Source organism: Rhinatrema bivittatum, chromosome 6 (assembly GCF_901001135.1).
Source record: "Rhinatrema bivittatum chromosome 6, aRhiBiv1.1, whole genome shotgun sequence".
NCBI classification, from domain to species: domain Eukaryota; kingdom Metazoa; phylum Chordata; class Amphibia; order Gymnophiona; family Rhinatrematidae; genus Rhinatrema; species Rhinatrema bivittatum.
The window spans coordinates 217,015,614-217,087,702 of record NC_042620.1 but is presented as its reverse complement, the minus strand read 5'-3'; positions in this window follow the sequence as shown (position 1 = coordinate 217,087,702).

The window sequence follows — 72,089 nt, the reverse complement described above, 5'->3', positions numbered from 1 at the left end:
TGCCAGCTGTGCTGGGTTTGGATATCATGGAGGTCTCCATTATATGTGAACGAGTCCATCGGGTGTATTTAAAGAGAATTTTACCAAGCCATGCCCGATAATAGCCAGAACACTAAACTAGGCTTCTAAGACCAAAGTACTATGAACCTATCAGGCCAAAGGAGGACTTGAACATGAGGGATCTAAGCTCTTATTGTTTAATAACTATTCAGCCAAGGTTGCGGCCCTAAGGAGAGAACTCTCCCTGACCTGTGCCGAACTTCAGTGCCGGGGGATTCGATTTGCAGTCTTGTATCCCGCTAAACTGAGGATTGTTCATGGGGGGAAATCCTTTTCCTAACTACAAAGGAACAGATTCTCAATTTCATTCCACACTGTGACTGCAAGAAAATAGTTTTACTTTTATTCTGAGCAGTTACGTATGCAGCATAGAGAGGCTGTGTATAAGCGTGAAAGCGCCATATTGGATTTTCTTTTTCTCCTACACAATGTCTCAGTTCAAGGGCCTGGAATGACTTGGATTGGCTATTATTCCCTTCTGAGGTGTTGGTTAATGCATTTAATATCATCATGTTCAACGATGATGTACCCAGAGGGAGGCTTTAACAGATGGCATTTTGTTTTTATGACTATATCGGAGAAGAGGCGCAATGAGCTTGGGTGCTACCAAGCTGAAAACACTGAGGCTTTGATATTGCCATGCAGTAAATTGTGCATCAGATAGCTTCCAGATTGATGCCAGGTTCCTCAGACAAGGATGAGCAAGAGTGTCTTTTGGAACAATGCTTGTTTCAGTGGACATACAGATGAAAGTGTGCGCTGATGATTTTTGAGGGGGGTCCACAATGGGCACCTTTTCCCAGAGCATTACAAGGTGGATGTCTCAGGGAGAGTGGCTGTCCCTTAGAGCTAGAAGGGGGGGGGTTCAACAACGGTGTGTGTGGAGATGGATGACTGTGTATGGATGGTTGTGTCTATGTGGATGCACTGTAATTGTAATGGGGAAATATGGGGTGGGGAGAGGGGAGGGAGACTGATTGTGGGCTATGGTCAACGGAGATATAGCTGGATATGAGGAATGTAGGGCACATGGGCTTGAAAGAGGATATTGGAAGGATGTTGCTTTGGAGCAGATTACAAGTTTGTATTCCACGCCCAGGCTGGGGGGCGTGGGGAAGTGAAATGTGTGAAACTACTATGTATCGTATGATGGTTAGATTTATGTGGGTGTACTATGAACCAGGGTGAAATAACATTTGCCACTCTTAATGTGGATGGTGTACACTCCCCAGTGAAATGCACAAGATTATTGTCCATGTTAAAAAGGGAGAAGGTACACATAGCTTGCCTGCAGGAAACTCACCTATCCGATACTGAACACTTGAAGCTGAGAAGAGACTGGGTGGGGAGCTGCTTTTTCGCTTCATATTCCATGCAGCAACAAGGTGTAGCAATTCTCCTTCACAAAGATCTACCCTTCCAAATGGAGAAAATGGTGAAAGACCTAGAAGGCCATTATCTTTCTATAGCGGGTTCACTCTATGGTAAACAATATCTGTTGGGATCCATTTATGCCCCCAATGTCTATTCAGTGGCATTTTTCACCTCATTAATAAAGGTGGTCCTTGCCTTTCCTGAGCATTCTCTGATAATGGGAGGTGATTTCAATATGGTGTCAGATAGCACATTGGATTGTAAACCACCTAAGCCTTGTAAGAATTCAGACTCTGGAAAGGGAGTAAATTACTTGATTAATACCTTGGGAATATTAGACATTTGGAGACTGTAACATCCGGGAGAGAAGGATTATACCTTTTACTTTCATCCTCATGGTAGCTACTAGAGATGTGAATCGTGTCCTCGATCGTCTTAACGATCGATTTCGGCTGGGAGGGGGAGGGAATCATATTGTTGCCGTTTGGGGGGGTAAAATATCCTGCCGGCGCCATTTTCCGTACGGAAAACGATTCGCGGCGGGAAATCGCTCCCTGACCCCCGCTGGACCTCCAGGAACTTTTGGCCAGCTTGGGGGGGTCCTCCTGACCCCCACAAGACTTGCCAAAAGTCCAGCGGGGGTCCGGAAGGACCTCCTGCCGTCCAATCGTGTTCGTCTATGGCCGCCGCCATTTTTCGGCGCCATTTTGGAAAATGGCGCCGGCTGAAGACAACAAGATTCAGTAGCAGGAGCCCGTTCCGGACCGCTGCCGTTCCGGACCGCCGCTGGACCCCCAGGTTATTTAAGTCATTTGGGGGGGGTTCGGGAGGGTGGGGGATTTAATTTAAAGGGTCGGGTGTGGGTTTTAGGGGGGTTTTAGTGTGCCGGCTCACGATTCTAACGATTTATAATGATAAATCGTTAGAATCTCTATTGTATTGTGTTCCATAACGGTTTAAGACGATATTAAAATTATCGGACGATAATTTTAATCGTCCTAAAACGATTCACATCCCTAGTAGCTACTCCAGACTGGATTATATCTTAATAGATGAAAAACTGTTCTCAAAAGTATGTGGTTCCAAATTGATACAATCACTCTATCTGATCATGCGCCGGTATTTTTGAGGCTGAGCTTGGGTGGCCTTCCAAGGGGTCCTTTAATTGGAGAATGCTTGGGCGATTACTTAAAGATGAAGAATTTGGACAATATCTGAGAACTCGAAGGGATGTATATTACACATTTATCTCTGCAGGGGATTCTTCTCCCACACTGATATGGGAGGCAGGCAGAGCTGTAATGAGGGGGAAATCATAGTATATTTGGTGAAGTAGCAGAAAAAGAGGGATGCTGAAATATTGCGTCTCACTAATTTACTGAAGGAGAGGAAAAGAGAGCACATTCGTACCATGTCAGCAGAGTCTAGGATTTCTCTTATGGAAATTAAAACTAACCTGAATCATTTACTCCATTTGAAAGCACTTCAATCAATACAGTTTCTTAAGTTTCATATACATAAATTTGGAAATAGGGCATGCAAGTTGCTGGTGAACCTTACGAGAGGCCCACGTCAAAAAGCATATATTACAGGGCTGAAATCCAAAGATGGGAGTCTGGCGGTAGAAACCTCCAAGGTTCTGGATATTTTTAGATCTTTTTACCAGAATCATTATGAAGCACGACCATGTGATGCAGTACAGCGTGATCTCTTTTTTGAAGGGCTTTCTCTTCCTACGGTTAGCTTAGAGATTCTGGAAAAGTTAAATCAGCCTATCAGTGATGAGGAGGACTTCAGGGTCATCTCAAAGTTGAAACGGGCAAAGCCACTGGAAATGATGGCATAGGGCCAGAGTTTTATAAGATTCTAAAATTTCAAATATTGACCCCTATGACAAAGATGCTAAATCATGCTATGCTGCTGCTACATGGTTTTTACTCAAGTGCTATGAGTCAGGCTATAGTGGTGGTACTACCTAAGAAGGGGAGAGACTTAAGCTCGCCATCCTCCTATCGCCCTATCTCTCTGCTGAATGCAGACGCTAAAATACTTCCTGCTATTCTGACCACCAGGTTAGCTAAGGTGAGAATAGTGAGAATAGACCAAACAGAATTTGTTATGGGACGCCATGGAGTAAACAATGTAAGGAAGTTGTTAGCCCTGTTGTAGAGTTTTTCTGACAAATCTACGGAAGGAGTAATTTTGAGCCTAGAATCAGAAAAGGCCTTCGACAATGTTAATTGGGAATTTATGTTTTGGGTGTTAGAGAAATATGGGATTAAGGGACCTGTTTTAGAATGGGTTATAATGTTATTTTCAGATCCCTCTGCCTGTATTTTAGTTAATGGGGCATTATCAGAACCTTTCCTCTCAAAGGAGGAACAAGAAAGGGATGCCCCTTATCTCCCTTATTATTTATTTAAACTCTAGAACCATTAGCTTTATGACTACAGCATGCTATGGAGATAAAAGGATTAACAATTGGTGCCCAAGAAATTAAGATATGTCTATTTGCAGATGATATCCTACTGTTTTTAGTGGATGCCCGTAATGCTAAACCACCGATCATGCACTGTTTTTCTGTGTATCAAACCTTTGCGGGGTTAGGAATCAACTTTGAAAAATCTGAAGCTCTCCTTCTTAACCTACCTTTATAACATAATTGGCAAGGGAGTTTCCCCTTTCACTGGGCTCCCTCCCAGCTTAAGTACCTATGGGTATGGATTCCCAGGGACCTCTCCCAGCTATTTGTGGCCAACTTCAAAAACTTACTTGATGGGCTAGAAATGCAACTTCAAGGGTGGAAAGGCCACCCATTATCATTACCGGGCAGGAATGCTTTGATTAAGATGGTCATTTTACTCAAGTTGCTATATAGGCTACAGATGTTGCCATGTGTATTAACGCCTCAGGATACTAAGCGTCTTAGGTCCATGACATCCAACTTCTTGTGGAGGGGATGCCGGCCCAGAATAGGCTATAATCAATTAATGAGAAGTAAGGTAAAGGGAGGGATAGAAGCTCTGGATTTTCAGACATATGCCATTGCATGCCAATCACGTTTCCTGGGGGAGTTTTGGGGAGATAAATTTGCTTACGATGCTGTTCACTTGTTAGAAGAGATGTGCAGCCCATGCTCTCCTATGGGGTTAATTCATATGCCTAAGGCAACTTGGCCAAAAGGGGTCAAGATAATATTTTTTTAAGATCAATTGCAGAGGCATGAAAACTCCTGCACTGTTGTATGGAAGGGCCATGGAAAGTTTCTTAATTTCTTCTCTTATCACAAAATCCCTCCTTTCCACCAGGTTTAGAACCATCGCTGTTTGCCGATATGAGGAAAAGGGGTATAGTTTATCTGTGACAGTTGGTGGATGCAGACTCTGGCCTTTTTGTCAGATTTGCCCAGTTACAAGAAACTTACTGCATCCTGACCACACATTTTTATGGTTACCTTCAGGTTAGGCATTATTTCCAGTCCTTAGGGATGACATGAGAACAAGTCAGTGCAGAGCTTAAATGGATGGCTGAAGTAGACCAGATAGTCAGGGGAAAAATTCTATATCAGGATGGTGTAAGATTTGTAAAAAGCATTTACAAGGGGTGGGACTTTGCAAATTAACAGAATATTGGAAGAAGGAACTAGAAAATAAAGTAACTGTTGAAGTCCTGGGAACAGTTTTTGAAGAGTTGAATAGCCTTCCTGTTGAAGTCACTTTGAAAGAAATGCAATTTAAAATTGTACAACATTCACACATAGATAGAATACATTTGTGCAAAATGGGGATAGTGGATTCAGAGGAGTGTCATAGATGTTATGTAGAAACAGGGTCGTATACTTACCTGTTTGTAACTTGCTGTCAACTTGATGACTTTTGGAGGGAGGTCATCTTGACTGTCCAGAAGTGCTCTAATATCATTTTTTCCCTTTAGGGGTGACATACTATTGTTGGGAGGTTTGAGCTTATTCTGCTCAGCCATACTCTCTATTACAAAGAGCCAATATCTCTTTGTGTCAGTTGCTTTATTACTGGCTCGTAAATGTATTTTGGTGGTCTGGGTCTCTGAGAGTCCCCTTTCCTTGGACTGCTGGACGGAAAACATGATCTCTTTCATGCAGATGCAGCATTATGATGTCTTTATACTATATCGGAGGGTCCCATATGATTACATCAATACCTGGCATAAATTTGATGACACTTTGCCTACTCAGACCCAAATCAGACTGAAAGAATTAGGATATTCAACAAATTGGTGGGAGGCAAGTCCAAAGAATGCTTTAAAGGGAACTATACCTCAATGTTGAGCTTTTAGCTCCAGCAAAGCATTTCCTGGCTCTCTCTTCTTCTTTGATGTAGGGACATTGGTTTCTGCTCACTTGGCAGAGCCCTGTGCCACAGCAGCTCTTTGCCGTGGCTACTTCTTCACTGGCCCATATACTGCCAAGTTCTTTGGCCTGGTAGGCAGCAGTAGCAGTGATGGTCCTCTGCTCCTGGCCAGCTGTGCCGCAGTGAAATCATAAAATGGCACTCCGGCCCCAGGTGCTGCACCGGTCCTTTTCTGCATCTGGCCTCCTGACTGCCATGCTCAATAGGGTCCACTGCTTCTTCCAAGCACTGCTCCTCTTTAGCCATGTCAGTGGCATAGCCAGAACTGATTTTTTGGGTAGGCACAAGGTTAACATGGGTTGGCTGTAAGCATGTTGGTCTGAGACCTACTAGTTGTATTCTTATTGATAAATAATGCCATATACTGCACCCTACAGTGGCTTTCTACATAGTTTGCAACAGCCATTATGCATCATGTGTGAAACTCGAAAACATTTTACCTCATTTTTTTCAAGCACTTACCAGAATTAAAAATTCCTTATTAATCTATATTAATTTCTTTTATATTTATTGCAGTTTATAAATGTACAAGTATATCATGTAAAAAGCAAAGAAAACAAACAGATCCAATCAATCATGTAATAAAACCAAAATTAAGGTATTCTTTCATGAATTCTCTTTGCAGAAAGCTAGAAATCATCATAACTATAATAAAATAGCATTAATTATCAGAACAGGTGCAGAGCAGAGCTAGGACAATTCACATTACAACCAACATGAAAAAAAAATATTCAAAATCTGGTGTCATCTCAGCAAAAATTATCCATCCATAAATACTTTGTGAAGTAACACAAACTCCTGCAAAGAAACCCTTGGTCTGACCCAGCATGGCAATTTCTTAATTTCTTAGACATCTAGAAGAGCCAAGATGGTGTCTTGAGGGAAGGACGTGGTGTTTGAAGCTCCATTCTCTGCTTACAATTTACCTTCTGAATTGTTTCATATGTTGCATACTAAAAGGAAAGGATGGATAAGGGAGGCTTCCTTGGCTCCCCCCTTATCTGGTTCCATTCAGAAGCATATAGAGGTCTTTTTCACCCCAACGGATCGAATATCTCTGGGTGAGTCCTTTGCAGTTGTTGAATTTTCCTCATATCAATTTAATATCACCATGTGATCAGTTTTAAAAAATATCTTCAAGAAGTTTTGAAAATCTCAGCTGATATATTTTCACCTATCTCTAGGATTTATTCTACTTCTTTTGAGAGGAAAGAAAATATTACTATGGGAAATTCAATGCCGGCCAATGCTACTGCTGATCTCTCTGCTTTCTTGGAAACATCTGGAGATGACCATGTTGAATATTGTGGGACTTAACTTCTTAGTTTCATTTTTCCATCTGATCATGTTTTAATTTTAAGGCTTTTTATACATAGTAGAGATAAGCAATATTATGGCCAAAAGATATGGATTTACCCTGATATCACTAGGTCTACCCAACAGGGTAGGAAGAAGTTTTTGGTAATGTGTTAAGAGGCTTGTCAGTTGGGAGCCCAGATAATAATTCGTTAACCTTGTAAATGTGTTGTGAAATTTAACAATGCCAGATATGTCTTCTTTGAACCTTCTCAATGGAGGCTTTTCCTTGATTCACATACTTCATCTGATAACACTTAATAACTTGGTTACGGTATAAATAGGAAATCCTATTGTTCCTTCTCTAGATATTGTTTTTTCCTTTATTGCCTGAATCAGAATGCTCTAAATGACCCTTGGTTCTCCCATATTTCCTTGTACTTCGGTCTATCAGGTTTTTTTTATTTGATGATTTCACTGTAAAATATCCTCTTTTCTTTGTAATGTAATTTCTTTATTCCATATAACTCTGATTTCAGTGACAAGTTTGTTTGCTGTCTAATATTTTTAAAATTCAATAAAAAAGAAAATAAAAAAGAAAGAGACGTCTAAAACTTGCCGTACCATACAGTCACAGAACTGACTCTCAGGACTCAAATAACAGCAACCTTATGAAAAAGCAGCAATGCAAAAAATACTCCAGGCCCTAGAACATTAATACATCACCCACTAGAGTAAAAGAAAAAGTTGTATTGCTACAGAGAAACTACACAATAGCAGTAATACTGCACTTCAGTCACACACAGGCAAAACAGAGACCGACTACAAATTAGAAATAGAAATACGTAGATAAAATTGAACCTGAATAACTATACTCTGCACAGTGGAATACTGAAGAAAGAGCAAAATACAAAAATATAAGCTATGCACATTCCCAAAGATGGCATACTCAAATTGCTAAAATCTCAAAATATTTTTTTTCTTTTACCTTTGTTGTCTGATCTTTGTATTTTTCTAATTGATTGGGCTCAATTCAAGAACAATCATGAGCCAACACATACACACAATTTTACATGCTTACAAAGTCTGATGAGAATTTTGGTTCAATAAATTGAATTTAATAGAATTCCACCTGCATATGTGAGCACATGACTTCGACATGTGGGGCGTGGAAGGGGAGGGGGGTTATAGGAAGGGGGTACCCATGTACCTATTTGTTTATAAGCATATGTTCGTATGGGTATTATTGTACTATTTCAGTTGCATATGTTATAACTGTTTCTGATTATCTTTATGATGCTGAAAAACTGAATAAAAACTTTAAATTCAAAAAAAAAAAGAACTTTGGGTGTAGAGAGAAAACAGGAAATCCTGGGGTTCATTACCAATAGTGCCCTTAGTTTAACTCCTTCAGCTGGGGACAGAGAAGTGTAGATTGTGGGAAGCACCATTTGGACATTCACAACCATAACTGAATCAAATATACATAGTAGCATTACAAGATTCTTTCTTCTCTGCTGGACAGTCCTATGTTGTTTTGTCTTCAGATCCCTAAGAATAGAGGGATTGTGTTTTCATTTCAAATTTTAGATCTAGATGAGCAATGGTGATCATCTATCTCCTAGTATCCTGCATCACACACATCTGAAAGAATTTCCTCTGGACTTATGCTCTGCTCCATTTACTTTCTATTTATAGCTTTTTCTACTATTCTCTGGTCCCATTATTCAGTTTTACATTCTGAATTTCATTTACAGAAGACCCCCCCCCCCCCCCCCCCAGAGTTCATCCTTCTCATCCAGAATACCGTCCTCTCTTTTTCATTGTGAACAGGGCAATTTAATTACACCTACCATTTTAGGGTAACCAAATATGAGGTATGAGGGAATATGCATTCCCCACAAGGTAATCCAAGATAATCTAAAAGAGAAGAACAACAAACCAGAATAGGGGGAAAGTGTGGCAGGGGGAGGCAACATCTAAGCTGTAAAAGTCCCAGGGTGGAGCTGGATCCCCCTCCTTGAATTTCCTAGAGATCAGAAAGGATACAGACCCTGGTCAGCATTTACCCCTAGACAACTTAGACCACTGCCGATGGCACCAAATTGTGATGGTGTCATTAATTACCTTGACAGAAGGAAGGAAGCTTACTGCCCTTCTGTCCCAAACAGCTATTAATGAAATGGGAGCGTCAATCAGAATGAGGCCTGTGATCCGGCATGGAACTGGAGACCCTGCTGTAGCCCTTCCCTGTCTTCCCACACAGATTTTCTTTTAACAAAAAAACCTGTGCAAGGGGGCAGGGCTGCCACCAGGTCTGTGAGTGGGTGCTGGCTCACAGACCCCATTTTTGCTACTGCTGCTGGGAGCAGACCTGCCAAAAAAGGTAAGGGGAGGGGATGACCCAGGAAGGGGAATGGTGGAGGAGATCATGAGAGGAGAAAATGATCATGAGAGGAGAAGGCAGGAAGGGGCCATGGGGAGAGATCGGAGGGCTAGGAAGGGGTTGTGAGGGGGGGGGGGGGCTAGGAGGGTGAGCGCTAGGAAGGGGTCACAAGAGGGATTAGAGGGGGAGAGTGATCATCATTCTTGCCCCTTTCTTGCTCCAAGGGGTGATTGGGGGGCTAAGGAGGTACCCAGCCCTGGCAGATTTCTCAGGGTTAGGAGGAGATTGAGGAGCCTGGGAAGACTCTGGTTGGGTTTAGCTCAACTCAACTAGGTAGGCTTGGGCCCCACAGGTTTCTTAGAGGTTGGGAATGGTATTAGAGGGGTCAAGGGAGGCACTGACTAGGCTTGCTTAGCCCAGCCAGGCCTGGCCCTTCTCCACAGGTATCTTGGCGAGAGGGGAGTCAGAGGTCCTGGTAAAAGCCCCATTAGATGGGGCAGGGGGAGGTTTGGGCAGATTGGTTTCATTGTTCATTTTGGTTTGGCAAAAGATCTGAACCAAAATAAACATTAAACAAACTGAAAAATAAAAAGAAACATCCTGAAATGAAAAAAAAAACAACCAAATTATTTTTTTTTTTGTTTGTGCATCCCTATTTAGTTCTTTTTTTAATATCTGTCTGTGGCTGGAAGCTGGACCTTAGTAAGAGAGAGGCTGTATGAGAATTGGAGCTGGTGACCAGGAAAATAAAAACTATCACCGTGCCTGAGCCTCTGTGCCCATATCAGGAATGTGCGATGATGGTGGAGCCTTCACAGACATACAATTAAAAAAATAATTGGTAAACTATTTCCATTCTAAACTGGTTGAAACAAATACCCAGTCTTAGCAATATCAGCTTTGAGAAGACACAAATAGTAGTATAATTTTCAATTGGTGAGTTACACATATAAAAGCACAGAATCTGATTTATGTAGTTTGTTTTGTAGTTTTCATGCAAAATTCTTTGTTTTGTGGACAATAACAGTTAATGAAAATCCTTATGCAAATGTTTCTCAACACTCTATGTGACACATTACATGTTAATGGGACCATGAAATGTTTTTGTTGGAAACTATTACAGTTTTTACTTCTGACATTGTAAAAATTATTGCCTCCAAGCCAAGCTATAAAGTTTTGTCAGATCTGGTTAATGTGAAATCGATTTATCCAGTTGTCTTGATATGTGTAACATATTAATAAAAAATGGGACTGGTGCATCAACATGTATTAAGGATGGGTTATTTAAAAGGAATAATTGTTCTAGAGATGTAACATGCCAGTGATCCTGGGCTGCTACATCCCGGTCGACGTCTGGGCCAGGCATGGTGCCATGTTCTCTGTGGCGAAGTCCCACCTCTGAGGCGGTTCCTGGCGTCCTGCTTCAGGGCTACATCTGGGGACCTAGACTAAAGGCATGCAGCACTCATCGGTTTTATAGGCCCACCTTCCAGCACTTCCTGTGGCACAGACTGATGACTCATGACTGTCTACTGGTCTCTTAAATTCTAATTATTCCCCCATTTTTTAACTCATTCAGTCGAAGGCAAATTTAAATCATACCGTTATTATAGGGGATTTTAATATGTATGTTGATTCAATTCCCTAAACTGCATCCTGTTCACAATTCTTAGATACAATGTCTCACTTGGGATGGAGTCAATTGATATGTATGTCAATGCATACATTAGGCCATACATTGGGTTTGATATTTTTAAATACTACTGTTTGTTTAGAAGAAAACATGGATGTTCAATCTAGATTCGTGCCCTGGTCTGACCATGCTTTGTTATCATGCTACTATGTTTTCAATATTAGTATTATTTCAATACAGAAACCAAAAGATCCCATTGAAAGAGAGGATATATAGATTAAGAGTAGTTTAAGAATATGATTTGCCAGGCTTTAGAGATGATTAAGCCCTCCAGTTATGAAGAAGCATTAACCACTTTCAAATGACTATTTTAAATGTATTAGATTCAATTGCACCACTTAAGCTAGTGAACTCATGTCCTCCTAGATCAAATTTAAAAGTTACTAAAGAGATATGTGAAGTCAGGTGTCAGTTGAGCAAAGTGGAAAGGCATTGGCATCGCTCAGTGTCCCAATTAGCTTGTTAATCCAGATTAGGTTTGAAGACTGTAAAAGAGAAACAATTTCTCAAAAACTACAGGCTGTTTTTCACAATCCTAGTATACTATTTCAAACTGCTAAAGTTGACTAAATCTTCAAATGATCCTTCTCAAGAGAATGTCTCTCTTCCAGAGACTCTTCTAAGTTATAACTTTTCAGAACATTTTCATCGTAAGACTGAAAAGATATTGGCAACATTTTCTTCCATTATCCCATGGACTAATTTCTTGCCTGAGGATAAACCAATAACATGGACTAGTTTTGAAAAGGTGGGTGTCACTGAGGTTATTAAAGTAATATCCACTCTCAATCCATCTTTTTGTCACCTTAACGTGTATAAGTACTTCTGAAATCTATATGTGACACCCTTGCACCTTTTATTGCTTCCCTAGTAAATCTTTCCCTGGAAGAAAGGCATATGTCTGTTGCCCTTTGGTACAATCATTACTGAAAATGCCTGACTTAGATACTTTAGATTTAATGAATTATCACCCCATCTTCTCTCTTCCATTTTTGGCTAAAATTGACAAATCACTGGTTCTCAAGCAATTGAATGATTTTGCTGAAGAGTATCAATTCTTAGAACAGTTTCAATTTGGTTTTCAGAAATCACTTAAGACAGAGATTCTTTTACTTTCCACTATTGACATGATCAGAAGGGGCCTTGATAGTGGAAATGAATATCTTCTTATTCTCCTCAAAATTACTGCGTTATTTGATATACTCGATCATGAGGTCCTTATCTTTAGACTTAGAGAATGTGCAATTTCTGGACCCATTCTAGACTGGTTCATATCTCATCTATTTGAGAGAAGTCAGCAATCAAGATCTATAATGATTGTTCATGGTGGCATAGTATTTCCACCAAGAATACTGTGCTTTCTGCACTTCTATTCAACATCTACATGACTCGTGTTTGCAAATTATTTCTGACCTGTGTGATAAATTTCAACTGAATGCAAACACTATTCAAATTTTTTTTTTTATCAATCTATCATCCACATGGGCCAATTTGATGGAATCTGCCTCAGAATAAGCTAGCCTGAATATTTCTGAAATAGTTTTATCCTGGAAAACAGTGATCCCACCCTTGGTACCAGTATCTATAGATAATATTTCCTTCCAAGTTGCAACTTGTGTCAAATCCTTTGGAATCCTCATTGACTCTAATCTTTCATTTCAACCCCAATTTAAAGCTCTGGTTAAGTCTGGCTTTTGCTTCATGCCCTTAAGCTTCTTTTAGAGCCAGGAGATTTTAGTACAGTCATGCAGGCTTTTAATTTACCATTATTAGACTATTGCAACTCTGTTTACATTGGCCTGCCTGACTATTCACTAAAATCTCTGCAGGTTCTTCAGAACACTGATGCGAGACTGATTTCATGAACATATATCCCCAGTTCTGGCAAAGCTCCATTGGCTTCCTGTAGTATTTAGAATTAAATATAAAATAGCATACTTGGTCCATAAATTGGTAACATTGAATTCTTTACCATTGGCTAATGTGATGCTGCATCTATATAATTCCCCTTCAGTATTGTGCCGTCAATATGTATGGCTTGCCTGACTGAAATGCGTGATAGGGTATTCTCAGTCGCTGCATCAGTATACTAGAACTTGCTGCCAGCTGGACTCCGTTTTATGAATTGTTTTAAAACTTTTAAGGTTACACTAAAGACATATCTTTTTCAACAGGCTTTTTATTAAATGTTAAGGTATTGGTGTAACCATGTATTTAGCAGCTCTGTGAGTTCATGTATTGTTTATTGTCTTAATGACCATAGGTTTTATTTTCTATCATAAGTTGTTAGTATATTTATGTTTTATTTAATTCTATGGTTTTTATATCAGTATATTTATATATTTTTATGATTGTTATGTATGTGCATTTCAAAAGTCACCTAGAGCCTGGCACCAGGTGATTAATAAATAAATACATAATTGATTGATTAAATAATAATAATAATAATAAATTGCTGAAGGTAATTCTTACGAACTGGGTAACGGAGCAACTGCCACAAGTAGATCACTGGTTCAAGAAAATGCTAAACCTAAGTTCCCACGAATATTTAATTGGAAAAAACTCAACAATAAAAAGCAGAGATAAAGTACAAAGGATTTGGGGACAGTTTTTCTCTTATTTAAGGCCAACTACCACTACAGTGTAACTTCCATCCATCTGCAAGCCTACCCTACACTCACTTTGAACACTCCTCCAGATCCGAAACCCAAAGATCGTACCACTGAAAAGGGCACCGTATCCGGAACAAACATTTCCCAGCAACAGAATCGTCTTTTTCTTTTCTTCTGCAAGATTCAAGAATCCAGAGCCCAGATCACAGAACATAAACCATAGATTGCAGTTCTCTTTAGTAGCAGCCACTTCCAGTACACTACAGTAAATATTTATTTACTCACTTCGTCACTCACTTATTCACTTACTCATTTACTCACTCATTCCTGCATCCTTCATCGATCGTTTGCTCGTTAGCCCAGAAAGGTAATCTACTCCACAAAGTCCAATAACTGTTTGGGGTGGGGGGAGGGAGGTGAAGAGCGATGAACAGGGGGGAGCTTTAGTTTTAAGGTTGGACAGTTGTCGGAATTCGTTGTTGTTCTAGTTTATGCCTCTATGGGGAGGAACCTCAGGAAAGAAATAAGAAAAGAAAATAGAATTGTGAAGATCCTCTGTGTTTATTACTGCACAACCTACTCATCGCTAACTGTTCCAAGCCATTTACTTTCTAGACTGTTAATACGGTGATGATGATTGTTATTGTATTGTCCTATTGTACTATATTGTTGTGCAGTGTCATTGTTTATGTGCTTTATTACTTCACAATAAAAAATACATGGAAAAAAAATAATAAATTGCTATTCTGAAATAAAAGGAGGCTCAGTTCCCTTGGTGAATGCCTAAGCAATAGATCTTGATCCTTGGTCCTATGTTGTTATGGTTCCTGATTCTGTTCCTCTGTAGTGTTCCAGTCTTGCCTCGGTACTGCCTCAATGTTCCAGCTTCCCTGTGGTGTCCCAGCCTTGTTCCTGACCACTATTTGCCTGCTGTCATCACTGAAGTCTGCCTTCATCGATCCTGCCTGCTGACAATTCTGGACCAACTCTTTCTTAACAATTAGCTGCTGCCTTGGATCCTAATCACTTCTTTGTGCTGGTTAGCTGCATCAATCCAATAGTGGCTCAAAGGGTCCACTCACTCTGAGTCATGACAAAGGATGCGCATTCATTTTAAAAGAATGCGTAAACATAATGAATGTGCCTATACGTGTTTCATTCGTGATCCTATGAAACAAAGGGAAGGGTTCCACAAATAAATACATATTTTCTATCCCATTCATTATGTTTCCCATTCATGTCTATGGCCCATTGAGGTCTGCTTCTATACTCTGGAGAAAAAAAACAACTGGTGACTATAGCAACCAGATCTTGTCTATGAGACTTCATTGCCTTGTCAGAGCCAAGGCAGGTCATGTTGGCAAGGAGATTATCCAGAGGAAATGTCACAAAGTAGTATCTTTTTAACTAGCATATAGCAGCAATCTGGATCAAGTGATGCTGGCTCACTCCCACAATAAAGTCTAAGCATGTCCAAGAAGCTCTATAGTTCCTCTCTAGCTCATGGCAGAGAAAGACATGCTACCAAATGTTCTCACAGAGTTTTAAAAAAAGCTTATAAACCTTGGATTTGGCACCAATAAAGGGCTGCTTCTGCTTTTTTCTGTGCTGTAATGATCTCATACACTTCCTGTACCAGAAAGTGAAGCAGTGCACTGCTGCTGATTTTGATTTTTCTCTTCACTGGGAGAGGGTCAGAATTGGAGACAGTGTTGAGATTGCAATTGCATCAGTGCTAGTGATCTACTTGTCTCTGTCTAGATACCAGTGAGGAGAGCAGTGCACACTCAGAGACTGAAAAAGAGTTTTACCAGACTGCCAGATTTTTTTGTCTGTTTGTGTTTAACAGACTTTTTTGTGTGTGGAGTCAGTCAGCACTAGTGCAAACTGCATAGCACATAGCACTGTATATATGTCTGTATGTGTGAGACACAGTTCTCTAAACACTAAATGGTAATGTGAGTAGGGTTCAGTTATAATATCAATAGATTATTTTCTAATATCCAAATCCTAGTCAGCAGTGCATGTTGACAAATTCTATGATATTAGGAAATAGAGATGAGGAGATATTGGCAAGTTTCACAGTTGCAGCAAAAAAAAAAAAAAAAAAAAGCAGTCCTGCACCTAAATTGAAAAGGGAGTATTTTAGGTTCCGAAAGTAGCTCAACTCAGAATTTTGGAGTATTTGCCACCACCCCATCTCTCTTGTTTTAGAGCAGAAGGAAAAGGTGGAAGAGTAATTTAAGATTGGAATTAGCAGGGCAGGAGCAGCAGAAGTGCAATGCCCCAAACCAGCAGCGAGCTACTCTATATTGGTTCCTGTTTCTGAGGGAGTGAAGTTAGTATTTGCACCAACTGATTCTGAGTAAGAATCTTGTCTGGAATTCTCTGAATCAGAAGATATTGAAGAGTTAGTAGCCAAAGAAAATTTGGGAAGATAAGTCATAGCATCTTAGTCTCCATTGAAGTGATGGAGGTAAAAGTGATCACGTAAAAAATCCCTTATCTGGAGGCACTTTTAAGAAAGGAAATACCCATGATTTGCTAAGTGTATTCACTTCAGGAGGGATATCAGCCAAGGGAAGCAAGTGGGGCATTCCACAAATGCTGGTATGGAGTATCACCTACAGAAGCAGTACCTGCTAGTTTTTTGCATCAGGGGAGGGTGGCAGTAGTATCCTGGAGACCCTCTTCTGCCACTCGAAGTAAAAGCCAGAGGAAAAGGGTTGAAAATGAAAATACTTTTCCCTATATTGATCTAACAGCCTCTACCAGCAGTCAAGTGGCAGGTCAGCAGTCCCTAACTATACATCCAAAGTGGTAACCAACCACAGAGGAAATGGGATGGTGTTCCATAGCACTGTCCCAGGGCAAGAGGTAGGCAGCATCTAAAAGAGTAACAAGGAGCATTGAGGAAATGATTGCCCTTGATGATCAGCCCCTGCAGGTAATAGAGAACATGGATTTTACTAATCTGCTGCATGTGTTATCTTTCAATTACAAAGAATCCTCTAGGACTAGATTGAGTAGGAAGGTCATTCCCATCCTGTACAACCAGTGCTGTAGTCATATTCAAAAGAAGCTGACTAAGGCAGAGGGAAGTAGTGTATATTTCACCAGTAATATCTGGGCCAGCACAAACACTATGCACTCTTACCTCTCTCTACTGGCATACTGTTGGGACCTGGCTCAGGCAGGGGCTGGCAGCACTCTATATGTGATGGAGCATCAAGGTGCTGGTAGGCTTTGCTGCACACCCAGTTGATGTATGGCCCCCATACCTTGCACAATACTCTAAAAGCCATAAGACAGATGTTGAGGGGATGGCAGCTAGACTGGAGCCTTCAAGCAGTCTTTTTCTAGTCAACTTAACAGCCATCTTTGACACAGTGGACCATACCCTCTTGTGCCAGCAATTGAACAACATTGGAATTTAAAGCAGTGTTATGAGAGACTGTGGTGCAAATATGATAAAGGCAATAGAAGATGGGGGATTTCAGGATATCCATTGCTTTGCACACATACTGCACCTGCCAGTGAGGGATGCCCTGATGCTGGAGTCCAAAGATGACAGGAATTCATTCCTGAAGACCCTGATAAAGAGAGGCAGGAAAATAGCAAAGCATTTTGATCATCGTGTGAGGCAGGGCAGCTTTTCCATGAGAAGCAGGAATAATTTGGAATATTCAAGCATCTGATTAAATATTTTTGCACCTGCTGAAATTCCATCTAAATGATGTATCTCTGGAAACATCATTTATTTATTTATTTATTTATTTATTTAGACATTTTATATACTGTCATTCCATGTAAAGATCACAACGGTTTACAATAATGACATTCATAGGTATAAATCAGCAGAGAATGATGGATTACATACAAAGTATTCATACACAGACCTAAACATCTATCAACTGAATTCTCAAATATATATTAATTAAAGATCAGGACATGAGACATAAAATACAAAAATAAAATAAATACATTTCACATATCATTCTGTACGTAGTACAATCTCTCATTAATTTTTTTTATCATGTATCAATTAGTATCTCTTGTCCTTCTTGTTATTTTAGTTCTCTACATTCTGATGTTTAAGTTATGTTGTATGTATTTTTAAATAACCATGTCTTTAGTTCACTTTTAATTCTTTTTCTGTCTGTTATCATATGTAGCATTTCAGGTAAGTAATTCCAAAGTTTTTGGCCCGCTATGGAAAACATACAATCTTACATGTGTCAGGTATATGCTCCGTATTATTGTAAGAGGCAATAGTCTATTATTTTGGGATCATAGTTTTCTCTGTGGTGTGTATGGTTGTAATGTCACACCTATCATACCGGTGTTACTAGTGTGAATGATTTTGAATATTAATATTAATACTTTAAAGTAGATTTGGGATTGTACTGGCAGCCAGTGTAGAGAAATTAGTGAGAGTGTAATGTGATTGAATTTCCTGGATCCTAACAAGAGCCTTGCTGAGGCATTTTGTAGTATTTGTAATGGTTTTAAGAGGCATGCGGGAAGACTGAGAAATAAGGAGTTACAGTAGTCTAGGTTTGAGAAAATGTGTTTGTAATACAGTTCTGAAGTCTTCAAAAGTTAATAAAGGCTTCAACCAATGTAATATTCGCAACTTGGTATAACCTGTGTTAATTAATAGGGATGTGAATCGTGTGCCCGATCGTCTTAACGACCGGGTTCAGCTAGAGGGAGAAAAAAAATCTGATTGGTGGTGATGTGAATCGGAATCGGTTCCGATTCACATCGTAATTTTTTTTTTTAGCGTGGCCCAACCCTTTAAAATTGACCCCTTACCTTCCTCCACCTCCCGAACCCCCCAAAAACTTTTTACGAGTACCTGGTGGCCCAGTGGGGGCGCGGGGACCGATCTCCCGCTCTCGGGCCATCGGCGCCATTTTGGCTGCCACTCAAAAATGGCGCCGATGGCCCAATAAAAAAAAACAACCCACCCAACCCTTTAAAAATGACCCCTTAGCTTCCCCCACCCTCCCGAGCCCCCCAAAACATTTTAAAATTACCTGGTGGTCTAGTGGTGGTCCCGGGAGCGATCTCCCGTTCTTGGGCCGTCGGCTGCCACTCATAAAGATGGCACCAATGGCCCTTTGCCCTTACCATATGACAGGGTATTCATGCCATTGGCCGGCCCCTGTCACATGGTAGGAGCACTGGATGGCCGGCGCCATCTTTACGATGGCGACGGCCATCTTTAAAGATGCGGGCCATCGGCAGCCAAAATGGCGCCAATGGCCTGAGAACAGGAGATCAGTCCCCGTGCCCCCACTGGACCACCAGGTACTCGTAAAAGGTTTTGGGGGGGTTCGGGAGGGTGGGGGAAGGTAAGGGATTAGTTTTATAGGGTCGGGGTGGGTTTAGGGGTTGTTTTGGTGTGCCGGTTTTCCCGCCCTCCACCCTCCCCGATTTACGATTTTTCATGATAAATCGGGGGAATTTCTATTGTATCGCAACTCAACGATTTTTGACGATTTAAAAAATATCTGATGATTTTTTAAATCGTCAAAAAACGATTCACATCCCTATTAATTAATTTGTTGATGTGCTTTTTCATAGTAAGGTTCTCATCTAGCTGGATTCCTAGATCCCGTACTTGTTTTGAGGGAGTAATTTTGAAGTTACCTAGGTCTTGAGCCAGTGGTTTCACTATCAAAGAGTTTCTACTTCATCAGATGATTTCAGTCTTTTTAGGGTTTAATGTAAGTTTAAGTTTAATTAGTTTCTATTGTATTGCTTTCATAAAGGTTGAAAGTGTTGATACTGTATTTTCTATTGATTTGGGAAAAGGCATGTAAAACTGTATGTCGTCAGCAAACAGGAAGAATATAATTCCTAGATGTGCCTATACTTTGTATCAACACTGAAAGTATCAAATATGTTATTTCCTAAGTTCACTTGGAATGTTCTATTAGATAAAAAGGGAGAGAACCATTTCATAACACTGCTTTAAATTCCAATGTTGTTCAATTGCTGGCACAAGAGGGTATGGTCCACTGTGTCAAAGATGGCTGTTAAGTTGACTAGAAAAAGCAGATAGGATTCAACAGCATCAAACCCTTGTAACACAGAATCTGTTAAAGTGAGGAGTAAGGTCTCAGTTGAATGATGTTTCCTAAATCAGAATTGATTTGGAAAGAGAATACCTTGATCATCCAAGTGAATTACATGTTGGGATAATATCAGAGGTGTACTAAGGGGGAAGTGATGGGAGTGGTCTGCCCCAGGTGGCAACAGAGGGAGGGGTGCCATTGCTATTAGCAGGAAAGTCATGTGGCGGCATAGAACAGTGAGCAGACCTGGCGCTATCAGGTGTGTAAACCATGCAATTGCACAGGGTGGCACACCTGGTGGGGCAGCATCGGGAGCAGGGAAAGGCTGGCACACATGGTGGGGCAATGTCGGGAGCAGGGAGAGCCCCCAAGGCCGCCGGTGGACTCTATCTCACCGACAGCCCAGAAGAGGAATTAGTCCCTGAGGCCATCGTACCAGCAGCCGAGAAGAGGAAGAGGTCCATGAGGTCACCGGTGGAACCCATCTCACTGGAAGCCCAGAAGAGGAATCAGTCCGAGAGACTGCCAGTGGATACCATCTCACCAGTGGTCAGGAAGAGGAATCGACCCATGAGGCTGCCGGTGGACTCCATCTGACCGGCAGCTGAAGAAAGAGAAAGGAGCCCGTTCTAGTCCTTCTAGGTGCCATCATTTGCTTTCCATAACACGTGCAGCTAGCACATTTTCTATGCTGATCTCGCGATGCATGAGATCAGCATAGAGGGAGTGCTAGGCTCGAATGGTTTGATTAGTGCATAGGCTGGATCATGAGGAGGAGCAGCAGATGGCTCCCAGTGGTATGTGTGTGTGTGTGTGTGTGTGTGTGTGTGTGTGTGTGTGTGTGTGTGAATGAATGAGGGTTTTATTGGAGTTTGGGGATGTGCTGTGTGTGAATGGGAACCTGACTGGGGTGAAAGAGAGCCTGACTGGAGGGGGGTATGTGAATGGGAGCCTGACTGGAGGGTTATGTATATGTGAATAGGAACTTGTTTTGGGTGTGTGTATGTGTGTGTATTTCAGTTACATGAGAACCTTACTGGGAGGGGTGGGTGTGTGCGCGACTGTGAATGGGAACCTGTCTGGTGTGTGTGTGTGTGTTTTTATGGGAACCTGTCTAGGGGTAAGTGTATGAATGGGAACCCGTCTGGGGGGTGTGTGTATGTGAATGAATGAGAACTTGTCTGGTGTGTATGTTAGTGTGTGTATATGGCAACCTTTCTGGGAGGTGTCTGTGCATGGGAAACTATCTGAGGGGTGTGTGTGTGAATGGGAGCCTGCCTGGGGGTGTGTGTGTGTGTATGTATGTGAAGAAAATTTGTGCTGCCGCACTAATCTATGCCTTACTTAGGATGAATGGAAATAAAACATTTTCAGGTATGGAGAGCAGTGAATTTTCCAGCTTTATTAGTTTAACTTATTGGATGTCTGTATCTGCCATTTTGAAATAATTTATTGTTGTTTGGGAAATGTTTTAAATTTTGTATGAGCTCTTAATTATTGAATGTTATTCTATTTCTTAGGACAAAAATATTCCTCCTACCTTCAAAATTCAAACTACTAATATACTAAATAGATGTTGTAATGATGACCATCATAATAGCATCATTGGTCTATGATCTTTTTTCTACTTTACCTCAGACTTGATATTTACACGGCACAGTGTGTTTTTTTTATATATTCTATTTCTTAGATCCTTATAAAAAGAATATTTCCAAGTATGGTTTTACTAATATGATTGATTTATATTTCTTGATTTTATTGTTTGATGAATGATTTATGGTGACTGGTGATGTTTCTGTTTTTCCATTGCTGCATTGCATACAAAGTCTGACTTGTTGCAGTTTGCGGTTTCTGGTTCAGTTTCTGTTTATAGTGTGAGAGAGACACAGAGGACGCCTGTGTGTCTGTGAGAGAGATAGAGGAAGCATGTCTGTGTGAGGCAAACACAGAGGAAGTGTGTGTGTATGTGTGCGTGTGAGAGAGAGAGAGAGAGAGAGAGAGAGAGAGGAAGCATGTCTGTGTGAGAGAGACACAGAGGAAGTGTGTGTGTGAGAGAGAGAGAGGTACAATCCTAGGATTGTATACTGGGGGCATGCATGCACACACACACACACACACACACACAATATGCTCCCTCTCATACACACACACACATACGTGCTTGATGAGAGACAGAGAGAGCATATGTGTGTGTGAGAAAGACACACACTTTCTCTGTACCTCTCACACACACACTTCCTCTGTGTCTCTCACACACAGACATGCTTCTTCCATCTCTCTCTCTCACATACACACTTGCTTTCTCTGTGTCTCTCTCACACGCTAATACACACTTGCTTCTTCTTTCTCTCTCTCTCTCTCTCTCTCTCTCTCACTCTCACACACACACACACACATGCAGACAAAAACTGAACTGGAAACCACAAGCCAGATTCTGTATGCAGGGCAGCAATGGAAAAGCAGAAAATCACTATTCCTCAAAACAATAGAGTGGGAGATTTTTAAAATCCTTATTAGTTTTAATTATTGGATATTGTTTGATATGTCTGCTGTTTTGAAATATTTTATTGATGTTTAAGAAATTTTAAAATTATATATTAGGGGGTGCCAAAGAAGTATCTTCCCCAGGTGCCAAATACTCTAGGTACACCTCTGGATAATACTGATTTTTCGAGTGTTTTAGATAGAAAAGACAAATTGGATATTGGTCGATAGTTGTCCCAATCATCAATTCTTCCAGTTTTATTTTTAAGAATTGGCTTTATCACAGCTTCTTTTAACCCATTTGGTACAATTCCTTCTGAGTGAGAAATGTTAATTAAGGTTGTGATTGTCGGAGTGATACTTGCTTCAGGGAATTGGCTGGTATTGGAGTGAGTGTGTGTACCAGGTTTAATTTTAGCAATGATTTGACTGATTTCAAGATTAGTTACTCTGTTAAATGTGGACCACTTAACCAGTCTATGTGAGGGCTTTTGTGGAAGAACATATGCGGGTAGATTTTCAAACAGCGCGATTTGGCGTACTTTTGTTGGCACATCAGGCACAAACAAAAGTACGCTGGATTTTAGTAGATACGCGCGTAGCCGCGCGTATCCGCTAAAATCCTGGATCGGCGCGTGCAAGGCTACCGATTCCGTATAGCCGGCGCGTGCCGAGCCGCGCAGCCTACCTCCGTTCCTTCCGAGGCCGCTCCGAAATCGGAGCGGCCTCGGAGGGAACTTTCTTTTGCCCTCCCCTCACCTTCCCCTCCCTTCCCCTACCTAACCCACCCCCCCGGCCCTGTCTAAACCCCCCCTTACCTTTGTCGGGGGATTTACGCCTCCCGGAGGGAGACGTAAATCCCCGCGCGCCGGGACGCAACCTGGGGGCGGGTCCGGAGGGCACGGCCACACCCCCAGACCCGCCCCCGAAACGCTACGTCCCGCCCCGAAAACGCCGCGCGGATCGGGCCCGCCCCCGACACGCCCCCTTCGGAAAACCCCGGGACATACGCGAGTCCCGGGGCTCTGCGTGCGCTGGTAGGCCTATGTAAAATAGGCGCACCGGCTCGCAGGACCCTGCTCGCGTAAATCCGCCCGGATTTACGCGAGCAGGGCTCTTAAAATCCGCCCCATAGGTAATTGATTTTTTAGCCCATTGATTTTATCTAAAAAGGATGTGGCATATTCATTGCAAGCGGCCTTTGTGAAGTTATGGTTTCTTGAGATGGTGGAGGAAGGATCCTTAATTAAATGTTTAACAATATCATAGAGCAGTTTGGAATTAAATATTACCCCATAAATCTGTTTAGCATAGTAATTTTTATTTGCTTTATTGGTCAGAGTGCGGTATTTTGTTAGGAGAGATTTATATTTTCCTAGGGATTCAGACGATGGGCGTTTCTGCCATTGTTTCTCTACTTACCTAAGGTTCTGTTTAGTGCATCTTAATTCATTATTGTACCAGGGCTTCTTATGTTTAGAAGTATTCCTTTCTTCGTTAATAGATTTTGTCTGATTAGGACTAAGGTTTTCAGCTATGTCACTGACAATCTGATCCAGGAATCAAATGTTGAGGGGCATTGGTTTCATGTAGCTCAAGGAGCCACTTTTCTATTGCTTCTGCAAGTACATCCATGTCTATCTTTTTCCTGAAGGTAACAGTATGATTATTATCTGTAATATGAGTAGGGTTGAGGAAAGTTATTTTTGCCTTTATTAGTTAGTGATCAGACCAGGGTAAAATGGTATGAGATGAATTGATTAGATCGTTCCTGGTATTAGGATATTAGGTCTAGAATATGTCCAGCTTTATGGGTAGCTCTAGATACAAATTGGGACCATCTAAAAATTGTCATTGTCTCTTAAAACAATTCTCAGGCTGCTCACTCAGAAGGAATTGGAGCTTTATCAACATGGAGGTTAAAGTCTCCTACAATTAAAGTAGATTCTGGTGAAGGGAACTCCTTAGCGAATCATTGGTGAGCAATCTTTTTGTAGCATATCTGGAGGACAATAAACCAGTTCAATGTTTAGTTGTGCAGATTTTAGAAAAGCCACTTTGTAGGGTGGGTGGATCTCTACTATGTAAGGTACTAGCTTAAGTTCTTTTTTACTAATTATTAATAACCCCCACCTTTTCGTTTGGGTCTAGGGAAATGAAAGACCTCTTAATTAGGGTGGGAGATTTGGTTTAAGAGAACTTTATCTTTGTCATTAAGTCAGGTTTCAGAGATGCAAAAAATTGTGAAGTGTAGATCCTCTATTAGGTAATTGACCAATGGGATTTTTTTTTTTACAGAGATTGAACATGTAATAGAAGTAGAGTAAACATTAAATAGGAGGACATAGCAGAAGTATTGGTAGTTATCCTAGGGAAGAGCAGGTTTGTGATCCTTCTTTGTTTCTTCTTTGGGGCACTCCATATCTCTCCATACAGACCCCATCCTAGCAATGGCTCAATGAAGGACACCTGATCCATGGTTGTCGCAAGTATGTTCTGGATTCAGAGGAGTAAATCACTTCAGGCGTGCACGGAGGGGCACACAAATGGGCAGGTTCCTTTGTTGTGCTCCTTTGTGCGCACACCAAGGGCGCACGCCTGACAGCACACGCGCCTTCAGCATTGCCACTGCAGTCTTCTGGTTGGTGGATGGACTGCCAATGCAGTGCCAGTGACTCCCTCATCAATCGGGGGGAGAGAATCTCCTCACCTCGTTCTCTCCTCGAGGCTGCCTCCAGATCAGGGTGGAGGGGGCCAGCAGCGAAGGCCAGGCAGGCTGTGCAGCCGGTAGGCCCTGGTGTCACCACCACGGTCTTCTGGTTGATGGGTGGGTTGTGGAGTATTGTCTCTTTTTACCTTAAACTCAACTCCAATTTATAAGTGGGGTAGTTTCTCTCAGTTTTACTCAGACTGCGGTATGACTAGGCCACAGGTCTTAGTCCTTCTGGATGTGGCTGATATAAAACTGCCCCTAAGCTCTGCAGGCAAGCATCTATATGGAATTCATAGGGTTTGCCCGTGTCAGCAAAAGCAAGGACAGATGCATTACACAGACATTCTATGGTCCTTCTAATGACAACCTCACATTCTTGAGTCCACCTTATGCCAAAGGACTCTGATACCTTGTACTATTCCCTCTTGTCAGTCACCCTATGTTTCTGCTTCTTGTTCACATGTATATAACCATGCATCAGTCCCAACAATGGCTTCACAATCTTTGAATAATCTTTCACAAACCATCTGTAATAACCACTAAATCCAAGGAAGAAACATAACTATCTGAGGTTGGCTGGATGGGGCCAGGTGGTGTGGGCAGCTATCTTATCAGAGTCTGTGGCTATTCCCTGCTTAGTAAGAATATGCCCAACATACTTGACCCTAGCTTGAAAAATGTGCATTTGTCCAATGATAATTTTAGGCCTCACTCTGCCAACTGATCAAGTACCTTGAGTAGCCTTTCTTCATGCTCCTCTAGAGTTTTCCTGAAGACTATAAGGTCATCAAAGTATACAAGCACTTCTAATAGATTCATGTCCCCTTCAGTCTTCTCCATTAACCTCTGAAATGAGCTGGAGCACCTAAGACCCCTGGGGGAGTCAATTAAATTGATAAAACCCTAATGGACATACAAATGCAGTTTTCTCCTTGTCAACCTCACTCATATGTATTTGGAAATACCCACTGCGTAGGTCCAGGACAGAGAGCCATTGACTTCTAGTCAGAGAGTCAAGGGCATCCTCAACTCTCGGTGTAGTATACTGGTTAGGTGTGGTCCTGGAATTTAGGGTACTGTAATCAACACATGGTCATACTGTCCCATCCTTTTTCCTAACAACTACAATGGAGGAGGCATAAGTACTACATGATTCAGGGATAATCTCTGCCTGCCTGAGTTCCTTCAGATGTCTTCTCACATCAGCTAAGTCACCTGTGGCTATTCTCCTTGATCTTTCCCAGAATGGGGTGTCAAATGTAAGATGCATGTGGTGTTCTACACCCTTTGCACATCTGACTTCTTACTCAGAACACAAGTACACGCTAGCACGTTGTGCTAAATTTTGCTGTAGTCTGGACTTCCAAGATGGGGGAATCAGGGAGTCCCCAATCTGGAAAACATTTGGATCAATAGTCTAGGTATGCCTCCCCTTAAGTTCTACTCTCTGCATAGCCTCTACTTGGCTCGCTGTGGCTACTCTGACCCCTGGTGTTAACTGGATAGGGTGGTTAGACTCACTCTTCAGCCTAACAAACAATTTATGTGCCCGTCCCTCATCTAGAGTCAGTACACCATTCTGCACCAGTAACCCTGCAGGTAATCGGTCCTTTGCTGGGGCCTCAATTATCATTGCACTGTGTGCAATGGTGGCATTGACTGTCAAGCAGTTATTTAACTCCTTCACACCTCCTGGGGGTATTTCAATAGGGGTTTTGCTCCTTTGTCATGTTTCCCCCACTAAGTCCAGCAGCTCATTTCTGTGCTGTCCCCCTACAAAGTACACTTGTAACAGCATTACATTGGGAGAGGGATGCCAGTCTCGGCCGTCCATGGCCTCCTGGCATGCCTGTGCCAATCGGCCAAACTTGTGCAAATTGGTACCTAATAGCACAGGGATATGGGTTCCAAACTGGGAATCTGGACACACCAGCATCAAAGCTTCTAGCTGCTGTGCTCCCCCAGTAAGGTGTTGGGGAAACTCAACTGTCACCACTATACAGCCCTGATAGGGAAAACTATGGTTATTTATGCCCCATAGCTCTAGTCCCTGCAATGGTTGGATTGGAATGTGTGAAAACCTAGCATCATAGAAGCTCCGGTATACAAGAGAGACTTGGGACCCATGGCTACATCTTCAATTCAGATTGGGACAGTTGTTTTGGGCCCCACTAACCCCTCCAACATAGTATCTCCTGCCCAATTGGATGAGTTCTGGGGGTAACTGAGCCCTATCAACATATAGGGTTCCCAGGTGCTCTGGATCCTCCATGGCTCCTCTGATTTTGGGAGGTCCCCACTCCTCCCCGTGTTGCCAGAGGGAACCTACATTCTCTCTTATAGTGTCCTGCCCTCCCACACCCGTGTCACACACACCAGAATGCTTAGTAATTCTTCCTGATGCGAGCACATTATTCCAGTATTGTTTAGAAAGTCCTTCCCCCTTCCCTTTCCTCTGGGGAGAAGCAGCCCTCATTGGAGAGCCAAGTCTGGTCTGAAGAGCCTCCAGCCTTGACTCCAACTCCTGGATTCTAGCTTGGTAGTCCTTCTCTGGGGTTGAGGTGGGTTCATGATGTCCACCCCCACTCCTTTGTTCCCATAGATTCTGAACCTTAGCAGGGGGTTTTGGATATTCCTCAATGGTCTTAGCCTCTGGTACTATTCTCCCTTCCAATTTGAGGTATGGTCCCTCTCTGTTGGGGTGACTTAGAGAGCTCCTCATAGTCTCTCATTTTTCCTCTTTCCTGATCCCCCTCATTACAATAACAAAGGGAGGAGGGTCCCTCCTCTTTTCTGCTAACCCAATTTTCATCACAGTCATATCTGAATACAAGACCCCCCTGACTATCTTTTCAATTCAAGCCCTGTCTATGTCTTATGCCATGACTGTCTCCTTCCTCGCAGCTTTAAGTAGGGCATACTCTAGACGGGATGCATATTGAGAGAGTTTTTCCCCGGGCCTCTGCATGGTAGTTTTGAAGTGGATAAACAATCCTCTTTGACTTCTTTACTACCATACATGCCTTCTAAAATGTCCAAGCAATCCTGTGTAGTAGCCTCAGGCTTGGAAAGGGTCAGAGACACTACTGCATCAAGGGCAGGGGCACGCAAACTCTCTACCACCCTCTTCTTTTTCTCCAACTCAGTGCATTGCCATCTTATAGCATTTGAAGGGCCAAGACCATCCAGTGGTCAAATCCCTCCTCTCCTGGTGGGGTGGGTTCAACTCCTGAGAATACTCTCAACCTCTTGTATGGGCTGGTATCATAATGGGGCTGCAGGCTCTTCTCTAACACCTTTCCCATGGTACCAATCAGTGTACCAGGGGAATAGGCTGGCTATCCCGCCTGGGGTAGAATCGCTGCTACATCCTGCAGAGTTTTACTTTCACTTCTTAGTATGGCCTGTAATTTTTCTTGCCAACTACCAGGAGGCTGGGATAGAATATCCACCCTCCCACTAGGGTCAAGGGGAACAGACACTTTACTCCCCTTAGTGCCTAAGGAAACAGATACCTCTTCTCCCAGCAAAACTGTAAGCGGTGTTTTGTTAGGATCTAAATCCATAGAGCAAGTACTGAAAACTTTCACATTCCCTTGTGCATCATCATGAAATCTCCCCCTAACCTTTATTTTCCCCAATACCTGGAGATCTTCTAGGGAATGCTCAATGGCAGCTGACTCCATATCCTCGGGGACACCATTCACTAATATATCCCATAACAAGTTAACGCCTTTACCTCTACACCAAATTTTAAATACCAATACATCCTTAGCATCCATTTTTCCCCAATCTGCCAGTCCTGTTCATAGTATAAAAAATAAAAATTAATCAAATTGATCCCAGCGGTATGCCTCCAAAAATGTATGTAATGCCCCCTTGACTGCTTACCTCACGGGGTGTTCCTGGGTCCAGGACCAACCTGGCGGGAGCCCCCTAGGCCAGAATCTGGATTTATCAAAATGAGAAAAATATTGCATGTGATAGGAAAAGGGGTGTGTTTTATGGTAATAGGCAGTTTATCGCAAAGTGCACTAATACCTATGCAAAATGTTGACCTTTTTACACTTTGTAATTGTTGTATTTCCTGCATACAACCACTGGGTGGACCATGTTTACTATGAGTGTGAGAGAGAGAGAGAGAGAGAGAGAGAGAGAGAGAGAGAGAGAGAGAGAGAGAGAGAGAGAACCTAGCCATAATGCCTGCACACTGGATAGGTATTTATATCTCTATGGGAAACCCATTTAGTAATTCGATGTGAGATTTAGGTATTAGTGTAGGGGTTAGGGGCCATTTTGACATTCAAAGTGAGGCGTACGAACAGCACAGTGCTCTCTTGTGAAGATTTGAGGACCTTTGGAGTGAGGAAACTCAGCCAAAGATGATATTTGTGCAATGTTCTCTCAACCTAGCTTGATGGACTCTCTACCTGGGTAACATCAAGCTAGGTTAAGAGAACATTGCATAAATCTCACCTTTGGCTGAGTTTCCTCACTCCGAAGGTCATCAAATCTTCACAAGAGAGCACTGTTCTGTTCGTACGTCTCACTTTGAATGTCAAAGTGGCCCCTAACCCCTACACTAATACCTAAACCTCACCTCGAGTTACTAGGTGGGCTTCCCATAGAGATATAAATACCTATCTAGTATGAGTGCATTATGGCTCAGATCTCTCTCTCTCTCTCTCTCTCTCTCTTCCTTCCCCCACCACAGGCTTTGCAAAACTGTAAACCTAACTCCTCCTCTTTTTCAGATTTGCATTGCACCATGCATTATGGTGCTTTCACATGCGTTAAAGGCACTTAACGCACGCAAAAACACCATAACGCAATTTGATAAATGACCCCCTTGGTTAGAAGTTCATTGTGATTTTGGGTCATATAGCACTTTTCACTTCGAACATAAAGATGTTTTTAAAAGCTGTGTCTTGGACCCTGGTGCAGGCTTAATGCTGAAACATGGTCTGCGTCCTTCTTTTGTTTGAGGGCACTTCAGTTTATGACAAGACTGAGACAATATCAAGGGAAGTATATTTTGGTCTTCATTCTTGTTATTTATGTCTGTACAATGGGGTACAAAGAGATTTTAAAGTTATGAATATTTAAAGTTGGGGTTTCTTAAGAATTTTGAAGATTTTAGGGGTAAGAAATTCACCCAAAATGGGATACAGCATATTAAAATGGCAGTATACAATAAGAGATCAGTATTAGCTTAACATTTTTAGTCTTAAGAAGGTGGATAGTAAGGACTCAACTGTATACTATAAATCAACAATAATGACTAAACTTGAAATAAACATCTTAGCAAAACAGTAAGTCATATATATATATATATATATATATATATATATATATATATATATATATATATATATATATATATATGTATAAATAAAGCTGGGTGAGTTGGGGTTGGTGATGTTTGACTATTTGGTGAGCACCTTTGATTTTTATTGATCAATGGTGTTCGTTTTGCTTCAAATCACAGTTTTTTTTCTGTGATTTTAGTGTAACTCTGGTCATGTTATTTCTAGCTTACTGTATTTGTGTGAAAAAAGCATTTTTCAGTGTCAATGCTTGGCTTAAAATAAAACAACTTTAGAAATCTCAAACGATTGGAATCTGAACCAAATAGGAAGAAGCACATTTTTATGTCCATGTATGCATAAAGAAATGCATATTCTGTAAATACTTTATTATATTGTTATGCAGGGCACATATTTAACTGTCTGCACATGTCAGGAAACCATCAAGGATGTCCATGACAGCTATAGGCACTTAAACACTTGGTATGCATAGTATAATTGCATGTTTGTGGGCAGTGTATTCAGAGGCCCTATTTTGATAAGTGCCAGAGGCCAGGATGTCAGAAAGCCCATTGGATCTAGAACCCTCTGAGAATGCAGTGCATGGAATTGAATGCTCTCATATCTAAAACTGTACAGGAAAAGCACACACATATATCCATATTGGTATATAAACATAAACATCCATATCTCTGCATACGCAATAAGGGCCAGATTTATCAAATTCTTCCCTGCACTCTGAGCCTGTCAGAGAGTTTCTGAAAAATCAGGCCCATGAAGGCTTCGTTCTGCCAAATTCAGGGGTGTAGAATAAAAAAATTAAAAAAAAAAAAATCAAATACAGGATTATTTAGGGTGACCTGAAGAAAAACATTTACATTCTGTTTTCACAAATAGGGTCTGAAGAATACAGTGGACTTCGGGAGTATTATGAAACTGAAGTTTATATGACCTTGAAGCACTTGCCCTCACTCTTCTCCACAGAACACATTATCCCCTCTTTTCACTCTTTCCTCCCCTCTATCCCTTTTTGAGGGGTCTCCCATTATGACATCACATACATCTGAACAGAACTAGATGAATGAAGCTGAGCATGCTGCAACTGCTGATGTCACAACAGAGGAGGGGCATGAAGTCAACAACTGCAGCCCATCACATAGGCTTGTATGCAGCCAGCAGGATTTAGTTGTGCGTCGATCAGCAGTAAATGAACTCAGTCTGTGAACATCTGTATGGAATGCAGGGGATAATGTGGAATTTGGCAGCCTAACTCTGGTCATGGGGCAGAGTTGTGAGCATCTGTGGCAGCCAATCCTGTGGCATGCTTATTTTGTATATTGTCTAGTGAAAGTTAGCCTAGATATCTTTTTGGGAGCATGGGGCCAAATGTTTTCTAATATCTACCCACACAGGCATCTTCCAAATGTGTTAGAATCAAGCCCTAATGTAATTTTCATTCATTAAAAAAAAAAAAAAAAAAAGACTAGAACTCATAGCTTACCTTTGCCCTGGCAGCTGTTTAACGCTTCTCTCATAGCTGTGTGCTAATATGCAGGAGATGTAAGTTTGATTTCCTGAGTCTTCCTCTGCAGTCATTAGTCAGAAGTGATACCAGCTAGCTAACTCAAGAGCCCCTACACATCAGATTCCAGAGAGAACTGTGGGCGAAGTTTAGGGATGTGGGAAGTGTGAGGAGTTAGGGAGAGGATCTGAGGGTATGAATGTGTATGAGAGTTAATGAGGGTATCAGAGGGGTTATGGGGGTGTGCGAGGACAAAGAGGCAGGATCTGAGGGTGTATACAGTGTCTGTGTGTGTATGTATGTCTGTGTCTGACTGAGAGGATCAGAGGGAGTGAGAGGATCGGAGGGAGTGGATATGAAGGAGTGTGTGGAGGAGTAAGGGAGAGGGTCTGAGGAAGTTTGTGTGGGATTGAAGGGGGTATGAAGTGTGTGTGTGTGTGTGTGTGTGTGTGTGTGTGTGTGTGTGTGTGTGAGCAAATGAGTGTGGGGTTCAGAGGGATGTGGGGTATGTGTGTGTAAGTGGCAAGTGAATGAGAAATGGGATCATTGGGAGGAAGGGTGTTAAAGTGAATCTCTCCTCCCTCTCTTTCCTGATCCTATATCTCCTCTTTCCTGCTCTAAATTTCTCTCTTTTTTTCTCCCCCTCTTCAAGTCCCCTTTATCTTTCCTCATTCCCCCTTCCCTTTCCTCCCTCTGTTCCTGACTCCCCCCTCTCCTTCTCAAATCCCCTAACTCCCCCTCCATCTCTTCTGAACCCTCTCCTGAGATTCCTTCTCCAACAACTTCTCCCGATTCTCCAGATCCCCTCCCCACCCTTCCTGGCACCAATCACTAAGATCCCTTATTTCCACAAAAATCGCAAAATTTCCAGAGGCACAGTAAATGTCAGAAAACAACATTGTTTTTATAAAGGAAAATACAAAATTATATTATTTAACATGTAAATCTATGCAAAAGTGCCACATAATTGCCACACAATTCCAGAAACTTTGCCGCAGAATTAATCTTGAGCTGGAAAATGGGGACTGAATTTTAGGCTGGCACAGTCAAAAAAATGTCTTTGTTTTATTTTGGTTTGGTTTATTTCCATGTCATTTGTTTGTTTGTATTTTCATTTCTTTTTGCTTAGTACAGTAAATCTTATCTAGGATAACTTTCAACCAAATCCACGCAGCTCCTATGTGCATGTAGATGGCCGTGCCAAGATCTACTACAGAATTTTAGAACCTGTGCATATCAGGTCTGTGCAATATATTCAGGGTTTATTGTTTATTGCCTATTGTTCTACATACACCATGTCCATGGAAGTTTATTGCCTATTGTTCTATGTACACCATGTCCATGGTAGTTCCAATTCGGGTTATCTGTAAACCGAAGCGATATGTACTAGTACATGATCTTCGGTATATAAAAGTCTTTAAATAAATATTGAAGAGCAATTCAATGCACTGAACACATATACTTGTCCTACCTATTTTAGAAATCTATCGGGTAGATTTTCAAATCTATCGGGTAGATTTACTCGCGTACCCCCCGAAAACCTACCCCAAACCCCCCCTGCGCGCACCGAGCCTATTTTGCATAGGCTCGGCGGCGTGCGCAAGGCCGGGACGCGCTTAAGTCCCAGGGCTTGCATGGAGGGGCGTGTCGGGGCGTTCCCGGAGTGACGTGGCGTTTTGGGGGTGGTGCCGCGGGCGTGGTTTCGGCCCGGGGGTGTTCCGGGGGTGTGGCCGTGGCCTCCGGACCAGCCCCTGGGACCGGAACATGGCACGGGGCAGCCGGCCGGCACGCGCAAAGTTACGCCTGCTTCCAGCAGGCGTAACTTTGCCGACAAACGTAGGGGGGAGGGTTTAGATAGGGCCGGGGGGGGTGGGTTAGGTAGGGGAAGGGAAGGTGCGGGGGAGGTGGAAGGAAAGTTCCCTCCGAGGCTGCTCCGATTTCGGAGCGGCAAAAAAATAATATGACTTGCTTGTGTAACACCCTGATTTCTGTGTGTAAATTGGTATATTTTACAACTTGTGTGCATAATTGAAATTACCAGTTTTCTGATTCCTCCACCAGTTAACCCAGTCCTTCTCTAGGTCATTGAGACCCTCCTGGTTTTTCAGTCTCAACTCATCCCAGTTCACACACACCTCACACCCAAACCAATAATTGACATCAGACCTGTCAATTATCGATTGCATGAGATAATTAGCAGGTGTAAAATTGCACGAGAAAGTTTCCACATGTACTCGCATAAGTTCTCTTATAAAATAACAACTTATTTGCATAACTCTTGGCCCCTCCCCAGAAAGCTCCTAGACTGTCCCTTTTTTACACCTGTAGAGGTGCCCATGAAAGAGAAAATACCCACATATGCTTGATTTTTATAAAATAGCGTTCACACAACTACAGGCTATTTACATGCATATATGCTAATTTTTCCGCACATAACTCTTTGAACATTCACCCCTTAGTGCCCACTAATCAAAACAAAAGAAAACAAACGGTGCATACGTGCTGTAGTTATTATTTCCACCTTTTCAAATGATGCCAGTACATTCCATGAAGATGCATGTGCACAAGTTAATCTTTTATCGGCCCCGTTGTTTAACGTAGGTTAAAGCCCAGGAAAATAAATGAGCCTGTTTTGTGTCTGTATATAATAAAGTTATATCATCTCAATTTAATTTAAATGCTATGCTATACTTTACCTTTCCCCAAGGCAAAATTAGCAGAATGTTAAGTACCAAAAAGAAAATTTCAAATTATTAAATAGTTCCTTATTGCCAATTGAAGATGTCTGTTGATTTGTAAGCAAGAACAGGACTTCCAAAGAATCATTCTACATATTGAACTGATTCCATTGTGTAACCTTGCTGCTAGTAAACTATTTATTTCCTGTTCAGGCAAAGGTTAACTGATTTTCTGTGGTTCCCCCCCTCCCACCCCTAAGAATTAATAAATTGTCTGTGATCAAGCGCTATACAAAAGAGCATATCAGAAAGCATTCTGAAAATGAGAACATGAAGTCTGACACAGAGCTAGCTACCTAAAAAAAAAAAAAAAAGAGAAAATATTTAAAGCAAAATACTTGAAGAAAACCCTGTTGTCACTTCCTAAGTGTGCTCCGTGCAGCTGTATAATCTAACAGGTACCTGGAGATATCTGGAATGCTGCCCCCTGCTGGAAATGAAGGGACAATGCTGCTCAGATTGGTATTTATTGCAAGTGAAGGCAGCTTTTCTCCAGTGCCACCTGCCGGTTTTATGATTATTATGACGAAGGTATTTGCCATGCAGAACACATAAGTTAAAACCTACAAACTTATATTTCTGGACAATCTGTAAAGAACTGATGATGGAACCTCCCCTCCCCCACAAATTATATTTTTCAAAAAATGGAAGAGTTTTTTTTCGACAAAGGTGCTTAATTCAGTGATTACTGTTACTCTGCTTTATGACACCTCCTCTAAACTGTTGTGGCCCAACTCAAAGATCATTTAATTGTCTTACTACAAATAAGTAAATATGGCAAATAAAAAGGGGAAAAATTGTGCAATGACTAGTAATAAAGAAAACAGCAGCAAACTATTAATGCTCTTTGAAAAGAGTAGTTTTAACAAAGTAAGCAAGAATCATTTTCTTTGGTTGAGTGTTGATTCCCCAGTGTGCTCTCAGTAAGTAATTAGAATGGCCCAGTGAATGTCAGCATCAGCTTGTTTATTCTCATTATTTTATCATTTTAAAAACCCTCTAGGTGATGAGACATGCAGTATAGAACATAATTACCATTATTAGCATACTAATTGGACACAAAAATAGGCCAACTACAAGGTAGCCAACTGAATAATTTCACATTAATCAAACACCATAGTGAATAGGCCCATTGTTAAATTGACAGTTCCCACAATTGGCAATATTTTGCAATGAAATATCAGAATTTCCTCATAATATCTCCCCAATGCCATATAATTTAGTATTTCCCTCCTGATCCTGTCTTTAAATTTATACACCTAGTTCAAGTTTAACAAAACATAATGATACGAATATGTGTCTGTTAATGACTGGACTAAATACATAAAGACTTCCTTGTTAGCATTCAGCCACAGAGTCTCATGATAGGAAAACAAAACAGCTTGCAATTTATTCACTTGTTGCCTGAGCCTTATCTTTTTTTTTTAATCTACCGTCAACTGGGGATTGTTCAGCGGGGACCAGTCTTACTGGCTCTGGTAACACTATGTCCTCAACACCAGGAACACAATGGGCCTGATTTATCCAAGAGTTTTCCAATAGAAAGAGAATGAGAGAAAACATTTTATATCAGAGCCAGTGCCTCTGCTCAAATTTATGGAAAATAGCAAGGATAACTTGCATTTAATTGGCTATAGAAACAGTCCAGCCAAAGGCACTTGCTTTAACCACAGATAAAGAAGGAAAAGACCTGTCTTCATTGTTTTGTTGGGGGCGAGGTTTGAGTTTTTCATGTCGCCCATTAGCTTTCAGGCACCTGAGACTGGCTCGAAACAATTTCAAGACTCTGCTGGTGGAAGACACAGTGATCTCTGCTCTGCAAAACACAGAACAATGTAAAACAGTCCACACACCATCTTGATGCCCCTAAGATGTTTCTTTATTTCCAAAACTGAAGCAAAGAATCACAAACTTCAAAGAAAACTACAGTCCTTGCACACTCTACCCAAAATAAATAGTCAGGAAATCTTCAATACATGGTTAAGGGTGTTTGGCAGAGTTGTTCCCAGTATTAGTGCTGGAGGACTATATAAACTCAGAGTAAATGTTTAGGAGTCTTCTATTTGCACTGTGCACATACCAGCTTTTTTCAAACCAAGATGTCAGATCATTAGGAGAGTTGCCTGCATATATGCAACACTAATGGATCAAATCTTTGATCCTAAATGACGCTGGGTGCTCAGGATTTTTTTTTTGGACTGAGGAAAAGCGTCCCAAAGATATCTTCATGAGTTTTCACAAATTAGATGGTCTCATCCTGCCAATCTGCAGGTAAGACACTACAGATGGAGCAAGTGAAGCAACAAGAGACGCTGAGTCATATTTATTAAGTTCTTTTATGGGACAAGCTTTTACAGCCCTTTGCTGTCTCAGTCTACAAGCAGATCAGATCCTGCAATTGTATATTCTCAGGAGCCATGTAGATACTCACTACTCCTCCTCTCCAACCTAGAGGCAACTCGGCATTTCTTTAGAGCCTAGATATTCTCATAACAATTGCCTGGCACATACCAAAAAAACACATATAAACAGGAATGCATGCAACTAGGGTTGACAACTGGTTCCAGATTTTCAGGACAGGTTGATCCAGTCTTGGTTTTACTCCCCACATGCAGTTACTTATAGTCTTGCCTATCTTAGGGAATGCACTAGGGAAATCAGAATAAGGCCCAGCATGCAATGGGGTAAAACTAAGACTGGATTAACTGCCCTGAAAATCTGGAGCCAGTTGGCAACCCTACATGCAACTAGACTTGGGTGTAGGGTGACTGCTTATGTTGGTGGTGCATCAGATATTTTGCTACCCACATAGCTAATTAAATATATGTAAATTATTTAAATGGTCATAATGAGCTTCTAAGCTCATATCCTATACACGTATGTGTAATAATATTGTTACAGCCACAAAGTTGAGAAAAAATTAACAACATGAAGGGGAGGTAAGAAGGGATAGTTTAAAAAAGTGTGGATCTTGCATCACAGCCTCATGTGTTATTCAGTTTAGGAATCCCCATTCCATTCCTGCACTATATAACAAGGCTGCCTGGGTGCTGATTTCTCTCTTTCATGACAGATCAGGCCTTTGTTGTCCCTCAACACAGCAACATAGCTGCCAAGAACCCTCTCATGCCCACATGACTCCTTTAACTTCCCAATCACCCATATCCCTTGCAGGCAGAACGAGAGGTACTTAATTCTTGTTGTCATGCCCTATATTATCAAATCCAGCTGGCTCAACACCAGTTCATACATTAGCCATATGTAGCTTAAAGTGCGAAGCACTGTGAGCCCAGTGTGATAAAGGGCACTAATGTAGGTCCTGATACTCCCTGGGCTGTCAGTTAAAGGGCCAGAGTTGTCCAAATGAATCCCTCCAACATTTGGAAACCACTCCAGGAGTCTTCTGAGACTCTTGCCCCACTACCCTGCTGCCCTTAGAGGTGGCCTCAATGCCCAATTAAAAAAAAAAATAGTGCAGCAAAGGACCCTCCCTTTTCTTCCCAACACCATCCCTTTGCAAAAAATGAGCCCTCCCCCTGGCCTCTGAACCCTCCATTGGAATCCAACCCACCCCCCCCCCCCCCAGCCTGACCCTGATCATACTATCTCTAGTGGCTTAGTGGGGCTCGGAGCACCCCTACAAGTTAAAATGGCACTGGCCAATTAGCTGAAGTTCAACTTATGCTCCAATCACATGGGTTATTTATTTAATTGATTTATATTCCACTTTTCAGTTGTATCAAAGCAGATTATATTATGGGCATAAGTTGAAATGTGGCTGTCTGGCATGATTTTAACTCAGGAGGTGCAGGGTCTGGATCCTAGCAGGAGCTCCAGTTCCCAGTAGCCCTCTAGGAATAGTAAGGTATGACCAGGAGGGGGGTGAACTACGGTGGGGGGATCTGGATGCCTATGGTGGAGGTTCAGAGGTCTTTTGGGGCACGGTGTGGATGTTTATAGGAGAGGGGTTCAGAGACTTTGGGGAGATCAATTTTACTAAGTTGTAGGGTTGGGAAGGAAGGGGAAGGGGTCTTTGCTAAGCATATTTATTTTCTATTTTGTAAAATCTGATACTGGGGTCAACTTTAGGGATGGTGGGGGTGGGACAGGGATCTCATAAGATTCATTTGGGGCTTTCTTCATGTTGGGAAGAGGATTTGTTCAGGTCGCTGTGGCCCTTTAACAAGATGGCAGCCCCGGGGAAAGAAGCCGCCGTGTGGCATTTGGGGGCTACAAACCCATGGTATTTTTCCCTACGTAATTTTATGGCAGGGACAAATACCACATGGTTTCCTGTGCTGTGTTACCAAGCATTGCAGCTTAGTAAACACCACAATTTTTTCTCCCCCAGGGGAAAATATCGTGGCGTGATGTTTGTATCTGAAGTAATGGAGGGTGAAATGACTTGCCTAATGCCACAAGGAGCCTCGGTGAGGTAAGTGGGATTTGAACCCTGTCTTCCCTGTTTCTCAGCCTACACTGCTCTAATAACTAGGCTAGACCAAAAGTTACAGTGTATAGAGGAACCTTGCTTTTCAGGTTTTATTTTATCGTCCCAGCTACTTATGAGCATTTATTACAGCAAAGGATAAATGCTATTTATTTATTAAAATTTTTATTATCTGTAATATCAGAGTTCTAAGCAGAGTATAATGAAAACACAATCATAGAAGAAGAAACAAAGACGGTTGTAGCACCTGCTACACGTTTACCTAGTTCCCGAATGTGAGGGCTTTTTAATGTTGGGGGTCCTTCCCTCAGCTTTACCCATCCATCTTTGGGGACGGGCTGGCTCAGGAGCTATGAATTGTCCCTCTGAGAGTGAGCTTGAGGTCTTGCCTGCTCGCCAGTAGACAGACCAGGAGGAGTGGCAGTGTTTTCTGCTTCACCGTGGTTGGCAAGAAGCTTTTGGAGAGATTAGAGGAGTTTTTTAGATCTTTTTGGACCAGTAACCTAGAAGAAGAGTAATAATCTCCCTCGCTGACAGGACTGGATCCAGGTAAGGGTTTGCCCCCACGAACAGTTGAAGTGAGGAGGACTCTGGCCTGTTTTTTGTGGATTTTGTCTGAGGACAAGAAAGAGGAAATTGGGTCTGTTTCCTGAGAACTGGTCCCTGCTAGCAAACGTTGGAGGGAAAAGATAACTTTCAAACCCTCCGAGGAGAGGGGTTTATGGACACTGACCCAGGAGAGCCACATAGGAGGAGAAAGGAGTGTGACATGGACAAGGACCCTGCTGTTTCTCTGGTTTTGATTTTCCTTATTCTTGCTATGATTTCTGCCACATTGGCCTGGATATTATTTTTTAAACTTCAGTAAAATAATTTTTGTTGAACAGTATCCTCTGTGCCCTGTGGCCCTGAGTGTGATCACAGAATGTGAGTACGGGGATCCCTGTATCAAAACGGAGCAGCGAGAGAGAGAGTGAGAGACTGTGAGTATCCCAAAGAGAGTCTCCTTACCCAGGAGCCCAGGAAGTTGTCCTACTGCCTCCTCTGAATGAACCCCAGCACTCCCAGGGGCTGTACCAGTCCGGGAAGTGATGGCACTGGGAGAGGTGTAGCCCCCTTTATTTGAGGGGTGGGGGAGGGGGCGATGTTACACTATCATAAAAGCAGTCATAAAATACCTAGAAAAAATGAGCCATTTCTTTCCACTGATTTTTCCTGTTTTTGTTCTTCTTGTAATAAACGGTAACAAATTGATAGGTAAAATAAAACAAAAACTGGAAACAAAGGTCCTTAAGTGCACACAGTGCCTTCCTTCAGGCCAAATCATTTTTAAAAAGCATTTACTAAATACTTCAGAATATTGTACAAACAGAAGTAAAACACTGTGCTATATCTAGTCTCGGTTCGTGTACCTAAAACATTAAAAATTAATTATGAATTGAAATAAAATAACTTAAATGTTCCAGTCAAAAAAGTATATTTTTACCTTTGTCTTGTACCTAACACTCACAAACTCATAGCCTGCAGCTCAGGGGAAGGCAACCTTTTTGAACTGGTGTGTCAAGATTTAAATCCAGGGATAGGTAACTGGCCCTCGAGTGCCACAAGCCAGTCCACACCTTGATTCACCAGATTTCTTTCACCCAACTCTTGAAATAATTTTAATTGACACACCCTCTCTCACTCTCTCTTCCCTACATGCAATCACACTCATGCTCTCTTACATGCAATTACACACACGTTCTCTATCTCACATGCAATCACATACACGCTCTCTCTCTCTTCCACATGCAATCATCCACACTTACACACCCATCTCTCCCTCCCACATGCAATCACCCACACACACAGAGGCTCTCACCCATCTACCCACACCACTTCGCAACACACACATTGACTCACAAACCCACCAGTTCACACATACTCTCTCACTGCCTGGGCCTCTTCTCAACCATCATGGGGCCTCCTGGTGGCCTCTGGGTCCTCCATCTCTCTTCGGCCACCATGGGATATGCTACATAGTGGCCTGCCAGGCCTCTTAGTCTTCAGCCACCAGCGAAAGGAGGTCTGCTGGTGGCCACTTGCACTCCGTGATCTGGCAGGCTTCAATAGAGCGGGATGTGCTCTATGGAAGCTTGCCATATCATGGAGTGCATGGCAGAAGGAGTTGCATTTAACCAAACATCATCACCTGCTGCCATGGGGCCTATCTCACAATAAGAGATGAGAGACTAGCCCTGCGGCAGCAGAAGATGATGTTTAGTTAAATGCAACTTCTGCTGCTGGTGTACAAGGGGCTGTATTTCCACGCCGTTGTGATGCCTATGCTACTTGGGGCTGCCTACCTTCATCAGCAGTGGCAGCAGCAGCCACTCAGCTACTATTCAGTGTTGTGCTATGCTGCTGATGCCATGTCAGTAAATATGGCCTCATGTGCTTTAGCTGTTTGTCAAGCTCTCCCAGTTCTAGTCTCTAGCTCAGGGCTTGGCAATTCTGAACCTGGAGTGCCACAGATAGGTCTAGTTTTCAGAACATGCACAATAAAAATGCATGATATATATTTACATATGATGGCAGTACATGCAAATATGCTTAATGCATATTCATTGTAGATATTCTGAAAAACAAATCTGTGTTGAGACTCCAGTGAAGGTGAAAACCTGGTGCTGTGGAGTGGTTGCCACAGTCTAGGGGTTGGACCCGCTAGACCCACTCCGCCAGCTGGAGGACATGCCCTGTGGTGGGACTGGCTGGAACTTTGCCTATACCAGCCACCTCCCCTGCAGGTTGAGCCCTTGGGTTCTAATGGCCAGCAGGTCTTAGATGGGTCCTTAGGGCAGCAGAGGAGATGAAAGTCCAAGGCCAGGCAAGGGTCAAGGAGGGCAGCAGATAACGGACAGCAGAAGACAAGCTGGAGCTCTGGGCAGGCAGCAGACAAGGCAATGTCGAATTTAAACAAAGGTTTAGGTCCAGGCAGTGACCAAGGGTGGTCAAAGTCCAAGCAGGGGTCAGAGTCCAGAGAAGCAAGCCAAGGGAAAGACATGACACAGACAAGGACCACGACAAAGATATGGCTGGACATGAAGGCAAGGAAGAATCAAGAGGAGGACAAGACAAGGCATATGGGACCACAGGAGCAAGACACAGAGGCAGGAGCACAGGAACTCAGGATTATGACAGGACCTCGGGACACAGAACAAAGGCAACACATACTCCAGGCACATCAGGACACCTGTTGCTGAGATGTCTTCTGCTCTTCAGGAGGAGGCTAATGCGCAGAGAATGCCGTGATGTCATCAGAGGGCACTTCCCACTGTGGGCCCTTTAAGATACGGCAGATCAGGTTCATGTGCTCCTAGGAATAACTAAGAGCGAAGGTGTATGGCGACGTCTGAGGCCGTGTTCAGCGACATTGTGGCGCAGGTGGTGTTCTAGACACGCAGTCTGGCTGGCAGTATCTGGATGAGTGAGGTGGCTCATGGGATGGCCCCACGAACCACCAGAGTTGCCTAGTCCTGCTTTAGCTTTTGCCCTTTTCCCAGATCTAGTTTCTAGCTATTTCTTACCTTCTCCCAGCCCTAGTCTCTAACTCTGTCTCCCTTATAACCCTAGTCAAAGAGTGGCCAGCTCTTTAATACCATTCACTCAGGCTAGTGCACAGGTTAACCCGTGGTTGAACACACATTTTGGGCACATGTCCATAACCCCTTAAGCAATAAGGGGATTAGCACATCCAAAGTGTGCGTCCAAACCAGCGCGTAGCTAATAGCACTCAACACATGTAAATGCCATGTTGATGAGGCTATTAGCTATTATCCCCTTATGTAAAAAATAAATGTGCTCCCGGCACGCATATTTTTACCCTCAAAAATTAACACCAGCCTTGGAGCTGGCATTAAGTGTTGAGGAGCTCCAAAAGTTAATGAAAAGCAGAAAATACTGCTTTTCTACAGTTCCTCCGACTTAATATTGTGGCGATATTAAGTTGGAAGAAACGAAAACAGGAGTAATGTAAAAAAAAAGAAAATTTTAAAAAGTCTTGCCAGCGGTCAGGTTAGGCAAATAGATGCTCAATTAGGGTCCAATTTCCCTAACCTGCGCAGAGCCACTTTTCCTGTGTTCCCAATGCTATGAATGCTCTAGGGACATACAATTTACCCCTAGCACGTCCTTTTTAGCGTGGCAACTCATTTGTGTATTGCATCGAGCAACCCAGGAGAGGTGATTTTGTGCACGTTAAAAAAAGTGCATCCAGTAGGCACGCATGTTTTTAGCGAGTTGGTATTGCATCGGCCTGATTTAGAATTTTATTTTTTTTTCAGTAAAGGCACTATTTCTGTCTTAATGCCTATTCTGGGACTTCTTTCTCTTGGTTTACTTCAACTTGCCAAATGAACATTTTCTAATAATAGTGATCATAACATTATACTCAGCAAATCAGTAAATCATGTTCTTTTTATTTTTTCTCGAGTTTGATGTGATTTAATACATTGGCTAGCAATTGTTCTGTGTTTTTTAATTCAAAAATACATAGAAAATGTTACAATAAAACAAATCACATGAAAATGGGCACCATTCAACAAATGGAATGAAAAGGCATGACTTCAGAATCTACAGCTAGTGCCAGCAATCGCTAGTAAGTAACATGCATTTTAGAGCTCATTTATGTGGTTTTAAAGGTATCAAACTATACCAACCATTGTACGGACATGACAAGTTCACAGATTTCAGGACAAGCTGCAGGCCCCCAAAGGAAACACCATTGGTCTATGTGGCAGGCCCAACACTCACACCCTCCTCCTCTTCCTACCTTCTACCCACAATGGATTTCTTCGGAAACATGTGACTTTTTAATGGCCTGCCAGGGAAATGTTTGATTGGTCCTGTTTGTCTATTCATCTGTCTCTCTGTCTCTGTTTATTAATCTATTTATGTATGTATGAAGATACAGATACAACTCAAGAAAGAAATCCTTGTATTCCTGAAGCGTGATACACTCAGTGCATATCCATGGATGTCCACCAGCAAACTTATGTTTCACTATAGGCATAGACTGGAAGAAACCTTTTTGGGAAATTAAAGGGACAAGTTGGCTAACTATGTTTTTCTCATAGCAGTGTCCAGTAATCATGGTCCACCCTTAGGCCCTTTAAACTTGTGTCTCCTAGCACTAATCTGTACAACTGCAAATACTCCAGAGTGATTACATTTCTTTCTTAGCCTATCATTCATTTGAATAACTTGCTCATACACCTTCTGCCTTCACATTTAATGAGCCCCAAATCACTGACCTGTCCTTGGATATTCTGATTTGTAATCACTTTATGTTTTGCTCAGAATCTTTTTAAATTCTTTCCATCTCCTTTGTGTGATGTAAATGACCAGAAGTCCTGATTTCTTGAATGATTCATCACTGAGGATGTAGGATTCCTTTCTGACTACTCATTTCTGTGTTAAATGTGTATTAACATAATAGGAATATATAGATATATATAAAATAAACACTAACAAAGCACAAATGGGGGGGGGGGGGGGGGAGAGAGAGCACATGCACATAACAATATGTATCGAAAGCAACTAATCAACCCCTTTCACCTATAACGTTTACATATTTCTTTATTCCACTGTCAAATAACCATTAAACTTCCCATTATGTTAGAACAACATATTCTTACGCACACATTCCATTCATACCTCACACATCCACACTTGTTATAAAAGCACATTTCGATATTCTATATATCAACCGCAGTTACAACACTGAGTAGAATGTTATAGCCTTCACCTTTTAATAAATATGAATATATTCCATTGCACAGGGCAAGGAGCTCCCTTAGTAAACCTATTAACATGCAGAGCCCTCTTATATGCTCTTTTAATTGCTCCATTGGGATATCCTCGTTCCTTAGACCACTGCCTCATATTTACTGCCTGAACCTTAAATTCCCCAACATTCCTTCTCACTCCAAGTTCTATTTTTCCTTGTTACATGTAACTGCTTTTCCGCACTATTGTTCAAGTTTAAGTTTATTTTGCACTCCTGTTTCATGTGAACCAGCATGATGGGACTATTGTCTTGAATGTTGGTATATAAAAAAACTTAAATAAATAAAATAAATAAATAAACATCAGAACAAAGGCACATCACAGCCTCAGAAATTGGCCAATGGGAATATTGTCCTTCGTCCTATGCGGGTGATGACTGTTAAGCTGCAGCAGGGTATTCCCATCAGTCGGTTTATGGTGAATTGTAGTTTGCAAAACAGAACCTTGTTTATAGATGACTGTATCCAAATAAGAAATTCATTGTCTGTCCATTGAAAAGGTGCACTTTAAATGAAGATCTTGTGCATTAAGCCAATCAGAAAATTGCTGTAACACCTCAAGAGAGCCTTTCCATAGTAGAAGGATATCATCTATAAAATGGAGCCATACATGAATATAGGGCCAATATGTTGAAATGTAAATAAACTGTTCCTCGAACTTAGAGACATAGAGACACGCTACCGATGGGGCCGTAGTGGCACCCATGGCTATGTCTTTGATTTGCTGCTAAAAATTGGACTCATATTAGAAACAAAATTGTTAAAGCACTGTGAGCCTCCTTTCACAGAAATAACAGCTTCCAAACATTTCCTGTAGCTAGCCAGCCAAGCGTCCTTCTATTCTTGTTTTTGGAATTTTTCCCACTGTTTCTTGCAGAAATTTTCTAACTCAGACATATTCTTAGGTATCTCTGCAAGCATTCTCTACAGATCTTCAATAATCTTCGACAGATTTTCCCCACAGATTTTCAATATTATTCAAGTATGGGAACTGTGAAGGTCATTCCAAAACCTTCATCTTTGATTATAAGGTATGTTTTGGATCATCTTCTTGCTAAAATATCCAGCCTCTTTTCAACTTCAATTTCTTCACTGATTGTAGGACATTAGCTTCTAGGATATTTTCCAAAAGTTTCAGATTTATCAAGGTTTTGCTTTGCATATGTTAGACAAAAACTTTTGTGATGGGATTGTAGAAAAGGTTTCCTTCTCAAAACTCTCCTTTGGCGATCATTGTTGTGTAAGGAGAAGTCCAGAGCAACAGTCACAATCTAAAAGGCTAGAAAGGTCAGAGTATTTGAAAAATTGTAGAATTGTCTTCACCTGACTAACTGAAGGCCTGATGGGGCAATCAGTTTTTTGGGCCTTATTAACAACATTTTATTTAAGAAAAAAAAAGGTATAATGAATCAACAGGGAGTCCAAACCTTTGCACATGCCAAATTCACTTTGTTTTGTTTGCAAACTATTAAAATCATCAAATAAATAGCCATTTTGCATTAAAACTGCAGAAAGCTATCATGTATAACTTTGCACCTTGTAGAGATTGTGTCAGCTTCTGTTCACTTAGAGATTCATTGAAACACACAATTTGACCAGGGGTGCCAAGATTTTTGTATATAACTATATAGGCCCAAGACCCAGCTTTTGGGCCTGTCTGAGGGGCAAATGATTCACAGATTCAGGTTTCATAAGGAAACCATTTAATACCTCTGCAAGGAGTTGGAAGGGAATCTCTGACCTTTCACTCAGAGAGGTTACACCTTGTCAATTCATCTCAAAGTCACTACAGACCTGGCTTTATTCACTATCAGCACCTTCCAGATCTCTTTCAGGGTTAGAGCAGGAATAAGCTAGTCAGCCATCTCACTCTGGGGCTGAACATACCATGGATTTTTACTTGAGTTTTAGCACAGGGCACAGGTTTTTCAGCGCTAACGTTGTCAAGTATGTATAAAGTGCTTTAGTTCAGATGTAGGAAAAACTTGGTCTCCCACTAGTTGGCCCTAGATCCCTGCCTGCTAGATAATAGCTAGGAGGGACAGACCATTCTTGGCAGCACCTTCCCCTGAGGATGCCTGCAATGGTTGAGTCCTTGTCCAGAAAGAGGGGTCAGAGCCTTAGCGAGTGTGGTCAGTTGAGTTTGGGTATTGATGAGTTAGGAGCTGTTTTACTCCTGTCCTGGTTTTGGATTGGGAGATTGCTCTTTTTCCAGTGCACCCCTTGCTTGATAGGGGCTATGTTTTCCTGAGAATAGAAAGGACTCTAGTAAGAAGACTTTTCAGGATTTTGTTTGTGTTTGGGTGAATCCTGTTCCTACTGGTGAGGCAACTCTCATACCCACAGGGCAGGAAGCAGAACATCTGGTTATTCCTTTCTAGCCAGTGAGAGGACTACAGTAACTCCTCATCCAGTGATGAAGTTTTGGATTTTTGAGGGTTGCATTTTAGTGAGGAGGTTTTTTGTAGAGATGTGTTTAGTTTTTGCATGTCGGCTTGGGCTTCGGCTTGGGCAAACCCCCACCCTCCGGACCCCCCAAAAACTTGCCTAAAATCCGTGGTGGTCCAGCAGGGGGCCTGGGAGTGATCTCCCGCACTCGGGCCATCGGCTGACAGGAAACAAAATGATACCGGTGGCCCTTTGCCCTTACCATGTGACAGGGGCTACCGGTGCCATTGGTCGGCCCCTGTCACATGGAAAGAGCAATGGTCGGCCAGCGCCATCTTGTGCTCCTACCATGTGACAGGGGTCGACCAATGGCACCGGTAGCCCCTGTGACATAGTAAGGGCAAAGGCTATCGGCGCCATTTTGAATACTTGCAGCCGATGGCGCGAGTGAGGGAATGGCTCCAGGACCCCCACTGGACCACCAGGGACTTTTGGCAAGTCCTGCCATTGGTGCCATTGGTCGGCCCCTGTCACATGGTAGGAGCACAAGATGGCTCCTACCCCCGAACCAGGACGAATTAGGCAATTTCGTTGAAATTGCCTAGTTCGTGATAAACAAATGCACATCTCTAGTTTTTTGAATCACCCCTCTTAACTGTGTAGCTGGACTGAAAAGCCTTGCTGGTATCCTGAAAAATACATTTTTCCCTAAGAGGTTAAACTACAGAAGAGAAGAATTTGAAATCAAATTGTAAATTAGGGATGTGAATCGTTTTTTGACGATTTAAAATATCGTCCGATATATTTTAAATCGTCAAAAATCGTTAGGGCCATGATACAATACCAATCCCCCCGATTTATCGTCAAAAAAATCGTAAATCGGGGGAAGGGGGAGGGCAGGAAAACCGGCACACTAAAACCCCCTAAAACCCACCCCCGACCCTTTAAATTAAATCCCCCACCCTCCTGAACCCCCCCCAAATGCCTTAAATTACCCTGGGGTCCAGCGGCGGTCCATAGCTAAATCGGGGGAAGGGGGAGGGCAGGAAAACCGGCACACTAAATCCTCCTAAAACCCACCCCCGACCCTTTAAATTAAATCCCCCCCCCAAATGCCTTAAAGTACCCTGGGGTCCAGTGGCGGTCCGAAACGGGCCGAAACCGGCACACTAAATCCCCCTAAAACCCACCCCCGACCCTTTAAATTAAATCCCCACCCCCCCTCCCGAACCCCCCCAAATGCCTTAAAGTACCCTGGGGTCCAGTGGCGGTCCGGATTCGACCGCAGGAGGTCGCTTCCGGACCCCCACTGGACTTTTGGCAAGTCTTGTGGGGGTCAGGAGGCCCCCCCAAGCTGGCCAAAAGTCTCTGGGGGTCCAGCGGGCGTCCGGGAGTGATCTCCTGCCGCGAATCGTTTTCCGTACGGAAAATGGAGCCGGCCATACGCGTATGGCCGGCGCCATTTTCCGTATGGAAAATGGCGCCGGCAGGAGATCGACTGCAGGAGGTCGTTCAGCGGAGGTCCGGAACCCTCGCTGAACGACCTCCTGCAGTCGATCTCCTGCCGGCGCCATTTTCCGTACGGAAAACGATTCGCGGCAGGAGATCGCTCCCGGACGCCCGCTGGACCCCCAGAGACTTTTGGCCAGCTTGGGGGGGCCTCCTGACCCCCACAAGACTTGCCAAAAGTCCAGCGGGGGTCCGGAAGCGACCTCCTGCGGTTGAATCGTGTTGGTCTATGGCCGCCGCCATTTTGCGGTGGCCATTTTGCAAAATGGCGCCGGCTGAAGACAACACGCTTCAACAGCAGGAGCCCGTTTCAGACCGCCGCTGGACCCCAGGGTACTTTAAGGCATTTGGGGGGGTTCGGGAGGGGGGGGATTTAATTTAAAGGGTCGGGGGTGGGTTTTAGGGGGATTTAGTGTGCCGATTTTCCTGCCCTCCCCCTTCCCCCGATTTAGCTATGGACCGCCGCTGGATCCCAGGGTAATTTAAGGCATTTGGGGGTGGGGGATTTAATTTAAAGGGTCGGGGGTGGGTTTTAGGGGGTTTTAGTGTGCCGGTTCACGATTTTAACGATTTTCACGATATTCTAAACACCCAAACGGCAACGATACGATTCCCTCCCCCTCCCAGCCGAAATCGATCGTTAAGACGATCGAGGACACGATTCACATCTCTATTGTAAATCTCAACCATATCTCCATCCTGAGGAATGCAAGACACAAGCTAGGAACATCTGGGACTCTGTTAGACTGCAGGTACAAGATGTTTTGGGGATTTAGGGGACTTCCCTCAATACATAGAAACATAGAAACATAGAAATGACGGCAGAAGAAGACCAAATGGCCCATCCAGTCTGCCCAGCAAGCTTCACACATTTTTTCTCTCATACTTATCTGTTTCTCTTAGCTCTTGGTTCTATTTCCCTTCCACCCCCACCTTTAATGTAGAGAGCAGTGATGAAGCTGCATCCAAGTGAAATATCTAGCTTGATTCGTTAGGGGTAGTAGCCGCCACAATAAGCAAGCTACACCCATGCTTATTTGTTTTACCCAGACTATGTTATACAGCCCTTATTGGTTGTTTTTCTTCTCCCCTGCCGTTGAAGCAGGGAGCTATGCTGGATATGCGTGAAGTATCAGTCTTTTCCCATGCTGTTGAAGCAGAGAGCCATGCTGGATGTGCATCGAAAGTGAAGTATCAGGCACATTTGGTTTGGGGTAGTAACCGCCGTAACAAGCCAGCTACTCCCCGCTTTGTGAGTGCGAACCCTCTTTTCTTCTCCCCTGCCGTTGAAGCAGAGAGCTCTGCTGGATGTGTGAAGTATCAGTTTTTCTTCTCCCCTGCCGTTGAATCAGAGAACTATGCTGTATATGCATTGAAAGTGAAGTATCAGGCTTTTTTGATTTGGGGTAGTAACCGCCGTAACAAGCCAGCTACTCCCCTCTTTGTGAGTGCAAATCCTTTTTTCCACATTTCCTCTTGTTGTTGAAGCTTAGAGCGATGTTGGAGTCACAGTAAGCATGTGTATGTTTATTTAATAAGGGTATTGACTCCAGGCAGTAGCCATCATTCTGGCGAGTCACCCACTCTTCATTGGCAGCATCTTGACTTTATGGATCCACAGTGTTTATCCCACGCCCCTTTGAAGTCCTTCACAGTTCTGGTCTTCACCACATCCTCCGGAAGGGCATTCCAGGCATCCACCACCCTCTCCGTGAAGAAATACTTCCTGACATTGGTTCTGAATCTTCCTCCCTGGAGCTTCAAATCGTGACCCCTGGTTCTGCTGATTTTTTTCCTATGGAAAAGGTTTGTCGTTGTCTTTTGATCATTAACACCTTTCAAGTATCTGAAAGTCTGTATCATATCACCTCTGCTCCTCCTTTCCTCCAGGGTGTACATATTTAGATTCTTCAATCTCTCCTCGTACGTCATCCGATGAAGATCCTCCACCTTCCTGGTCGCCCTTCTCTGTACCGCCTCCATCTTGTCTTTGTCTTTTTGAAGATACGGTCTCCAGAACTGAACACAGTACTCCAGGTGAGGCCTCACCAAGGACCTGTACAAGGGAATATTCACTTCCCTTTTCTTACTCGATATTCCTCTCTCTATGCAGCCCAACATTCTTCTGGCTTTAGCTATCGCCTTGTTGCATTGTTTCGCCGACTTCAGATCATTAGACACCATCACCCCAAGGTCCCTCTCCAGCTCTGTGCACATCAGCCTTCCCCCCCCCATCGAATACAGTTCCTTTGGATTTCCACTCCCCATATGCATGACTTTGCACTTCCTGGCATTGAATCTCAGCTGCCATATCTTAGACCACTCTTCCAGTTTCCCTTCCCATCTGGGACCCTTGCTCCACAGACAAGGAAAGGGAGTGAGCTATGCCCAGAGAGTAGCACTGAGGACACCTGCACAGAGTGAAGAAGAGAGAGTTCCCTATGTATGATCCAAATTGAAAACAGATGTGAAATAAAACAAGTAATACATCAACATTTATTTAATTTCTGCAAATCAGAATAACATTTCTTTTGAATCCCCTCATTGTGTTCTGCCTGTTTCTATAGTTCTAACATTTCCAAAGGAGACAGTAACACACCTCAGGGAGGATTCCCGTTCACTGCCTGGGTTTAAAAGGTTAAGCCTTTCCCCCCTAGAAAGAATCCACTCCATGGGACTTGCTCAAATTGGGGAAGTGGCAAAAGGAGATAACCCCAAGATAAATTATTTTGTGTGCCCTTGGACCACCATAAAATCTGAAAAAAGGGTTATACTGATGCAAATTATTCACTAATACCCTGCAATGCAAGGAGTCGTGCTAGTGGGGAGGCTACCTAACATGTCTCTTACTACTGTGGGAAAATGAATGCCTGTTCAGAAGCAGGTTTAAATTTCCTGTGGGCTGGCCCAGCAAGTCGTCCCTCCCTCCCAGCTTGCCCAACTGTTTCCAACTGTGGTTCAGCTGGCTTAGGTGGCCAGGCAGTCAGGACTTGGGCTGACCTCTGTCCCATCCTCCCTCTTTCTCCAGCTGGAAATTTGGCTTGCATAGCTGAGCACCATCCTGACAGCCATTGTGCATGTACTGGATAGTGGGTACACCCACAAATATAAAATATCTGCATCTGTGCATAAATTGCTGTAAATGTATTTATTTATGTGATTCATACTCTGTATGTCAGGCACTTCAAAGCAGATTTCATTCAGGTACTGTAGGTATGTCCCTATCCGAGAGGGCTTATAATCTAAGGGCTGGATTTTCTATCTTTGCAGAGCTATCTGAATCCCGCGGTAACGGGGGGCGGGGGGGGGGGGGAAGCGGAGGGCAGGCCTGCAAAAGCCGGCAGCGATCGCACCACCATGGTGTTATCGCTGCCGGCTTTTTCACCCAATAGCGCCACCATGAAAGGTGGTGCTATTGGGTGCACTACTGGCGGCAATAAGGGGTTTTACCTTTTCGTCGCCAATGAAGTTTCTGCCACGACGACACCCTGACTCCTCCTCTTCGGTGGTGACTCCACCCCGACTCCGCCGCTATCTAGTAGGGATGTGCAGCCGGAAAAATTTCGTTGCATTCGTGATACGTATTTGTCGGGGGTCATTTCCATTGCATTCGGACGTATGGTGCCCCGATACGTTGATACGTGAATTCGTTTTCCAGTTCCCATTAAAGTCAATGGGGGAAGGATTTCCAGCCTATTTCTGGCTGCAGAATTGGGGTTTAATTATCAATTTTGATGAAACTTCTGGGGAGCAATCATCAGAACAGGGAAACAGCTCCAATGTACTTAGACTGTGGCAAAGTGGCACCAAAGTTGCATCAATAGCCTAAGGCACTGTAAAGGAGCAAAGGGGTACCAGAAGTGGCAAGAGTGCTTTAACAGAGGCACAAAGCAGCAGCGAGAGTGTCAAAAACACACCACAGCTTCAAAAGAGAGCGCCGATAACAGATGCATGAACCCTCGAAGGCAGCACAACAGGCAAAGCGGCAAGACAAGTGGCATTGACATCCTACAGCACAATGAAGGGGGAACATAGCAAGCAGAAAGACTAGCACCAACACACTGAGGAACCATGATAGTGGCAAGAACACCACAAGGAGTTAAGTGAGTCATCTGGTGTATGGCAGCAAGGCAGAGTGGCAGAAAGCTGATAGGGGCAAGACAGACTGGTAGAGCGGAGGTAGTCTGGTCCCTGTAGTTTTGATAGGGGAAAGACAGGATGGCAGAGCTGAGGTAGTCAGGTCCCTGTGGTTTTGATAGGGGCAGACAGGCTGGCCCAGGAGAGAGTTCCCTTTCCTTTGTGCAGAAAAGGGCTCCCTAGAACGGGTTCGCCCCTAGAGTGGGGTAGTTCCGTTGACGTCTAGTGAATACCTAGAAGCTACTAACTGTACTTATGCACTTCAGCTGATGACAAAGGAACTTGAAGAGCTCTCAGAAATAAGAAAACTGCTACTCAAGTCCAAATCTACAATATCAACAGTGCCTCTGTAAACAATAGGAGCACAGAGGATGAACTAGAGTACAACTACCACCAGTTTTCTATAGCACTAGAAACATTAATGTGGCAACTAAGAAACATCTAGGGAAAATGGCCTGTATTATGAAGGTCATGAAAACTAAATCCTAGCTTCAAGCTGGACAGACAGGCACAGAGTTAGAGGTCAAGCCCTGGTAGGGACGTAAGGCCTGGATGGACAGGCACAGCAGTCGAGGACAGAGGTCAATTCCATCTAGGGATATAAGGCCTGGACTGACAGGCACAGCAGTCGAGGACAGAGGTCAATCCCACCTAGAGACATAAGGCCTAGATGAACAGGCACAGCAGTCGAGGACAGAGGTCAGTCCCACCTAGGGAAATAAGGCCTGGATGAACAGGCACAGCAGTCGAGGACAGAGGTCAATCCCACCTAGGAACATAAGGCCTGGACGAACAGGCAGAGCAATCGAGGTCAAACACTTGTAGGAACACAAGGCCCGGACGGACAGGCAAAGCAATCGAGGTCAAACACTTGTAGGAACATAAGGCTTGGATGAACAGGCACAGCAGTCGAGGAAAGAGGTCAATCCCACCTAGGGACATAAGGCCTGGACGAACAGGTACAGCAGTCGAGGACAGAGGTCAATCCCACCTAGGGACATAAGGCCTGGATGAACAGGCAGAGCAATCGAGGACAGAGGTCAATCCCACCTAGGGACATAAGGCCTGGACGAACAGGTACAGCAATAGAGGACAGAAGTCAATCCAACCTAGGGACAAAAGCCCTGGATGGACAGGCACAGCAGGTTTTTTTCTTTATTTATATTGCTATTTTCAAACGTTTCCAGCACTTCATAGTCTATTACACTCAGGTATTGTAGGTATTTCCCTATCCCCAGAGCACTTACAATCTAAGTCAATCCCTTGTAGGAACACAAGGCCTGGATGGACAGGCACAGAAATAGAGGACAGAGGTCAATCCCACCTAAGGACATAAGGCCTGGACGGACAGGCACAGCAGTCGAGGACAGAGGTCAATCCCATCTAGGGACAAAAGGCCCAGACGGAGAGGCAAAGCAATCGAGGTCAAACACTTGTAGGAACACAAGGCCTGGACAGACAGGCAAAGCAATCGAGGTCAAACACTTGTAGGAACATAAGGCCTGGACAGTTGACGGTCAGGCACAGCGTTTGAGGTCAGGCCCTTGTAGGGACGTACGGCCTGGGCAGTGGACGGTCAGGCACAGCGTTTGAGGTCAGGTACATGTGCTGCAGTGCTTATATTATCTGGAGCATAGGAGGCAGTCATTGAAAAGACACATTCACTGGGCACACTGGTTGGTGGACATGACAGATATTGAGGAGCCACTTTGGCTAGGTGTGGCCAGACACTGGACTTGTGTGCCCAATATGCCAGCGGATCTGTCTGCATGTTCTCTATCAGCTCTGAGAGATACCGTGTCACTGACAGCTGTGCTGGTGTCTCCTTTGCTTGGGCAGGCTGAGAGTCACTCATGCCAGCTGCTTTCTCTCTCGCCCGTGGCACAAAAGATGAATCTTTATGGGCAACATGCTTTGGGCGTTCTGACATGGAGGAGGAGGTACTATCTGTCGCTGACACAGTGCTGCTCCTGCTTGGGCTAGCAGCACAACTCTCTTAAGTGTCCGCTGTTTCTACCTCTGCTTGAAGCCTAATCTGTCTCTGCCTATGGCGCTCCTGTTCACGGACATTTGCTAACAGCAGGTTCTTCACCAATATGAGACAATCATACTGTAGGGCGAGTTTCCCTTTCACACGGGAATCACAGACTGTGGCGAGCATGTATGTTTTCTGTTCTGTTAAAGGCCTTAATCTTTCTTTCACCTGCTGCTGCAAAACGTCCAGACAATGCAGCACCTCAGCTGTCATTCCCTCTTCCTGTTTAAAGGCCTCCAAACGTTCATCCAGGAGATTAACTATAGGGATGATGTCAGCCAAGGTGGAACTTCTGGAACTCAGCTCCTCCATGACATCCTTGAAGGGCTGTAGGATTTTTACCAGCTGACTCATGACTAACCAATCATGATGCCCTAGTGGATTGTGCACATCTATGTCCATTGTACCTGAAAGTTCATGAAGGGGTGTCTGTAGCTCCACTAACCTCTCCAGCATCATAAAGGTGGAATTCCACCGGGTGGCAATGTCTTGAATGAGACGCTTGGGAGGCATCTCCAAATCAGCCTGCTTTTTTCAGAGAACCTGCCCCACCTTCACACTTCTGTGGAAGTGCGCTGCTATGTTCCTGCACTTGTGTATTAACCTATGCAGGTATTCATTCTCTTTGTCATTGGAATCCAACCCCAGAGCTGACTTCACTACCAGGTGCAGAGTGTGTGCAAAACATCGGATGTTCGTAAAGCACGCGTCGTTTATTGCCTTAACCATGTTTGCACCATTGTCTATGACAAAGAACCCTGCCTGAGTTTTCCTGTCTCGCTGGTGTAGTTTCCAGCCCTCCAGCATCTGTCTGATGCATGCTAGAATATTGGCTGCGGTATGGGCCTGGTCCGTCAGGTGGGTGTGAAGTAAAGCCCACCTCCACCCTGATACTTTTTCAGTAATAGAGCTGCTGGCTGCCCCTGCCTCAGCCATGTCCCACCAGTGTGCTGTCAGAAAGAGGTAAGAGTGTGCAGCATTCATGGCAGTCCAGATATCGCAGGTGAAATGCACTCTTCCCTCTGCCTTAGCTAGCAGCGCTTGCATGCGACTGCGACACTGCTTGTACAGGCTGGGGATGATATTTCTACTAAATGTGGTTCTGGAGGGGACTTTGTAATTTGGAAGTACGACCTTCAGAAAACGCTTGAAATCCACATTTTCCACTAATTGCAAGGGCTGGTCATCAAGGGCAATCATTTCCCCAATGGTCCTGGTTACTAGGGATGTGCAGAGCAAAAGTTTATGTCCATATGTCCATATGTCCAAAGGGGGTCCCATTTGCGGTCAATATGGACATAAACAGAATTCAATGAGTTGGGTATATGTCCATATGTGCAAATAAAAATTTAAACCCCTCACCCTCCTTAATCCCCCCCCCCAAGACTTACCACAACTCCCTGGTGGTCCAGTGGGGTCAGGACGCCATTTCTGACCAACTTTGCAAGTAGCACGTGACGTCGGCGTCACGTCGGAGTGACGCGGCGTCATGTGATTCCCCGCGGGGTCGCTTCCGGGATCCTCGTTCGGCCCAAAAGGAACTTTTGGCCAGCTTGGGGGGGGTCAGGAGACCCCCCCAAGGTAGTAGTGTAGAGGTTGCAAATCTCATCTTTGTGTGAGTTTCCTCACTCCGAAGGACATCAAATCTTCATAAGAGTATACTGTTCTGTTCATACGTCTCACTCTGAATGTCAAAGTGGTCCCCAACCCTTACACTAATACCTAAACCTCACCTAGATGGGCCTCACATAGAGATATAAATACCTATCTAGTGTGAGGGTATTATGGCTAGGTTATCTCTCTCTCCCTTTCTCCCTCTCCCCCAGGAGGGCCCTGATAGCTTGGCTGTCTCTCCAGGAGCTTAAAATGGCATGACACCACAATAAAGCCCTTTCATACAGCTTTACGCAAATGAAAAAGGTGTCGTTAAAATTCACATTAAAGCCATGCAATACAGCTTCACTAAACTGTGAGCCCACTTGTCCAAAATTCCCACCCAATACCCTCCCCTTTGCATCACACCAAACATTATGGTGCTTTTGCATGTGTTAAAGGCATTTTTTGCATGCAAAAACGCCATATAGCACTTTGATAAATGATCCCCTTAGATTGTAAGCCCTCTGGGGATAGGGAAATACCTACAGTACCTGAATGTAATCCAGTTTGAAGTGCTGTGAAAAGTGCAAAAAGCAGAATAGAAAATTGTATGGGGTCAAAGAAAATACTGTACATTTTTCCCTTCTAATTTGATTGCACATTTGCACTGAAACTTCAACAAAAACTGGCTCCTATGGCAATAACTCTTTATTTTTCAGTCAAAAACAACTTCCTTTTATGGTGATTTTTTTCTGACCACATCAGGGAACCCAATGGTGTATCAGCTTCTTATGCAAAGATAGTTATTAAGGTTGCCCTATCCAAAACCTCTGATTGTGACTTCTCCAAAAACCCAGTTAGGTCAAAACTTTCAGATGGTAATTGGATCTTATCTCTAAAGTTGTTACTTTCTCAAGATCTGATACTTAGCATGTCTTAGAAACAGAAGATAATAAACCCTTAGGGATTTTTAAATGTCAAGAAAAAACTTTTTTAACATCTCAAAGCAGTATCTGAGTGTAATCCTCGTTGAAGTGCCAAAAAGTGGAATATAAATAAATAGAATAATCATGGGGCAAACTGAATAGTTTTCCAAATTTTCCAGTTGTTTGGTGCAATATCTGGTTATCCTATCCTTCATAATATCAAACAAAGATGGGGTAAAGTAGAGAGGATTAAAAAATAGATAAATAATATCAAAGGAACTTTTGGCCAGCTTGGGGGGGGTCAGGAGACCCCCCCCCCAAGCTGGCCAAAAGTTCCTTTTGGGCCGAACGGGCTGTTCCGGCGCGACCCCGCGGGGAATCACGTGACGCTGCGTCAATCGACGTGGCGCCGACGTCACGTGATTCCCCGCGGGGTCGCTTCCGGGATCCTCGTTCGGCCCAAAAGGAACTTTTGGCCAGCTTGGGGGGGGTCAGGAGGCCCCCCCAAGCTGGCCAAAAGTTCCTTTTGGGCCGAACGGGCTGTTCCGGCGCGACCCCGCGGGGAATCACGTGACGCCGCGTCACTCGACGTGGCGCCGACGTCACGTGATTCACCGCGGGGTCGCTTCCGGGATCCTTGTTCGGCCCAAAAGGAACTTTTGGCCAGCTTGGGGGGGTCAGGAGGCCCCCCCAAGCTGGCCAAAAGTTCCTTTTGGGCCGAACGGGCTGTTCCGGTGCGACCCCGCGGGGAATCACGTGACGCCGCGTCACTCGACGTGGCGCTGACGTCACGTGCTCCTCGCAGAGGATTGCAGAAATGGCGTCCTCACTCCTCGCTAGTTCAGGGAGTTCTGGTAAGTCTTGGGGGGGGGGATTAAGGAAGGTGAGGGGTTTAACTTTTAATTTTGGATCAACAATCGTGATTTCCAACATATCCAACATAGCTATGTTGGATATGTTGGAAATCCGATCGTTTATGTCTCATCACTTTTTTAAGTAAAAAAAAAATATGCGTAGCGTTTTTCATATGCGGTCAATACGAATGCACACCCCTACTGGTTACAACTTTTGAGGCTGCCTGCCTCCTACCCCAGGATAGTGTTACCACACTCCACCCTATTTCCTCCATGTCGCTTCTGCCACATGTCAGGGGTTGCTGGCCTGCCACCTGACTGCTAGAAGGGGATGAGGGCATGGGCTAACTCTGCTGCTGGTACTGCCACCATTCACAGATGGCAGTAATCTTGTTGGGTGTTGCCGCTTCATATGATGGTTCATGCCAAAATTAGATAGATGTCCCATTCGCTTGCCTCTGCTAATAGCCCTGGCACAGTAATTACACTGAGCATAATGCGGGTCTTCCGTCACTTTAAAGAGGCTCCAGATCACAGATGTCTTTCGTGATCCTCCCCTCTCTAAAGCCTTGGGGGTGGAAGCTGCCACTGGAGCTGAGGTAGTGGGTGCACCCTGAGAAGCAATGCCAGGGGGGGCCTCAGTCACCCTCTGTGCCTGTGCCGACTGCTCTTCCTCCTCATCATCATCACTTTCATCTCTCCCCTGCTGCACTGAAGTGAAGGCTAAGACAGGACTAACTGATCCTACCGAAGATTCTTCACCTATTACTTCTTCTGTTTCTGATAAGAATCCCACACAAGAAGATTCTTCATCTGAATCAGAAGCAAACAGTGACTGCGCTACCTTGTCAACGCTAAGTGTTAGTCGAGACTTCTGTCCCACTGCTGCTTTTGGGTGTCTACATTTTGTCTGGCATGACTCTGCCTCCCCTTCCCTCACCTCCAAAACTACAGGGCCAGAAACATGTGGTGGCGATGACGATGCATCATGGTCAGATTTCATTTTTTTCGGGATGGAACTGCCAGCCCCTACAAAGAGTTTAGATTGTGACACGTGCCTTTTTAACTGTTCTGGTAGTGTCGCACTAGTGTCTTTTGAGGTGCCTCCTCTGCCAGACCCAATTACTCGACTACATCTATCTTTCTCTGACATTATGGATTTAATGTCACTAAGTAGTGCCTACCACTGCCTACTGTCACAGTGCCTGGCTGTGCAATAATATGTGTGGTGTGCACACAGACGCTGCTTGCTTGTAAGCACAAAAGAGGCAGACTCCCTGGACACTTGACTACACAGACCCACCCAATAGTTAGGTTCAGTCTGTTAAAAATACCCACTGCCCACTGTCACGGTGCCTGGCTGTGCACTAATGTGTGTGGTGTGCACACAGATGCTGCTTGCTTGTAAGCACAAAAGAGGCAGACTCCCTGGGCACTTGACTGCACAGACCCACCCAATAGTTAGGTTCAGTCTGTTAAGAATACCCACTGCCCATTGTCACGGTGCCTGGCTGTGCACTAATGTGTGTGGTATGCACACAGACACTGCTTGCTTGTAAGCACAATAGAGGCAGACTCCCTGGGCACTTGGCTGCACAGACCCATTCAATAGTTATGTTCAGTCTATTAAAACTAACCACTACCCACTGAAGCCCAGTGCACAGAGAGACTAAGTGACTTGAATTTTAAAAAATCAATTAAAAAAGCTGGAATTTTTGTCACTCCAGAAAAATGGATGAAATTGAAAATAATATATCTCTCCAAGCCAGCCACAACACCCTAATGGTGAGTGGTAGCTGCTTCTCTCCCTGGCACAGCTTCTCTTCTCAGTCGGATCACCTAAATAAACAGCTTGAAAGAAACAGGACTAGCTGGCCCTGGCACTGCAACAAAATAAAGAATAATTAGCTTTTTCTTTCCTTAACTAGCCTATCTCTCAGTGCAGCCTCCTCTTATACCAAGCCCACCTCCCCACAGCATCGCTGGAAATAAAATGCATGGCTCTCCTCGTGCTGATCTTTATATAGTGCTGGCTCATCATTAAAATCGACAAAGAACACTGAATGACAGCGCGATTGGCTGCATTCAGTGCATTTCACAAAATTTCAGCGCGGATACACTACATTCCATTATCCGTGCCGACCTGTCTGACCCTTTCCTGTGAGTCACCCTTTCCTGTCACTGTGACTCACCCTTTCCTGTGAGTCACTGTGACTCACAGGAAAGGGTCAGACAGGTCAGCATGGATACCGGAATGTAGGGCATGGGTGCTACCATTTTGTGAAAATCCTAAGCTAGCTAGTAGCTAATGGGGGCGAAGAAAAGCGCGCGCCATGGGGTGCACTGAATTAAACGGATAATATGGTACATACGTGGGGAGTCGCGATGCGTTTCGCCTCCCCACGAATATAACGTATATGGCAAGATACGTTGCGGATTGCCAATACGGCGAAAACGAATGCACACCCCTACTATCTAGCTATCGCACGTCAAAAGTCCCTTTTCGCGTGCGATAGGAATAGAAAATGACTCCCTAAGGGAGAGATTTAGCAAGCTATGATATTTTAGCTGGGAGGAGCAAAATATCAAGGTAGGGGGTTCCAGTGATATTTGGCCCTCCCTGACAAAGTATTGTGGCAGAATTGCCACAGGATATTTTATTGCTGGGGAAACCCATCATAAAGTATAATGCCACAAAACAGGGCCTCTGTACACAATGGCTGCCCAATTCGGTCAGGGTAATTGTGGCTTAAAAGGGCCTGAGGCCCAAAATTCACCTCCCCCAAGCAAAGTAGCTAAGTCCTCCCACCATGGGTATAGTGAGTCTTCTGCCCACCCACACCAGCTCTCCCCCGCTGACTCCCTAAAATGTAAAAAAAAATAAATAGTACTTAGAGTCGCACAGCAACACCTCATCCCCCCACCCCACCCCCCATATTTATGTTTATTGTTTCTTGATTAATCACAATTAATTACAGTTGTAAAGCAAAGCAATGTACAAACAAAATCAATTAAGGCTAACAAATTAAAGCTAAGTCAGAAAAGCATAAAAAAAGATCAAAGCAAATAAAATGACTGTATAATATAATACAAAACAAATTAGGATGATTAAAATAGGAAAATAAAGCAATGACATAAGTGAGGTAAAAATAAAACAATAAAAAAACATAAATTGTAACATAAAAAAGGTAGATCAGGTGATCAGGTGAAGAAAAGCCAGTAAAAAGTGTGACTTGAGTGCTTTCTTAAATTTCACAAACTCTTTCTCAAGACAAATATTAAGGGGTAAAATGCTATTGTGCACCAGGGATATTAAATAAGATGTCTCAGCCTAGCTCCCCTTTAAGTATTATTCAGCTGTGCCCAGGGCTGCGGAGTACTCTTACATACCCCAGAATATTCTTACAACCTTATAGCTGAGCCTGGCGCTGGTTGCAGAGACAATGGGGCTTGCGAGGCATAGCCTCCCTTTTTTTGCCTTTTCTGGGGAATATCTGGACTTCCGCTCGGGAAAGAGAAAGCTGGACAAGATATATAGTGCTTGTTGGAATGCCTGTTATGCCCTGTTTCCTAGTGTCTACAAAGTGAGCTCAGTAACAATGGCTATATGCCCATATGGTCTTAATTGGGGTTCCGAGGGGGGAGGAATGGGGGGGGGGGGGGGGAAAGGGAGGTCTGTATGTAGTATGCATGCGGTTGTAGTGTTCTCTGTGAGGAGTTAGCAATCTGTAGTATTCTCCGTGAGGAGTCAGCAATCTGATGTAAATCTGCTGTTAGATAGACTGCGGAATGAGAAATCTGTTATTATTGACTCCTAAAAAAAGAGGAGTCAGCAATCTTGTAGTGTCTCAGATATCGTCTTGCTAAGGAGTAGCAATCTGTAATGAATCTGATATAGTTGTGGGTGGATCCCTGGGCCGGTGGCAGTTGACCATGCCCCCGGGAGGATATCCCGAGAGGGACCACCGGCTGGCTTGAGTATGGAGACAGACACACATTAGTTCTTTTATTAAACAGGTTTTTGAAACCACCGGAGGTGGCAGTAGTGAGCTGATATGCTCTAGTCCCTCAGGTACTGGAACAGCGATCCAGGATGGCTGAGCTGTTGAGAAACTGTAGAAAGTGAGTAGGCAGAGTAGGCAGAGTTCATGAACAGAACTAGATGACAAAAACTCACATAAGGTCTCAAGGAAGCTCAGGAGCTGGAAAGGTTTAGGCCCTCGAGGAGCGAGTACCTGGTTCCAGGGAAAGCTCTGAGAGAGCGATGGTAACTCACAATTGTTTGTAGCAGCGATAGCTTCCAAGCAATAGAGAATCTTCAGAGTGTCCAGGAACATGGGCCCTCGAGGAGCGAGTACCGGTTCCTATCTGTAATCTGAAAGTAAAGAAAAAGAGTGAGGCCCCTGAGGAGCAGGTACTTCTGGTATGTCCGAGGAGGCAGAGTAGCTTGGGGGGAGTAGTCCGTTGGTAGCGACATACATTCCCATACCCAACCCCTTGCTAACTCAATTAGATAGTGAAAATAGAGACCTTTAAATATTGGAAGCGGATGACATCATCTCAGGGGGATGCCCCTGAGGTTCACGCTCTTGCTGGTACTTCAATCAGAGTGGGCGTGCGTGTGCGCCCTAGGTCTTCAGGCAACATGGCGGATCTGCAACGTCGAGCTGGTCTGGGGACGCCGGAGAGAAACAGCATGGAGACACCTCGGCAGCCAGCTGTCCATCAGAGCCAAAGGGAGTCGCCACAGAGGTAAAGAGGGCGGAGTGAGGAAGTCGAGCAGCGACGGTCGCAACAGTACCCCCCTTCAAAGGAACTGATGAAGCATCTCTTTGTCCAAGATATTGGTCTGAGGCTCCCAAGAGATTAAATCGGGGCCGAAGCCTTCCCAAATCAGAAGGTATTCAAAAGTCTTTCCTCTGTTACGAACATCCAGAATCTCTTTGATCTTAATTTCTAAGTCATCTTCTGCATTGATGACAGGTGGATCTTGAGATTTGGAAGAATCTTGCAGAGTGTTATTGATGATATCAGCAGTAGTGGATTGAGCTGCTGTGAACGTCACTGAAGGTTTCAGTGGAAGTGGTGATGATAGGGTACGTCTAAGACCCACTTCTAAAGATGACTCTCCAGTAGAAGATGCTGGATGAGAGATGAAGTAGAATTCACTATGGACGTCACTGAGGCTTCAGCGGAAGTGGCGATGTTAGAGTACGTCCTAAACCTATCTCTAGAGATGACTCTCCAGTAGAAGTTGCTGGATGAGAGAGGATGTAGAATTCAGCAGTAATAAGTAGCTGCTATGGATGTCACTGAGGCTTCAGCGGAAGTGGCGATGTTGGGTTACGTCCAAGATCCACTTCTAGAGATGGTGGCATTACCAGAGGAAACAGACTAGCTGGTTGCCAGAGATATCTTCTTCGGATCAATTATGTGCTGTCGCTCATCAGACACATCCTCCGAATGGATGGAACGTGACAGATATCTCTAAGTTTATAATCCGTGAATGCGGATAGATGTTGAATGCCTTTGAGCCAAAGTGAACATAGAGGGCGCTATGAATATCAGCAGCCATGAGTTGAACTGCCGTGGACGTCACTGAGATCTTCAGGAGAAGTGGCGATGTAAAGGAACGTCAAAGCCCACTTCAAGTTGTGATGTAATAATGGATCTTCTAATTTGATGAAGAGACTCCTCAGGTCTTCCACTAGACGTCTGAGAATAAGGTTGCCTCCTGCCCCTGAGTCCATCAGGGAAGGAGTCTGAACCAAAGCTAGTTCGCAGATCACGGAGACTGGAAGAGAGGGTGGAGGAGAAAATGCAGTATGGCCCAAGAACAGTCCTCCCATGGGACTCAGGCCCGTCCGTTTCCCGGACGAATGGGGCATGTAGGAACATCATGGCCGGGCTGACCACAGTACATGCACAGGCCGTGTTTCTTCCGAAATCTTCTCTTCTTGGAGGTCAAGAGTCCATGACCAAGTTGCATCGGTTCATCTTTATCAGCAGCAGAAGTTACTGGAACCATCCAAGGTGCCATGGTAGTACTAGTAGTACTAGCCTGTTTTAACCCAAGTAACACCTTAGGCCGGAGTTCCTTAACCTTGTCTCGGAGCCGGTGATCAATACGAGTGGCCAAGGCTATTAATTCGTCCAGCGAGTCAGGTGTCTGGCGAGCGGCCAGCTCGTCCTTTAAGCGGGTATCCAGGCCTCTGCAGAAGAGAGTCTTAAGACATTTGGGGTCCCAGCGAAGTTCTGCTGCAAGAGTCTTGAATTCTATGGCGAATTCAGCCAGTGATCTGTTGCCTTGCTTCAAGTCCACCAAAGCAAAACCGGCAACAGAAATACGAGCAGGGTCATCAAAGACGGATTTAAACAAGTCAATAAATCCTTCTATGTCCTGCAAAATAGTGTCCTTGCGTTCCCACAAGGTAGATGCCCACGATAGGGCTCTTCCATCCAAATATGACAGGATGTAGGTGGTCTTCGAAAGAGCCGTGGGAAATAAAGTTGGCTGTAAGGTGAAGTGCATGCAGCACTGGTTCAGAAAGCCCTGGGTCTTCTGGATTTCTCCGGAAAAGCGGATAGGAGCTGCCAGTGGTACAGCAATCTTTAAAGTTACCTCCTGTAGCTGACCTTCTTGGTTAGAAGCTGTGCCTTGTATCTTCTGTGTGTGTAGCTGATGAAATGCTGCAGTAAGTTTCTCCAAAGTTTCTTGCTGCTCTGAGATGCGTTGGGCCAGGCCCGGTATAGCCTGCAAGGCAGAGAGATGTGCTGGATCCATGGAGTTAACAACATCCCAAATTTGTAAGCCGGATCCACTGGAGTTAACAATATCCCATATTTGTAAGCCGGATCCACTGGAGTTAACAATATCCCATATTTGTAAACCGGATCCACTGGAGTTAGCAATATGTAGTGTTCTCCATGAGGAGTTAGCAATCTGTAGTATTCTCCATGAGGAGTTAGCAATCTGATGTAAATCTGCTGTTAGTTAGACTGCGGAATGAGCAATCTGTTATTATTGGCTCCTAAAGAAGGAGGAGTCAGCAATCTTGTAGTGTCTCAGATATCGTCTTGCTAAGAAGTAGCAATCTGTAATGAATCTGATATAGTTGTGGGTGGATCCCTGGACCGGTGGCAGATGACCATGCCCCAGGGAGGATATCCCGAGAGGGACCACCGGCTAGGCTTGAGTATGGAGACAGATACACATTAGTTCTTTTATTAAGTTTGTGAAACCACCAGAGATGGCAGTAGTGAGCTGATATGCCCAGCAGGGCTGTAGTCCCTCAGGTACTAGAACAGCGATCCAGGATGGCTGAGCTGTTGAGAAACTGTAGAAAGTGAGTAGGCAGAGTAGGCAGAGTTCATGAACAGAACTAGATGACAAGGAAGGTCAGGAGCTGGAAAGGTTTAGGCCCTCGAGAAGCGAGTACCTGGTTCCAGGGAAAGCTTTGAGAGTGCGATGGTAATTCACAATTGTTTGTAGCAGCGATAGCTTCCAAGCAGTAGAGAATCTTCAGAGTGTCCAGGAACATGGGCCCTCGAGGAGTGAGTACCGGTTCCTAGCTGTAATCTAAAAGTAAAGAAAAAGAGCGATGCCCCCGAGGGGCGGGTACCTCTAGTAAGTCCGAGGAGGCAGAGTAGCTTGGGGGGAGTAGTCCATAGGTAGCGAGACACATTCCCATACCCAACCCCATGCTAACTCAATTAGATAGTGAAAATAGAGACCTTTAAAAATTGGAAGCGGATGACGTCATCTCAGGGGGACACCCCGAGGTTCGCGCTCTTGCTAGTACTTCAATCAGAGCACATGCGCGCCCTAGGTCTTCAGGCAACATGGCGGATCTGCAATGTCGTGCCGGTTCAGGGACGCCGGAGAGAGATGGCATGGAGACGCCGCGGCAGCCAGCCGTCCATCAGACCTCGAGGGAGTCGCCACAGAGGTAAAGAGGGCGGAGTGAGGACTTCGAGCAGCGACGGTCGCAACAGCGTTGTGAATGGGAATGTTTTAGAGTTGGTTCTATGGGGAGGGGATAGTAGGGCCAGGATTGGATGGAGGGGATAAAAAAGGAAAACCAGGGAATACGTTTACAGTGGGATCGGTTGTTGGACTGAACATTTATATGCAATGCTTGTATTGTAACAGTGACGACAATAGGAATCGGATGATAACAAGCCCTTTATTAAAATGCCCGACTCTGGCCGAGTTTCGCTCCCTTGCACAGAGCTGCCTCAGGGGCAACTAAAAATGGACATACAAACAATTAAAACACATACATATAAATATTAAACCATGTACATAAAAAAAAAAAAAATTTAAATTAAAATGTGTCATGAAACAATCTTGTGTTAAGAGACATAAAATCAAAACAACTACATATATATGTGTATAAGAGTATGTGTGTACTTATGGATACAATACAGTAAATGAAAACATACATATATGGCAGACAAAAATTTTTTTTAAATTAAAACATACATATTTTGCAGACAAAAAAATTATTAATGCAAAAACTAAACAGCATTCTTATGCAGAGAGATTAGAGATGGTGACTTTGTGTCATAGATAATATAAAAGTGTAAACGATGGAGTCAATACTGGTTATAAGACTCATAAATATAATATGTAATGCTTACTTCATTTTACCAGGACTTGATTTGATCAATGCAGAAAATATTGTATTGATTGTGCCTATTGAACAAAAAACAATGAAAATAAAAATAAAAAATAAAAATGAAAATGTACCACGATAGAAAAAACAATAAAAAATAAAAAACCAAAAAAGATAAATAATATATATGGAAAACTTAAACGGGGTCTACCTTCGGTGCCGATGTGTTCTCACTCAAATAGACTTTCTCTAATCAGCAAAGTATTGCTGCGTAATAGCTGCTTTGAAGTTAAAACGTTCTTTACATGACAACTGTATTAGATAAGAAATATCATGATGTCATTCATAAAGCACTCTTGAACTGTTCAAATCAATGCTCTGCTATTAAGTTACGTAATGTCACTCATACAATAGCAATGACTGGCAAACCTGAAGTTGTCACAAAGAACGGCTTATTCTTATTTGTTAGATGATGGCTGTGATTGCAAATGGCACTCAGTTTGAAATTATCAACTCGCTCTGAATTTCATACTAGCAGAACTATGCAAACACAGCATATGACTTATACTATAACCAAAGACTTGTATTGTATGCTGTTTTCTGTGTTGCGTATGCTATTATTATCCCATGTGTGTGTAACCTCTTCCATTTAATAAAAATTATTTTGATTAAAAAAAAAAAAGGGGTAAAGAGTTCCAGAAACAAGGAGATAAACAGGAAAAGAAATATGCTTTCACATTTTCAGAACAAATATTCCTAATGGAAGGCAACACTAGAAGTTCTTGGTGTGAGGATTGCAGCTGTTGAGAGAGGAGATAGGGAGAGATCACAGATGCAAGGTAAGAGGGGGTACTGCAAGGCAGAGCTTTGAAAGAAGGACAACCAATTTTAAACTGGATGTAAAGGGACACTGGGAGCCAATGTAGATCAACTAAAAGGGAGGGGGGTTACATGATCTAACTTAGATTTATTGAAGGTGACTTTTGCTGCAGTGTTCTGTACTAGCTGAAGTCGTTTGAGTTGAGTAGAGGAAAGGCAATGTAATAAAGCATTACAATGGTCTAATCTAGAAAAGATTTCCCCGGCCCAACACAAACCACCCCATAGGTAACTCCCCCTCCTCCCCAAATACACACACTTTCCGGTCCCTCCCATACATTAAATCAAATTCCTGGTAACTGTAGGGTCCTTCCTCATCATCCCTCCTTACAGTGAAAATAGGTCCTGGTGATATAGGGACTTCTTGCCCCCCCCCCCCCATCCCCCTTATACCTTAAAATGAATCATTTGTGGTAAAATAGAGGCCCAGAGCACCCCCTAGCCATAGCCTGATCAATGCCATTTTCCAAATTGGCTCCAACCGCCTTTGCCCCTACCATCAGGCCGATACAGTACAGTACAGTGCGCTCCAATGGAGTGGAGCGCACTGTTAACCCACCATTGGACACGTTTTTGACGCGCTAGCATTACCCCTTATTCAGTAAGGGGCCGAAAACGCGCGTCCAATCCCCCGAGCCTAATAGCACCCGCAACATGCAAATGCATATTCATGGCCCTATTAGGTATTCCCGCGCAATTCAGAAAACAAAATGTGCAGCCAAGTCGCACATTTTGCTTTCAGAAATTAGCGCCTACCCAAAGGTAGGCGCTAATTTCTTTGGGCACCGGGAAAGTGCACAGAAAAGCAGTAAAAACTGCTTTTCTGTGCACCTTCCGACTTAATATCATGGCGATATTAAGTAGGAGGTCCCGAAGGGTAAAAAAAGTAAAAAAAAAAAAGAAAAAAAATTTGAAGTCGGCCCGCGGCTGTCGGGTCGAAAACCGGACGCTCAGTTTTGCCTGCGTCCGGTTTCCAAGCCCGTGGCTGTCAACATGCTCGAGAACCGACACTGGCAAAATTGAGCGTCGGCTGTCAAACCCGCTGACAGCCGCCGCTACGGTCCAAAAGGAGGCACTAGGGACGCGCTAGTGTCCCTAGCGCCTCCTTTTGCCTGTTTTTACCGCTGGGCCTCATTTAAATACAGAATCGCGTGCACAGGAGAGTGGCCTGTGCGCGCGCCGGGAGAGCGGGTGCTCTCCCGCAGACTTTACTTTATCGGCCCGTATGTGATTGGGCAAAGACCAATCAGTGCCATAATAAAAAATGTTGCTGACTGGGCTCGGAGGTAGGGGTACTCATTATGCCACCAATGATTCTTACAAAGGTATGGGGGCATCCGGTGGATGGGGAGGCCCTAGATCACCAGGCCCTTTTTTCAGAGTAAGGGAGGAGGGGAACCCTATACTTTCCTGGGATTTGATTTAATATAAGGGGGGGGGAAGCTCATGGATGTGTGTGGGAGGTGATCTACTGGAGGGAGACTTGTGTTTAGCCAGTGAGAGGAATCTTTTTGAAGGGGAGAGTTTAGGTTAGTGCGGCGGGGGGTTGCCATGCAAATGTAAATCTTTTTTGTAAGCATTTTTTTTGCAGGGTTGCCTTGACAGGGGTGAGTATGGGTCTATCTAGTCCCCGGGGGGGGGGGGGAGGGGGTAGTTATTTTGATGCCTGTATCTTTAACAGGCCTCCTAGGGACATCACAATGCGCGATAGCATCCCAATATCCTTGGGAAAAAATAACAATGCCTCCCTAAAATGCGCTAAAATACCAAGGCTGACATTTTTCTATGTAAGTCACATTATTTTCTTTGCATTGAATTGCCTATGCATTAATTGCTTTGCACCCATTAGTCATGCAAATGCAGCTAATTTTGAAAGGAGGTAGAATTTTGATTACAAAACAAGTGATATCACACTATAAACAGAGTTTAACTTGGCTTAGTAAATCTAGTCCTAAATTTGTACCTGAGGCGCCAATGAGGTGAGGAGGGTGGAGAGAGGGCATCGGGACCCGACGGACACAACAATGTAATAGTAAATGAAACTTATTTTGAAGAGAGATGGGTGTTAAAGGGAGTGCCACAGGGATCAGTGTTGGGACTGATTCTGTTCAATATCTTTGTAAGCAACATTGCGGAAGTGATAGAAGGTAAAGTATGTCTATTTCTGAATGATACTAAGATCTGCAAAAGAATGAACATGCCTGAAGGAGTAGAGAGAATAAAATGTGATTTAAGAAAGCTTGAAGAGTAGTCAAAGACTTGGCAGCTGGGATTCAATGCCAAGAAGTGGAGTCATGTTTCTGGGATATGGTAATCCAAAAGAGCTGTATGTGATGGAGAGTGAAAGACTGATGTTCACAGACCAAGAAAGAGATCTAGGGGTAATAGCGTCTGGTGATTTGAAGATTGCAAAACTAGGTGACAAACTAATAATTAAAGCCAGAAGAATGCTGGGCTGCATAGAGAGAGGAATAACCAAGTGATAATGCCCTTGTACATATCCTTGGTGAGGCCTGACCTTGAAAACTGTGTTCAGTTCTGGAGCCTGTATCTCAAAAAGGATAGAGACAGGATGGATGCAGTCCAGAGAAGAGCAACCAAAATGGTGTGGAATCTGTATCAGAAGACTTTTGAGAGAAGCTGAAGGATCTGAATATGTATACCCTGGAAGAGAGGGGTACAGAGGAGATATACTACAGACCTTCAGATACCTAAAAGGTTTTAATAATTTATGAACTTTGAATCTTTTCCGTTGGAAAGAAAACAATAGAACTAAGGATCATGAAATTAAATTCCAGTGGAGATAAATCAGAACCAACTTCAGGAAATATTTCTTCATGGAGAGGGTAGTGGATCGCTGGAATGTCCTTCTGGTGTAGGTGGTGAAGACAATAACAATCAAATAATTCAAAGAGACATGGGATAAACACTGTGGATCTGTAAAAGCTAGAAGACGGAAATGAGAAAAGTGTGCAGAGCAGTAATTTGCTTGTTCAACGGTTACCAGAAGGCATGGAGATTACTACCCTTAACCAATATGCCTTGATGCTTTTAATACAACTGCAACATTGCTCCCCACTTTGACAGCAGGGGAAAAGGGGAATTGGATTCAGACAATAACAAAGAGGGCCCCGACTTCTACAGTCTGGGGTAATGATAAGTAGGCATCAGGAAGAAAGCACAGGACTGCTTCTATGGTCAACTTCATAAGCAAAGCACATCAAGCAGCATTGTCTGAATTATCAAGAAAGCTCATCACTCAGTAAAAAAATGTAGCTAGCTGAAATTGTTATGGGTATCATACGGCTTGGGGATAACTGCACGGAATGGCAGTTACTACACTTAAGAGAAACATGGGGGTAACCTGCACACAGAGTGGCAGTTAATACCTTAAGAAGCTTGCTGGGCAGACTGGCTAGACCATTTGGTCTTTTTCTGCCATCATTTCTGTTTCTATATTTCATGATTTTACTTTTTGATGTTATATGAGGAATGGTAATCTTTCTTTTTTCATTGCACTGTATCCAAAGTCTGGCTTGCTGTGGTTTCCAGTTCAGTTTTCATCTCACATTTCTGTTTATACTTTATGGTCTCTTTATTCTGTATCTGATAAGGATCTGTCTATGATTTGCATGTGAGGTATTCTGCTAGCATGTAGTTTCTGTGTAGGGATCTATAGCACTCTGATCTTTTCTTTAATAAGAGGTCCATTGGTGTTCTAGGGGCTGATGGAACATTTATAGTTTTCATAGGTAGCATTATTACTGTTTGATCAGTGCAGTTAGTGTTGTTTTGGTATGGGAAGTTTGCAATATTATAATTCAGTTTACTCATGGCTATCTGAGGACCAAGTCCACACCTAATGTGTTACAATAAGCCTATCGGGTAGCAAATGTCTTTTTTGTTTTTTGTTTTTTCAGGGTTTTCTGGTTTGCATTATAGAAGCACATGCTAATAAAATCTATACACTGTCGTAAGCGTCCAAGAGTCAAATATTCAGCACCACATAGCTGGATAAATTTTGACTTATCTAGTTAAGTGGCGGTGGCTGAATATCTGCCCGGGCCCCAGGATCAGTGTTCACTATTTAGCTGGATAACTATATATTCGGATAAGTTTTTATCCAGCTAAATGGCAGAAGGGGCAAGGATGTTCTGGGGAGTAGCTGATAAGTTATCTGGCTAAATTCGATTTTCAGAGTTAGCCGGAGAATT